The sequence below is a fragment of the Schistocerca piceifrons genome, chromosome 11 (genome assembly GCF_021461385.2).
Source record: "Schistocerca piceifrons isolate TAMUIC-IGC-003096 chromosome 11, iqSchPice1.1, whole genome shotgun sequence".
In the NCBI taxonomy this organism is placed as follows: domain Eukaryota; kingdom Metazoa; phylum Arthropoda; class Insecta; order Orthoptera; family Acrididae; genus Schistocerca; species Schistocerca piceifrons.
In genome coordinates, this window is record NC_060148.1 from 17,363,087 (window position 1) to 17,434,111 (window position 71,025).

Below are 71,025 nucleotides of genomic sequence, written 5' to 3' on the forward strand. Positions count from 1 at the left end.
GAAAGGAGGATATAAGATGAACATCAACAAAAGCAAAACGAGGATAATGGAATGTAGTCAAATTAAATCAGGTGATGCTGAGGGAATTAGATTAGGAAATGAGACACTTAAAGTAGTAAAGGAGTTTTGCTATTTGGGGAGCAAAATAACTCACGATGGTCGAAGTAGAGAGGATATAAAATGTAGACTGGCGATGGCAAGGAAATTGTTTCTGAAGAAGAGAAATTTGTTAACATCGAGTATAGATTTAAGTGTCAGGAAGTCGTTTCTGAAAGTATTTGTATGGAGTGTAGCCATGTATGGAAGTGAAACATGGACGATAAGTAGTTTGGACAAGAAGAGAATAGAAGCTTTTGAAATGTGGTGCTACAGAAGAATGCTGAAGATAAGGTGGGTAGATCACGTAACTAATGAGGAAGTATTGAATAGGATTGGGGAGAAGAGAAGTTTGTGGCACAACTTGACTAGAAGAAGGGACCGGTTGGTAGGACATGTTTTGAGGCACCAAGGGATCACAAATTTAGCATTGGAGGGCAGCGTGGAGGGTAAAAGTCGTAGAGGGAGACAAAGAGATGAATACACTAAGCAGATTCAGAAGGATGTAGGCTGCAGTAGGTACTGGGGGATGAAGAAGTTTGCACAGGATAGAGTAGCATGGAGAGCTGCATCAAACCAGTCTCAGGACTGAAGACCACAACAACAACGACCTCTGAACAGAATGATATCCATAGACCTCTATGATCATCTGTTATTTCAATACCGTTATGCTATATCTTTCATCAGATCTGTCTGAAATCTGCATAATAACCGGCACTTAGATGAATGTTATGTTTTATCGACTTCAGCTGAGCGTAGCCCTTCGCACATTAAAAAAAATCCCCTAAATGTAAGTATACATTGAAACAATCGGTTTAATGATCAATTTTTCTGATAATAATATAACGTGGAGCAGAATGAGGCAATAATGCACAGTTAGTAAACAATAATTTTTAATTATGAAAGGAATAAATCCAAAAACGTTTATCACTGGTCATGAGAAATGATATAGCTAATATCGGGCAAAAAAGCACGGCTCATTGACAAACACAAGCAGTTGTGAAGATTTTCATCACTTATGCTTGGATGTAACCTTGATTTATTCACTTTCATCGCTGAGAAAAATCTTTCACAAACATGTCGACCCGAACATGGACATAACTCTCGCGGCTTCTCGGTGCAGGCGTGGAATTTCTTGTTGTGAAAAATATTCGTATAATTCTTTTGTACTTCGCACTGCAAAGAACTTGTCCTTCAGTCTTGTATTGCACTGTAGGTCGATCAGTTCCATCTGTAGATCATTCGGAGCATCTTCAACTGACGACGAGAATGGTCGAGCAAAGAGGCGAATGACATGAGACAAACTGGTAACATCTGCAAATCATGCTCGAAATTGTTCCTTAATTTTTACAATTATTGACCCGTATTCTTGAAATCTAGCACTTTCATGGACCAGTCCAAGAGTCAGGAAATGTGCAGTGTTTTCCATCAATAGCTGGCTCTCCCAAAAGTGCAAGCCTCCTTTCAAAGGCATTTACTTTTTCCAACATGTCAGAAATTAAATTATTTTCACCTTGCAAACTGACGTTCAGCCTGTTCATGTGAGACGTAATGTCCATGAGAAATGCAAGGTCTGATATCCAACAAGGGTCTTCCAACATAGCTTCACTTTTTCCCTTGTCATGTAAGAATGTTACGAAGACCAAACATAAATCAAAAAATATTTTCAGCATTTTACCTCGACTGAGCCAGCATACTTCGATATAGTAAGGTATGTTGCCGTACTCCGCTCCTAATTCCTCCAATAACCACCAAAACTGGCGATGCGTAAGCCCATTTGTCTTCAGATAGTTTACAGTATGCATCACAATTTGCACGACGTTTGCTAACATTACTGATTTTGCACAAAGTGCCTCTCAATGTAGAATGCAGTGAATTCCATACAATGTCTCGTATGTGCACCCTAGCTTTTCGCGCATCCATGCTATGAGTCCTCTCTGATGGCCTTGCGTTGATGGTGCTCCATCTGTGATCATTGAGACTAACCGATTCCAGTCCATACCGACACGATCAATCGCTTGCTCAACAGGTTGGAGTAAGTCCGCACCTGTAGTAGTCCCTTTCAAAGGTACTAAGTCCAAAACGTCCTCTGTTACACAAAGTACGTTTTCGACACCTCTTATGTATATCACAACCTGGGCTTTATCTCGAAGATTTGTTGCTTCATCAAGTGCAACCGAGAAAGCAACAAATTCTTTAGCCTTATTTATTAGCTGCCTGTGCACATCACCAGCCATAGCACTGATACGTCTTGTCACTGTTTGTTTGGATAGACTGATTTCTTGAAACCTGCTAATGTTTGTGGGACACACAAGATCTGCAGCATCAATCAGACACCCTTTCACAAACTCCCCTTCGGAAAACGGTTTCCCAGATTGTGCAGTTCTTAATGCGATTTTAAAACTTGCTCGCAGTGAAGATTTAGTGTGGTTGTCATTCTGGAAAATTGAAAACAGTACATTGTACAGCATACTGTAAAATAGACACAAATGTAACACAAGAAACTAAGAGTTCAAGTATCAGTTACTTTGACGTACAGTAAAATGAAGTTGATGTGTCTCATCCATTTTCTTAAGGACATTTAATTTTGCTTGCCGTTCTTCACTGTTGAGTACACTACACTTGTCTTTGTGATATGTATTGTAGTGTCTTTCAATGGAAAACTTATGCTGGCTGTCTATTATTTGGCGGCACAGCAAACACTGTGAGTTTTCACCAATGGCTACAAAAAAGAATTGCAGTTCCCAGTGATTTTTAAACATCTGAGAACATAGCTCACCTGTCCTTTGCTTTTTCACAATACCTGCCATTTCTCAGTACTTCTCTGTTAAAGTTGTGGTCACAAGGGGTAGAAGAGACTGGGTATGTGGTGCTCTTGCTTGTACCACATAAACAGGGAAATAGAGCCACCGCCGTTCATTTAGGACACATGTCTAATAACAGATCTCGCTATCGCACATGTACGCACATGTGCAGCACTTCCACACGTCTGCACACTGTGCAGCGTTTGGCCAGCCCTGCAGTAGATGCTATATAAAGTAACAGCGTTTATGATCTTAAAATAACATGAGTTATCGGATTTGCTGATTACACAGTGACAGTGTTGATCACTGCCGTGTGAATTACAGATGAGCACAACAGTTAAACACTATTTATTGTATGCTCCACAAAGGCATTTGTCATCTTCAGTGGTACTACTGGGGAAAAGATTGGAAAAAAAGTCTATTTTCTTCCAAATCATAGACATCACATGCAGCACACTTTGCTCTCCTTTGCTAATATTTGTGCAACCAGTTGTTTGCTCCTTCAACAACATTATTTGATTCACCACAAATCACTGATGACGTTGAACATCTGATACAGTCAACCAGCTGAACAGCTTAAATCTTGATTGTCTTAATGTTTGCAGTCTCATTTCCTTTTGGCTGAATAATAGGCCCACTTAAAGGTACCTTGGAAGCATGCGTATGCTTGAACAATTCTAGAAGTACAGTATCAACATACTCATATTTAGTTCTGCAAAGTTGTTTGAATTTGTACCTAGAACCAAACACACCAACATTAAGAATTTTTTCATGGTCTTTAAGTAAGCTAGATCTGGCAAGTCCATACTTTAGGCAACTGTTCATTTCTTCAATACACTATGGTCTGTTTCTTTTAAGATCTTTAGTTTTATTGTCAGATGTACTCTCGTTTGTTTTCTCCTGCTATGACACCCCATTTACTGCTTGAAACTTAATGTTACTCATAGTAGCTCACTTTCAAAGAATAACAAAGCATATCTGAATGCAGAATTGCTTCTGCTGGTTGAAGCTTATTGTTGGATTGTGATTGTCAAGCAGTGTTACTCCCACAGCTCTGGCAGAGGAATAGGAAATAATATAAAAATGATGAAAGTTCATGGGTGAAAAGGCACAAGTAAAATTTTCAAACAATCCTAGGGCATCCCCTGCAGGTGACATGTGTTTGTCTCACCCAGCCAGTGTCAGAAGAGAGCAAGGGTTTCTTACCCAAGGACAAGATTGACTAGAGAAGCAAGTCCAAAATAAAACATTATATGTAGCTTTGTGGAACATTGGGACATTGACTGGCTGTAGTCATGAATTGGCAGAAATCCTAAAATCTCATCATGTCAATTTAGCCTGACTACAAGATATGCGATGGGAAGAACAGAACTACGAAGACATTGGAGAAGGGTATAAATTGATCTGTCATGGAACAACTAATAACCAAGGTGTCGCTGTAGTAATGAGTGAAAAACTGCACAGCCAAGTATTAGTTGTAAGTTGATCATCTGAAGTCGGTATCATCAACACTTCAACTTTCTAAATTCAAAAGTTTGCCACATATGCTCCACACTTAGGCTATGATGAGATAACTAAAGACACATTCTGGAATGAGCTTCAAGATGCTGCTATGATATGCAATGAAAGAGATTCATTTATAATCTGCATAGATCGAAATGGTTATATTGCCAGTAACATCAAGGGCTGTGGGTGCCATGAAAATTTTGGCAATTGTATCAGAAATAAAATGGGCTCTGAATCCGAGAATTCACTGAAGCAAATGACATAGCTATCACCTGAACATGCATTACGTACCCTAGCAGTGGTCACAATACTCAGACTGACTATATATTACTCCTCAGGCATGACCTACCAGTTGCCACAGACACTAAGGTCATACCATTTGAATGCCTAGCCCTTTAACAGATACTGCTAATACCGACATCTTAATGAAAGGTTACATAAGAATCCGCTATGCAAAAGGTCAAGCCAAAACCAAATGGTGGAAGATACAAGAGAATAAAGTGGCTATCCACAAGATGATTGTGTTCCCTCACGTTGATTCTGCTAAGAGAACATTCAGAACTACAATACCATCAGGAAGGTGGCAAAGTGAGCAGTTGTAGAGGCCAAAGCAAATCACCACCAACATTTATCTAACCAGCTAATGTCTATAAATTATATACCATCTGCCCAGAGCACAGTGTAGTGCAGGTCAGGATATAAACACTATGGTTGTGTAAAAGATAAGAAGGTAGACAAAATGGTTCTGGGAGGTTGATGAGAATATTTTACTGAAATATCTAATATTGAAATTTACTCACAAACCAATGCCAAATGGCAATGTCATGACTGGACAAGTTTCATGTATCACAACAGATGAGGTTATAATTGCATTCATTACATAAAAACTGGAAAAGCTCCTTGAACAGATGACCTTTCTGCAGACTTATAGAAAACTGACGGACATAATGACAAAACAACCACCTTGTTGGCAGAATTGTTCAACTTTATCATTCATTTCAACCACATACCACTGATTTGGCATCTTGTGCCACAGTACCTACTTTTGAGGGCAAGGTTGATCCCACCTGAATGTACCCAGTGTGTCATTGACAACAGGTTGTGGAACTTGATCCAGCTCTAAGTAAATCAGTGTAGGTTTGTGAAGGGATGTGGCAAGATAGACACAATTTTTTCTGTGCATCAACTGATGATGACAATTCTGTGAAAAAAAGGAAATCACTACATCTTGTCTTTCTTGACCTTGAGACTGCATTTGATCAAGTACCATATTAGATGGTGTGGTATGCTCTTTACAAACCTAAAGTTCCTGAAACCTTCATGTACTGGGTAAAAATGCTGTACAAAAAATACCACCAGCCATGTACAATGCTCTGCAGGAGTGACTGACAGTTTTTCTGCTACAGTTGGTATTCATGAAGGCTCAGCTCTGTGTCTTGTTGCTCTCTGTTGCAGTAACAGTACCATAATGTGTGACTTAACAGAAGTATATACTGTGATCAGTGCTATATGCTGATGATGCAATGCTTGTCACAGATACCAGTGAGGATCTTGGAACACAAGTTCAAACATGGTGTGATTGTCTACAATGATTTGACCTCCATTTAAACATCCACAAGACTGAGTACTTCAAAATGATTCCAGCTTGTGGAGCTATGCAAATTAATGGAGCTTCTCTTCTGAAGGTGGACACACTCTTATATCTAGGTTCTCGACTAGAAAATGATGGCTATGTGAATGAGTAAGTGCCAGCAAGAATCATAGTGACCTTGATGTGATTCTTAGATGTCACTGATATTCTTTAGATTGAAAAGATACACATCCACTTAAAATCACAAATATAATGCACAATAGTAAGGCCAGTTCCATTATATAGTACCGTGTGTTGACCTACACAAAGAAGTGCTGAGCATTTACTGCTTGTCATGGAAATGTGGTTGCTGATAAGGTCATTAGGCATTTCCCTGCCCGACCACATCAACAACACAATGATCCAACAACTATCTGGAATGGCTCCAATCAGTGAAAAGATGCAAGAATGGACACATCATACAGGCACCACCCACGACAGTCATTAGTTCAGCCTAACGTTTCATTATTGATGGCTGGAGACAGTGTTTAAGAATTAAATAACAGTGGCTAGGCACTATAAATGCAGATGTGAGTTCAAGAACCCTAAATCCACAGGAATCATTTAACTGTAAGTAATGGCGTACATTGACCCAAAAAGTGGATCTTGATCCAGTGGTACAGCATGAACAAGAAGAAGATTGAAAGTTTGGGTTAAATTAAAAAAATTAATGATGCAACAGACTAAAACCAAATTATAATTCATTCCAGCTGAAATTATTGTTAACTGATGAAACTTTCTATGGGATTATTTACATCACTGCCAGGACCAAAATATTATTAGTGTTAATAGAGTGTTTTCTTTGAGAAAGTTTGTGTTAAGGTGTGTTTGTTGTATTTGAAGTATAAAATGTACCCTCATAATTGTTCATTATTGTTGATGAGGGGCAGTATTACAAGGCAGTATGGTCAGTAATGCATTCTGTACATCAGCTGTTATGTGACTCTTTATTAGTAAAAAGAGTGAACTTATGTTCATACAGAAAAATGAAGGTATGGTGAAATGTCAACAATTGTACTGTGCTTCTTGGAAAATCACTTGGAAATGAGTGAAACTTATTAGGCTATCTCGATAGGTATGAGCTAATGTCATATTACTGCAGAACCAGTAAGAGGAAATGATGAGCGGCCATACATCAAAAAATTGGAGCTAAGTCCCAGCCCCTTCAAATTAATGAATGTAGGGTTGAACAGCTCTTTAAATGCCATGTCACAAACTTGTAGTACTGACCGTTTACAGGCTACCACCAAGAAGTATCTAACTCGTGTAGAGCAACTGAAGACAGTTTTAGTAAGGTTATGAACCTTGACTGGTGACTCATTCTTTGTAATAACTTGAATGTTGACTTTAGTCAGAGAGTACTAACTGAGGGCACCTAGAATCCCTGATTCTCAACTTCAGAAAATTCCCCATAAGGACTCACATACATAGTGCAAGTGCTGTTGACAACTTGTTTTGAGACCCAATGATCTTCAGAGATTAAGTAGCAAAACCAATGCCCAATAGTTCACCTGATCATGATAGTCACATGTATAACAATCTGTTAGGATCAGATCATAGGAGGGAAGGTATGGCTATTGCAGAATGCTAAGCAGTGATTCAGCCACAGTAATTAGAGAAAAATTGTATGATGCATGGTGTAGATATGTATATAAGGCAGACAGTGTGGATGAAACATTAACCTTACTTTTCCTTGAAAGAACAGCATAAAATAAAACAATTGGGCTTAAGGGACAAGTAACTTCTTGGGTTGAAGTATCTTTTACAAGGAACAGGGAGCTCTACCAAATTCAGAGGACAACTTTTTGTGTATAGCATATGATTTTAGTTTTATAATACAGTGAAGAATTTTACTATACTGCCTGTAGTGCACCTTCAAATCTTAATAAGAATTAATCCTCTCTATTAACTTTAATCCTCTCTATTAACTAACACTTTCTGTTCCTGGCACAGATCATTTTATTTACGATGTTAGCCACCGTTTCTCTTGGCTTGAGCTCTTAATTTCCCTGTTGTAAAAGAAGACTGGATTCATAATGTTGCAAACATATTTATAGGAAATAATTACATTTCTGATTTACTGTGTCTCCTTGGTAAACTGTTTTCATTGTTTTTCTAGCAAATTCTTACTGACTAGTGCTCCTCCAATATCTACAATTTACATCCTTTTTCTGCGATCAAGCTGGGTGGCACAGTGGTTAGCACACTGGACTTGCATTTGGGAGGATGATGGTTCAATCCCATATCTGTCCATCAAGATTTAGGTTTCCTGTAATTTTCCTAAATTGCTCCAGGCAAATGCTGGGATGGTTATTTTGGAAGGGCATGGCCAATTTCCTTCCCCATTCTTGACACAGTCCGAGCTTGTGCTCCATCTCTAATGACTTTGATGTCAGTGGGACATTAAACCAAATCTTCCTTCCTTCCTTTCTCTGTAAACCACTGGGAAGTAAAAGATCAATATCTGATATTAGACATATGTGGGATGTGTCCTACACACTTGAGTAATATTCTAGGATTGGTCACTAATGTGTTGTGTTAACATTGCCATTGTAGCCAGACTGCATGTCCCCAGTATCCTAACAATAGACAAAAGTCTGCCACTTGCATTACCTTTGACTGAGCCTTTGTGTAGTTTCATTTTATATCTCCACATATTACTACGCTTAGATATTTGTGTTGGTTGAGTCGTTTAGCTTGTAACCATGGCATACAGATTTTTTTTTTTTTTCATTTTCTTGAAGTGTGCTATTTTACATCTCAGAAACGTTTAGACTATGCTACCAGTCTTCACACCACTTCAAAATTTTGTCAGAGTCTGACTTGTTACACTATGTCAGTCTCTTCATCAACTGCTGAGCTAGGTATATACTCGTACACTACTATAAATGGTCTTGTTCTTGTGTCCATCTTGGATAAGGTACTCCATTCACTGCACTCTTCATAATAGTTTATCCACATTTCTATATTCTTACTTAGTACCATTCCTACTCGTACATTGTTACTATTTCATTTTGTGTTGATAATCCTATACTTACATGACCAGATTCGTCCTCCCATTGCAGTTCACTAATTCCCACCATTTCGGATGAGAAGAGACAGTGTGGTATTGGGTTGCAAGACACACATGTCTCTCAATTCAGTTAACTTGCATGTTGTGGGTAGCTGATCCTCTTCTCTGGGTAATTAGCTACATTAATTTCCCAAAACCTTCTTCTCCAAAGACTATAGCTGGTTAAAGGAATTTATTAAAATACTTCTCTATCCTTGAAATAATTGTGGTACTCGTAAAATAGTTTTCAGTTCAATCACTTTATATTTTCAACTTTCACACACAATAACTTGTGCAAGCTGACTTATTCCTTAAACATTAGTCTCATTTACACCTATTAAAATAGCATACACATGTTTTGCTTCGTTCAAAGCCAAGACTTGAAGTAATTCAAAAGTGTCTCGTCTCAGATGAGTCCGATATATGAATAAACATAGAAATCTATATTCAGTTGTTCGTTAGTCTTTTTACAATCGACAGAGACACTAAAGAGCACAGAATACTAACAACTCATACATTCTTGATATATACAGTGTCTCTAGGCACCATTCAGTATTGTAGTGGCGCCACCTTTTAGGATAGGGAAAGTTAGTTTTGTGCAATTGTGTGATATTCTGAGCACAAGTACAGCCAGGTGTGGGCCGGATTTCAGTAAGTTTGGCTGACCAGCAGTTGTGAAGTGGAATGGAGGCCACAGGGACCATCGAACCACTGTCGCAAGTTTGGAAGAAGGAGCCCACTGGCACAACCAGGGTGTGGGGCATACGTGACTCAGAGCGGTGCGTTAGGGAAACAGAGGCGCACAGCTGAGTATAAATAGGTATTGTTTTCTAACGAGATTTATTCAAGTGAGGCAGCTCTCCTGGATGGCGGAGTGTGTCACTCAACCGGGCTACACGCAGCCGCAGATGGGGCGCAATGTCCCAGTCCAAGACGGGTCGTTGGTTCGACCCCCTGAGGCTGACGCGGGGTCCGCAGCCAGCCAGGGCAGGCCACTCTTCGGCTCACTACCGCGGACAGTCATCTTGGCTCCCAACACACGCCGGAGACTTTCGTGGTGAGGGGCCGCAGATTCCGATGCCAAATCGCGGGCGGTTGTTGCCGCCGCATTCCCAGCTATGGCAGCTGAGGCAGAAGCAGCAGCCTATGGCTCCTGGCAGAACAGCAAGGAGTCAACGGGGACGGTGGTTGCTGAGTCGGCTGCTGGCACAGCCATCCTGATGTAATCGGAACATTACAGCTGGCGAACAAGGCTGGCATGACACAGCATTGCATTGCACAGGTTGCTGGAGCAGTGGCCTCAGCATTGTGGGGCCTGTGACACGGCCCAAGTCAACGAAGCACTGTAGTGGAAACTAATAAATCATTTGAAAAGCTCGGCCGAGTTTTAATACGGCATCTCCTGGCACCCATCCACCCACACTACATTTGGTGTCAGATTAGCGAACGTTGTCAGTCCAGTACGACGTTCAAGCGCACCGCCTACAGTACAGTCACAAGATATGGTGAATGCTGTCAAAATTGTTCTTTTGATTGTTGGATGTTTGCTTTCTTGTTGGTGTTTTGAGTGTGGCTTGCCAGAAGCCACATTTTTAGATGTTTTGCATATGAATATTATTTATTTTGTCAGAATAAGTGTTAGTGTATTTGGGACAGTAAAATGATGTTTTTCGTGGCATTTGATTACTTTGTATTGGTTTATGATGATACTGAGTATGATGATACAGAGTTGTGGGAAGTCAGATTATTCTTGTACTTAGTCCCAAAACAAAACGACTAACTTAGAAAGAAAGCAACACAATGGCAGAGTCAAGAAACCAGAAGTGGTACGGATTTTAATGGAAAAGATAGCACAATTGGCAGCGGACAATACGCAGTTAAGAAATGAATTACCATCTAGAAGTAAGAGGGAAACCGCATCTGATCAGTTGTTGTTGCCTATGGTGCAGGAGATTGATCCAGCCGCCATTATTCCATTTTCTGGCAAGGCATCTGAGGATGTATGTTCGTTTGTGGGGACTTGGGAACATCAGCAGTGATGAATGGTTGGTCTGATGAGCAGTTGTTACATGTAGCCAAGATTAGATTAACGGGTGAAGCGAAAACATATGTAAGGTGTTCTGAGGCCTTAAGGAAGGCAGGACAGTTAAGCAGTTAACGGAAGGGCTTTTACAAAGGTGCAAGAAACAGAATAGTGCTTGGTACTTTAGAGAGAGGTTAAATACAGTGACAAAGAGACAGGGGTAGACGGTGGAGAAATTTGCGGACAGGATAAGAGAAATTAATGAGTGCACTTACGAGTTGGGTCAGAGCGATGAAGCTAATAGTGTTCTGTTGCAGGATGCCGAGCAAAGGGCACTTGAGATTTTTGAGAGGGCTACCGATGCATATGTCACGGAAAGTGTGTGAAGGGACTCCGAAAGATTTGTATTTGGCCATTCAGCTGGCAATGCAGTGTGAGGAAATAGACATGGCAACAGGAGTATGCAAGAGGCAAATAGTATTTGCAGCGGGTATAAAATGTTATAAGTGTGGTTGTACGGGACATGAGCAGAGGCAATGTACTCAGTCACCAAGGAATAGAGGAAGGGGTGGAAATCAGCAACATGGACGATGAAGAAATGGAGATAGGAGAAGTGGACGATCATTAAACGACAGAGGGGGCCCAAGACCCACCTAAAGGAGCTCCCGTTTAATTTCAATGCTACGAATATGTATGCAGAGGTGGAATGTTCAGTGGTAGGATCCGTAGGAACTAAAAAGTTTAAGATTTTGTTAGACATAGGGGTACAAGTGTCAGTGGCTAATAAGAATATAATGGGACGAAGAAAGTTAGACCCACCATGTTGTAGGTTGCGTGAAGTGGGGGATAAGGAGATTTTGCCTTTGGGGTCTGTGACAGTTGACTTTCGAATAGGGAATGGCCGATTTAATGCATGCATGAAGGTAGTACCATGGGTGAATGAGGGCTACGACATGATCCTAGGAGTAGATTTCTTGCATCAACATCATGCCAAAATTGTCATTGGACAATGAACTGTGGAACTTGGTGGAATGTTATTTCCGCTAGGGGAAACTGTTGTCAATGCAGAACTGTCCCATGGGGCGTTCAACGTAATGAACAAAACCAATTGAACTGCATACATTAGCATTAAGGCTTAATCTGCATGAGTGTATGTCTAGTGGCACCAGGAAGTCGCTTTGGGTGAGTGTGGAGTTGGGTACAGTATGTGTTTTTGTACCATTGGAGGATAATGAAGATTTGGGTTCATTGGGTTGTTTTGTGAAACATAATGCTGTACTCTACAGGAGGGGAACGACGGGTGAGTAGTTCTAGTGAACATGGGTAATTTTATCGCTGTAGATGTGAATTTGAGGAAAGGAGTCTTAGTAGCAAATTTGGATGTGCCAGATGATGAAGACTTGTATTTGAGAGGTAGGCGAAGCGATCAACAACTAACTGACGATATAACTGCATTGTGTGACAAAATTAAGCATTTCGATGGGGAAGAAATAGAGCACATGGAAGAATTATTCTGGAAATTTAAGGATTTGTTTTTTCCACAAGGGCCGTTACCAGCAACTCCATTAGTTCAACATAGGATACCAACAGGGAATGAAGCACTGGTTTACTGTAAACCATACAGAATACTGAGGTATTTGCAGCCGACTGTGGAGGATTTCATTGATCAGCAGCTTGTGGATGGTATTATAGAGCATAGTAATAGTTGCTGGAGAGCAGGCATTGTCATTGTTCCTAAAAAATCTGTGGATGGAACTAAGAAACACAGGTTCTGTTGTGACTACCAATACCTCAATAATAAGACAGTAACAGACGCATACCCCATTCCAAACGTATTGGAGACTTTGGCTCTCTTAGGTCAGTGCCAATACTTTTCTATGATTGATTTGACAAGTGGTTATCATCAGTTAGAGGTGGCTCCAGAGGATCATCCAAAAACTGCTTTCTCTACACATGCAGATCATTACCAGTACATTAGGCTGCCATTCGGTTTGAAAAATGCTCCAGCACCGTTTGAGTTTGCTAGACAGTGTCTTGAAGGGTTTGAAACCACAGCAGTGTCTTGTCTATTTGGATGACATTATAGTGTTTTCAAGAAGTATGGAGCAACATGGAAAGCAGTTAAGGGAAGTCTTTATGAGGCTAAGAGGAGCTCGTTTGATGTTGAGACTGGAAAAGTGTCATTTTGCATTAGAAGAAGTAAAATATTTGGGTCATATTATCAGTAAGGACGGAGTGCAAACAGATCCGAGGTTGGTACAGGCTGTAAGGAATTTTTGGCAACGGAAAACAGTTCAGGAAGTGCAGTCATTCATCAGAATTTGCAATTTCTATCGAAAATTTGTGAAGGGTTTTGCAGATTTAGCACAGCCGTTGACGCAGTTGTTATCGAAGGGTGTGAAATTTGAGTGAACAGAAGAGTGTCAGAAAGCGTTTGACAAACTGAAAGAAGTGTTAACATCAAGTCCAGTTCTTCTGTTTCCAGATTTTGAAAAGGAGCTTATACTAGCATGTGATGCATCAAATAATGCATTAGGGTGTGTTCTTAGTCAGGAAATTGATGGGAAAGAACTTCCTGTAGCCTATGCGTCTATGCAGTTGAATGCAGCAGAGAGGAATTACTCAACAACAGAGAGGGAGATGCTTAGTGTAATGTATGGAATCATATTTTAAGTGTTATATATATGAGAGAAGATTTCGGGTAGTGGCAGATCATGCTGCATTGAAGTGGTTGTTGGGGTTGAAGGATCCGTCTACAAGACTTGCTAGTTGGGCTCTGAGGCTTAGTGAATTCAACTAAGAGGTGGAGCACAAGCCTGGGAAGAAGCACGGAAATGCAGATGCACTAAGTAGGAATGTGGCAAAAGTAGAAGTCATAGGTTACGACCTAAAAAGTATGGCAAAAATTACAGGACGCGGACAATGATTGTAAATTGTTTCGGACACAGCCACAATTTAATATGTATATCGGTCTTCTCTGCAGGGAAACGAAGTCCACGGAGGGTGTAGAGCGTCGAATAGGAGAGTGATGGAGAGGTATTGGTGGAGAGTTAGGAAAGGAGACGTGGATCAGTATGTCAAGAATTGTATACCATGTGCGCAGAGGGCAGATTTGAGTCTGAAACAGTTACAGCTAAAATGATTACCTGAAGGAACATGTCCATTCTCTTTTCTGGGGACTGATGTCTTAGGACCTTTTAAGCGAACACCACCAGGGAACAGATTCGCTCTGACAATAATAGACCATTTTTCAAGGTATGTGGAGATGGTGGCTATGCCAAATCAACAGGCAGCAATGGTCGCGCAGGCATTGGTAAATAACTGGATTTTGAGGCTTGGTGTACCAGAGACAATAATTACTGACCAAGGGACCAACTTCATGTCGGATTTAATGAAGGAGCTGTGTAAATTGTTGAACGTAAGGAAGTTGAGGACAAGCGCGTTGCAACCACAGGCCAACAGGATAGAATGGGTACACAGAAGAATGAGGAAGATGCTGAGTTTTCATGTGGATTTTCGTCACCATCAGTGGGACGAGTATTTGAAGCATATTGTATGTTCATACAATGCAAAAGTTCATACAAATACCAGTTTGTCTCCATATGAGATAGTGTACGGGCGAAAAATGCGGTCATCATTTGATTTAGTGAAGCTACAGAAAGGAAGGACTGGTGAATCTGTGCGTCAGTTCGCGAGAACAATTCGAGATGTTTGGAAACGAGTACAAAAGGCGAATACAAAGGGTTTGGAAAGGCAGGAAGACACAGTAAAGCAGAAAGGAAGTTTACCGCAGTATAGGGTGGGGCAATGGGTAATGCTGTCCAGTCCCTATACAAAAAAGGGAAAAAGAAAAAGTTCCTCACGAGGTACCAAGGACCATACCAAGTTGTTGAAATCACATCTCCCGTTAATGTTAAGCTTCAGCTGCCAACTAGAATGATGATAGTACATGTTGGGTGATTACGACCATTTAAGGGTTGCCGAGATGTGATTCCAGGCGTGTCACAGGAAGAAAGAGAGAGAGAAGAGAGGTGCTAAGTGCAGAGAAAACAAGGAAGATAGAGTAAAGCATGAAGTACCATATGCTTCGCGTTCTAGAAAGTAGTAGAGTATTTGTAGTTATATTTTTTGGTTTCATGTCATGTATCATTGGGTTTGTGTAGATTCATTAGGCATTGTGTTTTTATGTGTGGCATGTGTTTTCAAGTATTTTAAGCCTGCTAGGGGCAGCAGTCTTCTTGAAGAGGGAGGAAGGGTGATGGTCATCCCTGTCCTCAGGTCACTGAAAAGGGAAGTGTAGCAGCTGACGTATGTGGAGTGTTGTTGGAGGAGAGATCAAATGCAGTTCTGGAGAGATAAATGCGTCGGGGTAAATTTTTTGGCAAATCCGTAATAAATATGTGTTGGACAATGTCAGAGTTGTACGATTTCTGGTTAAATTTTTAGTTATCGACAGTGCTGGATAAGAAAAGTCATGTTTATATATTGTAAACTTAGGGATGAAAGTAGTCGCACAATCAGTGTTGAGTTTGAATCAAAAATAGTGAATGTTGGAGGAAAATCAGTGAAGCTACAAATATGGGACACATGCACGGTGCAGTTATTTTTAGACAGGGGGAAAGGAATAGACTGTCCAAGGAACATCGTGGAACCAAAATTGAACTTGCGAGTCTACATCTACATCTACGTCTACATTTATACTCCGCAAGCCACTCAATGATGTGTGGCGGAGGGCACTTTAAGTGCCACTGACATTACCTCCCTTTTCTGTTCCAGTCGCGTATGGTTCGCGGGAAGAATGACTGTCTGAAAGCCTCCATGCGTGCCTGAATCTCTCTAATTTTACATTTGTGATCTCCTCGGGAGGTATAAGTAGGGGGAAGCAATATATTCGACACCTCATCCAGAAACGCACCCTCTCGAAACCTGGCGAGCAAGCTACACCGCGATGCTGAGCACCTCTCCTGCAGAGTCTGCCACTTCAGTTTGCTAAACATCTCCGTAACGCTATCATGGTTACCAAATAACCCTGTGACAAAACACGCCGCTCTTCTTTGGATCTTCTCTATCTCCTCCGTCAACCCGTTCTGGTACGGATCCGACACTGATGAGCAATACTCAAGTATAGGTCGAACGAGTGTTTTGTAAGCCACTTCCTTTGTTGATGGACTACATTTTCTAAGGACTCTCCCAATGAATCTCAACCTGGTACCCGCCTTACCAACAATTAATTTTATATGATCATTCCACTTCAAATCGTTCCGCATGCATACTTCCAGATATTTTACAGAAGTAACTGCTACCAGTGTTTGTTCTGCTATCATATAATTATACAATAAAGGATCCTTCTTTCTATGTATTCGCAATACATTACATTTGTCTATGTTAAAGGTCAGTTGACACTCCCTGCACCAAGTGCCTATCCGCTGCAGATCTTCCTGCATTTCGCTACAATTTTCTAATGCTGCAACTGCTCCGTATACTACAGCATCATCCGTGAAAAGCTGCGTGGAACTTCCGACACTATCTACTAGGTAATTTATATATTTTGTGAAAAGCAAGGGTCCCATAACACTCCCCTGTGGCACGCCAGAGGTTACTTTAACGTCTGTAGACGTCTCTCCATTGATAACAACATGCTGTGTTCTGTTTGCTAAAAACTCTTCAATCCAGCCACACAGCTGGTCTGATATTCCATAGGCTCTTATTTTATCAGGCGACAGTGTGGAACTGTATCGAATGCCTTCCGGAAGTCAAGGAAAATGGCATCTACCTGGGAGCCTGTATCTAATATTTTCTGGGTCTCATGAACAAATAAAGCGAGTTGGGTCCCACACGATCGCTGTTTCCGGAATCCATGTTGATTCCTACAGAGTAGATTCTGGGTTTACAAAAACGACATGATACGCGAGCAAAAAACATATTCTAAAATTCTACAACAGATCGATGTCAGAGATATAGGTCTATAGTTTTGCGCATCTGCTCGACGACCCTTCTTGAAGACTGGGACTACATGTGCTCTTTTTTAATCATTTGGATCCTTCTGTTCCTCTAGAGACTTGCGGTACACGGCTGTTAGAAGGGGGGCAAGTTCTTTCGCATACTCTGTGTAGAATCGAATTGGTATCCCATCAGGTCCAGTGGACTTTCCTCTGTTGAGTGATTCCAGTTGCTTTTCTATTCCTGGGACATTTATTTCGATGTCAGCCATTTTTTCGTTTGTGCGGGTATTTAGAGAAGGAACTGCAATGCGGTCTTCCTCTGTGAAACACCTTTGGAAAAAGGTGTTTAGTATTTCAGCTTTACGCATGTCATCCTCTGTTTCAATGCCATCATCATCCCGGAGTGTCTGGATATGCTGTTTCAAGCCACTTACTGATTTAACGTAAGACCAGAACTTCCTAGGATTTTCTGTCAAGTCAGTACATGGAATTTTACTTTCGAATTCACTGAACACTTCACGCATAGCCCTCCTTACGCTAACTTCGACACCGTTTAGCTTCTGTTTGTCTGAGAGGTTTTGGCTGTGTTTAAACTTGGAGTGAAGCTGTCTTTGCTTTCGCAGTAGTTTCCTAAGTTTGTTGTTGAACCACAGTTGGTTTTTCCTGTCCCTCACAGTTTTACTCGCCACATACCTGTCTAAAATGCATTTTACGGTTCCCTTGAACTTTTTTCCATAAACACTCAACATTGTCAGTGTCGGAACAGAAATTTTCGTTTTGATCTGTTAGGTAGTCTGAAATCTGGCTTCTATTAATCTTGCTAAACAGATAAACCTTCCTCCCGTTTTTTATATTCCTATTAACTTCCATATTCAGGGATGCTGCAACGGCCTTATGATCACTGATTCCCTGTTCTGCACTTACAGAGTCGAAAAGTTCAGGTCTATTTGTTATCAGTAGGTCCAAGATGTTATCTCCACGAGTCGGTTCTCTGTTTAATTGCTCGAGGTAATTTTCAGATTGTGCACTCGATGCTCTGTCCCTACCACCCGTCCTAAACATCTGAGTGTCCCAGTCTATATCTGGTAAATTGAAATCTCTACCTAAGACTATAACATGCTGAGAAAATTGACGTGAAATGTATTCCAAATTTCCTCTCAGTTGTTCTACCACTAATGCTGCTGAGTCAGGAGGTCGGTAAAAGGAGCCAACTATTAATCTAGCTCGGTTGTTGAGTGTAACCTCCACCCACAATAATTCTCAGGAACTGTAGCGTTCTCGCTTCCCGAGCACGGGGTCCCGGGTTCGATTCCCGGTGGGGTCAGGGATTTTTCCTACCTCGAGATGACTGGGTGTTGTTGTTGTCATCTTCATCATCATCATTCATCCCCATTACGGTCGGATGAAGGCAATGGCAAACCACCTCCATTAGGACCTTGCCTAGTAAGGCGGTGCGGGTCTCCCACATCGTTCCCCTATGCTCTGTAAGGAAGCATGGGACTTCATTTCATTCATCCACTTCTACTTCACTACAGGATAAACTATTACTAACAGCGACAAACACACCACCATCGGTTGCATGCAAACTGTCCTTCAGGGTGCATTGGATCTTCTCCACCTACGAAAATTTGGTAGTAGTAGCACGTTGTTTTGAGCAATGAGCGTTTGCGGAAGAAAAACGTGTAGCGCTTGAAGGAAGTGGAATTTTAATCAATGGAACTAATTGTAACATAATAGGACCAACCTTCCATCTGCCAGCGTCAATTTCAGGAGTCACACAACTGAATGTTACGCAGCCACAACTGTACTGGCCAGAAGCCACTTTAGAGTTTTTGCCAAGGCAGAATCTGACCTTGTTAAATCAAACTCTGGATCCAGGTCTGTTGAGATCTACAAACCAGTTCATTTTAGAACAAGAGGGGCGTATATCAGCCGAACATCTTGTTTAATATGTCGCACAGTATAGGGAAAGGCAACGGCAAATAACAATCATTTTGAGCACCTCTGTGCCAAGTGTTATTGCAGCCTTCACTTTGTTATGTGCTGTTTTCTTTCTGATCAGGCAGAGATCCAATTCCCAGAGGGATCCGAGGGTAGTCCAAGTCCCAGTGGCTTGGACACCGAGGGTGTGAGACGAGTAGGTAAGGGGTTGATTAAGCAGTGGTCGTCCATTAAGGAATTTGTACGTTTTGTTTTATGTCATGGTTTTAATAGGGCACTAGACCACAATTAAGTTTTCTAGTAGTAAGTAAGTATGTCATAAGTGCCAATCCAGACAAGTTTAAGAGATAGTTAAAGGACGACCTGGAGACCGGGTCTTTCCGAAGAGGGGAATAATGTAGCGGCACCACTGTTTAGGATAGGGAAAGTTAGTTTTGTGCGATATTCTGAGCATAAGTTAGAGCCAGGTGCAGGTAGGATTGCAGTAAGTTACACTGACCAGCGGTTGGAAAGTGGAATAGAGGTCACAGGGGCCATTGAACTGCTGAAAAGTGTAAACACAGCGGTTTGCATGTTGCAAGTTGCAGGAAGAAGGGGCCCACTGGCACAACCGTGGTGTGAGGCGTACGTGATTCGGAGCGATGCGTTAGAGAAACAGAGGCCTGCAGCTGAGTATAAATAGGTGTTGTTTTCTAACAAGATTCATTCAAGTGTGGCAGCTCTCCTGGACGGCGGGGCATGTCACTCTGCTGGGCTACACGCAGCCACAGATGGGGCGACAGCATCCCAGTCCATGGCCGGTCGTTGGTTCGACCCTCTGAAGCTGACGCGGGGTCCGCAACTGCCAGGGTGGGCCACTCTTCGGCTCGCTATCGCAGACAGTCGTCTTGGCTCCCGACATACGCCGGAGACTTTCGTGATGAGGGGCCGCAGATTCCGACGCCAGATCACAGGCGGTCATTGCTGTAGCATTCCCAGCTACGCCAGTCAAGGGAGAAGCAGCAGCAGGGATGGCCTATGGCTCCTGGTGGAGCAGCTCGGAGTCAATGGGGATGGTGGCCACTGAGTCGGCTGCTGGCGCAGCCATCCTCTACAGCTGGCAGACAAGGCTGGCGCGACACAGTATCGCGTTGCACAGGTCACTGGGGCAGTGGCCTCAGCATTGCGGGGCCTGTGATGTGGACCAAGGTCAACGAAGCACTGTAGTGGAAATGAAAAACTCATTTGAAAAGGTTGGCCGAGTTTTAAGATGGCACCTCCTGGCACCCATCCACCAAGACTACAATATATAATATGTTTACTTAGGTTATTAGAGTCCCACTATCCTATAAATTGTCAGAATATTTGTTTGACTGACATTCCTTAATAATTATTATAATTAATGCCTCCTTGACCTAAGCTCATTAGTTATGCTCCTTATCAACATGATAGTTTTTCTCAAGTACCTAGACGATGTAGAACTGTCACAGTGAACAACTATAAGTGCATATTCTTCTATGTGCACATTCTTTCCCCCTACAACACTTGATGGTTCTCACATCCTTTTACTCTGTATTTTCATTGTTTGCATCTTCATGTTATGGTGTGTGGATGTGGAAGTGTGTTTGTGTAGCCTGATTCTTTGGCCTACTTATACGAAATAAGTTGAAGGTTATTGGAAGCCATGGAATATAAGAAAGACTTTATCGATAGAAGTATAAGCATATGGAAACAGGGAAAGATAGACCGGTACTCAGATGAGAAGTAAGAAACCATAGAAATGGTTGCTAAGATCGAAGAAGTAGGCCACTATTTCGAACGCCCGATATTTTAGAGGTGAGTGGGAGAAACAAATATGCCCTACTGCGCTTTGCCTATTTGCTTATTTGTGTGTGCGACAAAAAGAAGAAGAAGAAGAAGAAGAAGAAGAAGAAGAAGAAGAAGAACAGTTCTGAGGAAAAGATGGACCTGTCGGCTGAACGGCGGTAGACATGTACCTGCTGTACGGTCTGCAGAGTCTCCGTGTATGGGTTGAGAAGAACAAGGAAACTTTATGTTGTATTCTGTGCTCTTTAGTTTCTCTGTTAATTGTAAAAATACTAAGGAACAATTGAATATAGATTTCTACGTTCATTCATTATTGGACTCGTTTGAGACTAGAGACTTTCGAATTACTTCACGTTTTGGTTAGGAATGAAGCAAGACACATGTATGGTATTTGAATATGTGTAAATGAGTCTAATGTTTAAAGAATAAGTTAGCTTGCACAAGTTATTGTGTGCGAAAGTTGAAAATATGTAGTGATTGAACTGAAAACTATTTTACGAGTACCACAATTATTTCGAGGATAGAGAAGTATTTTAATAAATTCTTTTAACCAGCTCTAGTCTTTGGAGAAGAAGGTTTTGAGAGTTCGACATAGCTGATTACCCAGAGAAGAGGACTGGCTACACACAACGTGCAAGTTAACTGAATTGAGAGACGTGTGTGCCTTGCAACCCAATACCACACTGTCTCTTGTCATCAAAAAAACTTTAGAAAAGTGGCGATCTAAGTGACAGGACCCGAAAAATATGGGAATTTTAAGACAGAAATCTCAAGAAGTTGTGATTTGCCATAGCAACCAGGCCTAACAATATGTGAGAACTATTTAGAGTGATTGTATTGAGTCCAATAAATCAGTGGAAGAAAGTTGTGAGTGCAACACAGTAAAAGATGTGAGAAAGTAATAGCAGGGGGAAAAAAAATGTAAAAGAAACTGAGAGAAGACCCCCAACTTTTCGACTAAGAAGATTGTGTGTGGAGAGTAAGCAGTTTTCACACACCTACATTGCGCCGATGCAGTAACCAGCCACCGATGCCGACTGCACCAACTGCTGCTCAACAGTGCCGACGACAACGCTATAAACAACGTTCAGTGCCACCGGCGCCAGTGCTGTCCACCAGCTCTGATTTACACATCTACTCACCCATGCAGCTAAAACTCTACGCCAGTTTCTGATGACACGAGACAGTGTGGTACTGGGGTGCAAGACTCACATGTCTCTCACAGTTGACTTATGCATTGTGTGCAGCTATTCTTCTTCTTGACAGCTGCATCGATCTTCACAAACTCTTCTACCCTGAAGACTATAGCTGGTTAAAGGAATTTCAAAATAGGTTTCTTTTCTACTCTTGAAATGACTTTGTACTCTCAGGATACTTTTCGTTCAACTGTTATATTTTCATCTCCACAATAAAACAATGTCACAAGTTTCATATAACTGTTCAACTCTCACAAGTCAACCCCATCTTGGGCAATTAGATAGTAACAGATACAATTAAAATATGTTTGATTTAATAACCACACTAGAAAATCAAATGTAAGTCTCTTTAGTTCAATACATAATTAACTTGTTGACAACAAATACAGTCGTTACACCATCAAGGAATAAAGCGTGCTTGCTCCTTGTATTGGACATACAGCTTCTATGGCATGAGCAGCAAACACTTGTCCGCACCGATCAACCGTCAGTATTGCAGTATTCTCCCGATAAATGTCCATCTTGCACACACAGAAACCGGCAGCGAGGTAGACATATCTCCACTCTCTCAACCACGTGCTTAAAATATCGGGTGTTTGAGATGGTGGAAAGCTGAGTGTCTCTAGAACTTACACCGAAATTCTTGAAGCACTACATAGTCTTCACACCACCTCAATATTTTGTCAGTCTGACTTGTTACACTCTGTCAATCTCTTCATCAACTGCTGAGCTAGGTATATACTCTTATACTACAATGAATGGTCTTGTTCTTGTGTCCATCTTGGATAAGATACTCCATTCACTGCACTCTTCATAATAGTTTATCCACATTACTATATTCTTACTTAGTACCATTCCTACTCGTACATTGCTACTATTTCATTTTCTGTTGATAATCCTATATTTACCTGACCAGATTTGTCGTCCCACTGTAGTTCACTAATTCCTACCATATCTAACTTCAAACTATCCCATTCTCTTCTCACATTCTCTAACCCACCTACTTGTCTAAGGGGTTCCACACTACAGCCCATAGCCATATTTGTTCCTATTTCTTATGAAGACATCCTCCAGAGTGGCCTTGCCAAGATCTGTGAATGTGAGTTGGCATCCTCATTAAATCATAAAGTAGTGCTGCATATTCACAGGAATTAAAATGGCTGTAGTTTCCCCTTTGCTTTAGCTATTCACAGTACCAACATAGCAGAGCCATTTTGGCTAATAGTACAAGGCCAGATCATTAAGACTATTAAAAGTCCAGTTCCTGAAAAGGCTACTGGCCCCCTTCATGATCCATATATTACTGTGGGCCTCCCCAAATACCCTTCTATTGCAGTACAACCTACAGCCAGGCTGTCTGTTTCATAAAGCTGCGTCATAAAGCTGCAAGCCACCTTAGTTTGGCAAGGTCAGTGGGTCATGTGGGACAGGAGCGGGGGTGTCACACAACTGAAATGTGTGAAATAATTTGACCCTATCCATTAGTTACAGAATTAGAAAAATATTATATTTTTTTAAGCAGTGACTTTTTTTTTTAATTGCACACTGAATATTACAATAGACTAACTACAATAATTACACACTTAATATCATATAATATCACAACATACTTAACAGTGGTGCCTTCGGCAGACAATGAGATCTTTGGGAGGCAGAGAGAGTGGTTTTAGTAACACACCTTCCATGGGATTAATTACAATAGGACACCTGTGCGTTGTGGAGAAGAGGGATATTCAAAAGCTAAGGAAGTAAAACCCAACAGAAAACCTTCATGTGTTTTACACCTAGCAAGTCAACAGCTGAGTATGACTGTTGCTTTCAGCACTAGAACCAGCCTTGAGAGTGAATAAACCAAATGAAGACTCTTCTTCTTCTTCTTCTTCTTCTTCTTCTGCCCCTGGAATGAACTATGATTGTAGGAGTCTGATGCTTACCCTGGGAACGTGAGAAGAAATCCTAAACATGACAATCATACAAGAAATGGTCCTAAACACCAGAATGGATTACAAATGGGAACTTGGAACGTCAGAACAGTGACTGGAAAGATTGGAGAGCTAGTGGATATAATGGACAGAGGGAAAGTATATGCATTAGCATTAAATGAAACAAAATGGAAAAGAGCAAATAAAAAAAAACTAACAGGATATTGTTAACTTGTACTCTTGTGGACATCAAATCATGGCAAAAAGTGGAGTGGATCTAGTGCTCGTGAGGGACAATGACGCTATTGCAGATGTCGCTTACATCAATGAGAGAATTATGAAGGCTAGAATAAATACTGGGAAGACTAATTTTACAGCTGCACTAGTGAATGCCCTGTAACAAGGAAGTAGGGGTAAGGACAAAGCAGTCTTCTTACAGGAACTGGAAGGTGAAAGCCAGGAAAATAACATAATTGTATATGTGATTTGAATGCCCAGATTGGAATAGACAGATCTGGATGTGAACGGGTGCCAGGAGCCTTTGAGTATGGAGGAAGAAATATTGAAGTAAATCTGGATGTGAACGGGTGCCGGGAGCCTTTGAGTATGGAGGAAGAAATATTGAAGTAAAACACTATTATTAGAGTCTTGTGTAAGACATAACATGTCCATGAGGAACAATATCTCCAAGAAAAGCGACTCCTGGAAAATCAGTATATATGGCTGGGATAGAAGCAGCAATTCAGTTATTCACAATGTGCTGGCCAACAAACACATTGGAGGAAGAGTAAGAGATGTAAAAGTCATAACAACTGAATCATTGGAGAGTGGTTGTATACTCCTTATAGTTGATATGAAGGAGAAAATGCCTATGACTACCTGTTCTAGAAAAATGCTGTAGATTAAAGAATGGAGACTAAAGAAAGCAGGAAAGAAGGGCATCTATCAGAGTTACCAGCAAATAAAAAGGTAATGCAGATGAAGTGTGGAAAACATTTATATTAAGTTAGTGAACCACATTGTAATAGCCTGTGTAGAACAAGTGATAAAGTAAAACAGAAGGAAACTAACAGGTGGAATGATAGGGTAAAGGAAGGTATTAAAAGAACAGTACATAGCAAAGAAAAACATGACATGGTGAAAGAAACAAAACCTAGGGTTATAAAGGTTTAGAAGGAAGAAAAGGAGAGGAGTTGGGACATACTCATCCAAAGACTGGAGGAGGACGTCAGTGGAAACAAGAAAATGCCATACAGGTTGGAAAGAGCAGATCATCAGATAGCAAAGGCATAAAAGCAGTAGAAAGAGAAAATGGGAGTATAGTTCAGGATCCTACTGCCAGCTTATGTGATGTTTAACCACAGCAAACTTCACATAGCAAGAAATCCAATGATGTTGTACACAGCAGTACTGCCATGAAAAACTTTGGTCTCATATTAATTTCTTCTGCACGGAGGACATTGCATGCCAGGTTCATCATCTGGAGAAGCTGAATGTAAAATATGCAGAGTTACTAAGTAACTTCTGTAATGTTATTGGGATAAGGAGATCTTCCTCAAGTTTTCTGTGGTTAAACATCATATAAGGTTGGCAGGAGTGAATAATATGTTACGGAAGACCAGTCCAGCAGTTTTTAAAGATAAATGCATGCTGTTTATATAATTACCATGTCTTTTTATCTGCAGTTCTGTCATCTCTTGACTGGGAGTGGGTCCCATGAATGGCAAACACTGTAATCAACCTATCGGACAAGAACACGGAGATGGTACCATCTCGGCCCTCAATAATGGATTGAATTTCACTTGTACACCACACACTGTACCTGTTGTGGATTTCATTAGTGGAGTGGAACAGGCAGTGTGACATCTCTCAAAAATATCACAGCAAAGTGGCATTGTTGTTGGAGGATGGCATGTACAAGTACCTAAAACAGGACCTCACTGTGTCATACAGCACAAAGATGGTGGAACTCCTGAAGAATTACACTCCTGGAAATGGAATAAAGAACACATTGACACCGGTGTGTGAGACCCACCATACTTGCTCCGGACACTGCGAGAGGGCTGTACAAGCAATGATCACACGCACGGCACAGCGGACACACCAGGAACTGCGGTGTTGGCCGTCGAATGGCGCTAGCTGTGCAGCATTTGCGCACCGCCGCCGTCAATGTCAGCCAGTTTGCCGTGGCATACGGAGCTCCAGCGCAGTCTTTAACACTGGTAGCATGCCGCGACAGCGTGGACGTGAACCGTATGTGCAGTTGACGGACTTTGAGTGAGGGCATATAGTGGGCATGCGGGAGGCCGAATTGCTCAACACGTGGGGCGTGAGGTCTCCACAGTACATCGATGTTGTCGCCAGTGGTCGGCAGAAGGTGCACGTGCCCGTCGACCTGGGACCGGACCGCAGCGATGCACGGATGCACGCCAAGACCGTAGGATCCTACGCAGTGCCGTAGGGGACCGCACTGCCACTTCCCAGCAAATTAGGGACACTGTTGCTCCTGGGGTATCGGCGAGGACCATTCGCAACCGTCTCCATGAAGCTGGGCTACGGTCCCGCACACCGTTAGGCCGTCTTCCGCTCACGCCCCAACATCGTGCAGCCCGCCTCCAGTGGTGTCGCGACAGGCGTGAATGGAGGGACGAATGGAGACGTGTCGTCTTCAGCGATGAGAGTCGCTTCTGCCTTGGTGCCAATGATGGTCGTATGCGTGTTTGGCGCCGTGCAGGTGAGTGCCACAATCAGGACTGCATACGACCGAGGCACACAGGGCCAACACCCGGCATCATGGTGTGGGGAGCGATCTCCTACACTGGCCGTACACCACTGGTGATCGTCGAGGGGACACTGAATAGTGCACGGTACATCCAAACCGTCATCGAACCCATCGTTCTACCATTCCTAGACCGGCAAGGGAACTTGCTGTTCCAACAGGACAATGCACGTCCGCATGTATCCCGTGCCACCCAACGTGCTCTAGAAGGTGTAAGTCAACTACCCTGGCCAGCAAGATCTCCAGATCTGTCCCCCATTGAGCATGTTTGGGACTGGATGATGCGTCGTCTCACGCGGTCTGCACGTCCAGCACGAACGCTGGTCCAACTGAGGCGCCAGGTGGAAATGGCATGGCAAGCCGTTCCACAGGACTGCATCCAGCATCTCTACGATCGTCTCCATGGGAGAATAGCAGCCTGCATTACTGCGAAAGGTGGATATACACTGTACTAGTGCTGACATTGTGCATGCTCTGTTGCCTGTGTCTATGTGCCTGTGGTTCTGTCAGTGTGATCATGTGATGTATCTGACCCCAGGAATGTGTCAATAAAGTTTCCCCTTCCTGGGACAATGAATTCACTGTGTTCTTATTTCAATTTCCAGGAGTGTATATTCTATCAGAAGATGATGTCAGAAATCTTGGAGCATGTGCTCCTAGACTTCCCAGGCTGTATGGTTTACCTAAATCCAGAAGGAAAGTATTCCATGAAGGCCAAATTTTAGCACTATTGGTGCTCCTGCCTACAGGCTGGCATAATATTTAGCTAAGTTAATGATTCTGATAGTTGAGCACTGCAAACATCACATCAGAAACTTTCACATGTTCATTGAGAAAATTAAGGAGATTAGTTACCTCACTATCCACAAAAGTTTCTGTGAAGGACGTATTGAAACTGTTGGCCAAACATTTTTCTCGTGAAACGATAAATTTGTTCCGACATGTTACGATAACCACTTATTTCTTATATGACGATAAATTTTATGAAGTGATGGGTGGAAATGGTTCTCCATTGTCTCCAGCAGTAGCCAACTTTTTGATGGGAAATTTTGAGGAATGTGCACTAAATTTGGCTCCCCTTCACCCATCTTCCTTTTGAGATGTTGTCATGTTGACTACATGTTTATGATCTGACCCAATGGTGTAGAAGCTCTTGAGAACTTCCTCAAATATATGAACAGCTTTCACCTAACATCCAGTTGGCTGCTGAAATAGGAAAAGAAGGAAGGCTGCCATTTTTAGATGTTTTGGTAAATTGAAAGTTGGATAGTTGTCTCGGCCACTCAGTGTACTGCAAGCGGACATGCATTGATATATATCTTTGTTTCCAGAGTTTTCATCATCTGCAGCAGAAAGGAGCAGTTTTAAATACATTGGTACACAGAGGAAAAACTATTGCTAATGAGGACCACTTGGATTTCCAAATTAATCTTCTGAATTACATGTTCCATAAGAACAGCTGTGGTTTGCTTGATATGAAGTTAACATTCTCCAAGAAAAAGAAATATGAAAAATGTATGGTACAGTCACCTGACAAGCCACCAACTGTGTTCCTTCTTCTCTGAGACACTCCATCCAACAAAACAGAGTCTTGGGAAGGTGAGGTACAAGACCTATCTTTCACCCTCCTAAGAAGATAAAGGAGATGCCCTGTTAAGGACAGCTCTGCATTACACCAATGGCACATTAACAATCGAGAACTGGGGAAATCTGCAGTTGCTAAGCACATCGTCACAGAGAAACACAGAATACTATTTGATGAAACAGAAGTTTGTCAGGCTCCTACTCACTGGGATTCTGTAATTACAGAGGCTGTGGAAATAAGAATGTGCAAATAGAATGTCAACTATGACAGCAGATATAATCTTAGTGTTACATAGAAGCAATTTCTCGATGCAGAGAAGAGGCAGAGATATTTGTTTCAGTGTTTACACTACTATGGGGGCAGTGGCACCACCGGCACAGACATTGACACCATCTGCGACAGCATTACATAATTATCAGCCACTTAGAAGCTATTTAGTGCTATATAAAGGACACCACTGCAGCAGTTTTGATAGTTAGATCTCCTGGTGAAGACCATTTAAGTAATCATGATGAATTGATATAGCAAAAAGTCTGAGAATATTTTATACAACATTTTATTGCCCTTATGGGTGTGATTATAAAGGAAAACAAGGAGATAGGATATGATCTCAGTGCTTTAGTCTTTGCTTATGATGTAGCTGTTTGGGAATAAACAGAACTAGAGATACATGGTAGATTGAATGCATGGAACTCCAAGTTTTAAAGAGTACCATGTGACACTAAGCAATAGTAAAAATATAGCAATGATTATGATCATGACATTTGCCCAAGGCAGCCTGTTGCTATATACAGAGAAAACTGAATGTATGAAAGCTTTCAGTTACCTGAAAAGTACAATTTCAAGGAATGGCTGTTCTAAATTAGAAGTACAGAACAGAATAACTGAGCGATCTAAATTCTTTCATCAAGTGCAGAAGCTTCTGTGGGAAAAGTGAATTTCTGAGAGACCAAACAGACTGTTTAACATGTATCTACTGCTGACTGACATACAGTGTGCAATGCTGTGTAATTAAAGAGGTAGATTTTAAGGAACCCATTCACTAAAACCATTAATTTTTTTCACATCTTACAGTGTGATATAACAACCTGGTAATCAACTGTTTTCTTTTCATTATTACTCATAGTTACTGTGAAACTTGGAAGTGAAGTAAAACACCATGCAAAATGTAGTCATGTGCCAATCTAAATTTGGTGCAGTTTTGGCATATGTTGCTGCATATTTAATGTAGGTAATAGGGTGAAATTATTCTTAAGGGTGGAAGGAGAGCATACCTCATTTCCCTCTCAAGAAAATACGAGAGAGATACTGGAGTTTGTCCATTATGAGATTGGCAGCTAAGCACTTCATACAAAGCTTTTGCTGCCTGCTGTGGTGTCCTATCCAGAGTGTGAAGCTGCCTTGTGGTTCTCATTTTTGTATAGTGCCAATTCAAGCTGATGTTGGAAATAAAAATACTTACTGAAATGAAGAGACAGCAGGACTCATCAACTGATGAAGCTGAGTGGATGTTTTATTAGGCAGTGCTCCTTGACTTCATGAAGCTCTGTGATACAGAAAAGAAATCTAAAAGCTCAGTTCATATTACTTCGGAATGAGCAGCTGGACGAAGCTCAGAACGAGACATCAGAATTTTATCAGTCATCATGGGCTCCTTTCATTTCTTCAAACACATTGTCTACCCTTACACAAAATTCACTACCCACTACTACACCATCAGTGGTGACTCATCCCTGTTCAAATCCAGTAGAGTTTCTTCTGAATGCATCTCCAGCTGAACCATATACACATTTGTGAAACTGAGTAGTTTTAGAAATACTATCCCAGTTTTATTAAGTTGCAAGCATTTCTTATGTATATACCATGTCGAATAAAGTACTCTACTAGGTAGTCTTACTAAAAATAAACTTTTCATAGTGACATTTATAATATCACTCGAAAACTTGCACTATCTTTCATTATGGTATTGAGTAGCTTCTCAGTAAAGAAAGTAGCAGCAAGCCCAAAATTTGTGTCTTGTGTTTTTTAGAGTCGCTGATACTAACTGCTTCAAAGGTAGAAACTGTCTGGACTCAGTCTGTAGAATTCATTGAATTTGTGTTCGTGTTTCATGACCTCATGAGAAACTACAGCTGAATTATGGTTGATGTTTATAGAATTACATGAGTACATCCAGTACTTCCTTCTATTTTCAGTTTTATGACCTTTAAATGATGATAAGCCTCAATAAAGTCCTCTTAAGAAGAGCTCATTATTGCAACTGAAACTAGATTGTCACTTGTCGTACGGTGAGCTGTGTGGCATATTGTGTCACTTATGGTATAATGCCAGTGGGAACATGTGTGTTGCACAGACAAGCATTATGTCACCTTTATTTCAACATGCCATATCACATATCATCTCGGTGCAAACCACGCCCAAGTCTCTTCGTAAACCTTATAATACTCCTTTGCAGTCAGGCCACAATGTCTGATTATGTAGAAGTGGGCTTACAGATAGAATTGCTCGCACAACCTGTGTGACTGGTTTCATATGATGCATATGCGAGTACTGAGATTAGGCACCAGCTGTTTGAATCCATCTGACATTTACTCAATGATAACAATCTCTTCTGTTTCGGTTACTGTTCCAAGATAAACTTTACAAGCAATGTTACTAGTCACCCTAAAACACTGCAAACCTTTTCTTCTTTTGAGAGCTGTTAATACCAGTACAAATGTGCATTGGATTTCAGCAGCTCCAAGGCTCAGGCTCTGAAAAACTTGGGATCACGATATCATCTGTCACCCCTGAATACAAGCAGTGGCATCTACTTAAGCCCAATAGCTACATTTCCTGCAACTGAACTCCTATCCTTCCTTATACTTATAGGGTCCAGTCAGGGGCCTGCCGTGAAGAGAAAGCCACTGAAGTGCATATAAAACAGAGCAAACTAGACACTGTTTTACCAACTTGTGATTTTCGAGATTGCTTATGGCACCCAGACTAGGGATTTCGCAAGGGACATTCCCTGTACTACTATTATGCTTGTCCTGTTGTAAACTGTGTCAGTCCATAGTAGGCATCTTGCTTACAGCTTGGTGACTTTTCGAATGCTGATCATCCACAGCAAACATGAGACTGTTCTAGATCAAGAGAACATGTGTACAGCAAACATTCAGCACAAAACAACATACTACAACCCTTTTTTACCGTTTTTCAGTTAGTTCAACAAAGATAAGAGAAGCATGCAGGAAGATTTATTACCATCGTGATAGCTGATCAAAGTTGCTATACCAGGCAGGGAAAATTCTGGTGTGGGAGGGGGGGGGGGGGGCTGGGTTGCACAATAGCCAGCCCTAGTTCTGGGGGGGGGGGGGAAGGGGGAAAACCTGGGTATCTGCCCTGACCAGCAATTTTAGGAGATGCCGCAGAATAATAATCTTGAAGAAAAAGAGCTTGTTTCACCAAGTGCCTAGCATCCAGCACACATGGGTCTATCAATTATTCATATGTTTTAAAATGGATCACAGTTGGTATTTGAACACATTCTAAGTTGATTTCTTAACAAATCATAAGTTGATTTTTGAAAGCATGTGTGGTGTTTGTGTTGTCTCTGGCAGGGGAATCCCTGCCACATCTAAAAAAAAAAAAACAACAACAAACTTTCCCGCAGACAAAAGGGGACAGGGATATATATAAGCTGAGCTGAATAAACCTGAAACGGTGAATGCCAATCGCTGTTTGTTTATGTGGTTGACAGGATGTGCAAATGATTAGCATTGCTATAATTATTAGTGAAATCCATATAATCAGACTTCCAGAGTGGAAATAAATGACTAACAGGAATAACAGGTAAGAAAGATTACATATTATCTTCTAGCAGTATCCCAAAAAATGAAATTTTGACAGGTCGCTACACTACTAAGGGCCAGTTGCACAGTCCGTGGTTATCAGATGCTTAATTCTATTCTCAGAATACCATGGAAAATGCGTTGTATGAACTCTTAATAACATCTAACTGGAGAATGAAGGTAGGATAAGTGAAGTGGTGATTCTGGCAGGGTTAGTGAAGTTAATCAGAGAAAATGTTTTGACAATGGCAGGGATAGTTACACACTTAGTGATGTTTGTTGTAACAAGGAATGAGAAGAAATGGGGACATCATACAAAAGATGTGAAAGAATGTGATGATTTCAAATTTATATAAAAATATTTTGCTACTACTACTACTACTCCCCCTGCGGGTTCGGGGGTAAGAATAGGCCCCCGGTATTCCTGCCTGTCGTAAGAGGCAACTAAAAGGAGTCTCAAACGTTTTGACCTTAATGTGATGGTCCCCATTAGGGTTTGACCTCCATTTTTCCAAATTCCACAGAAGTACGAGCCTTTTGGGGAAGGACACCTTACGTGGTGCACCATCAGTCCTCTGTACCCTACGACCTTGGCACTCTTGATCGTCCTGGTGTCGTACCTGCACCCTCCATCCCTCATTTTGGGCATAGACACCTGATGTATTGTGTAAGTACCGCCCTTAGTGCGTCATCACCAGCACCCACGATCACTATGGACTACCCATGGCACCCGAAATCCAGCACGGTAGCCAGCCCGTTGTGGTGGGGTCGTCATGTACCCTCTAGGTTGTAGCCTCCTGACAACACAGGGATCGTACTGCCGATGCCTGAGCTGACACCTCCCCACGTAAGCCAAGGAGTAGATGCTCGTCTCTCTGGGGCATCGGGACTCCTGGCAACGGCCATCCTGCCAGGTGGCCTTTGCTGTGGCTGGGTGGCGCCCGTGGGGAGAGCCCCTGGTCGGAGTGGGTGGCATCGGGGCGGATGCCCCGCAATGAAGCGGGTGAAATCTCAATCTGGTGGTCGTCCGACTGCCAATGTCTCTAAGCGTGGTAAGGTGGAATTTAATGCTGTGACATATAACCCGAAGTCGTTCCCTTCCCTAGCCACACCATGGGAGGAACGTAGGGCTGCAGACAGACAGGAGCCGTATTCGCCACGATACCTTGTATGCAGCAGAACTGATGGGGATTCGTTTTTGGGGACTAAGCCTCTTTTCTTCGTGCACAATCTCGAAGATAAGTTTGGGGAAGTGGCGTCTCTTTCCAAAATGAGGAGCGGGGCCATTTTGATACAAGCAGCTTCATCTGCGCAGTCCCAGGCATTACTCGCCTGTGAGAAGCTCGGTGACATCCCCGTTACTGTCACTCCCCATAAGTCCTTAAATTTGGTCCAGGGGATTATTTTTCATAAAGATCTTCTGCTACGGTCTGATGATGAGCTACGTGAGAACCTGGCACGACGAGGTGTACACTTTGTCCGTCGTGTCTTTAGGGGGCCGATGGATAATAGGGTCGCTACCGGTGCTTTCATCCTGGCCTTTGAGGGTGACTGCTTGCCTGAGAAAGTCAAGGTCATGATACACCGGTGCGATGTCAAGCCCTATGTCCCGCCCCCTATGCGATGCTTCCAGTGCTGGAAATTCGGACACATGTCCTCCAGGTGCACTTCCAGCCCCACGTGTCGTGATTGTGGACGACCTCCACATCCTAATGCTCCATGTGCTCCGCCTCCCACCTGCGTTAACTGTGGGGAGCATCATTCTCCCTGCTCACCAGACTGTGCAGTCTATCAACGAGAGCGGAAGATACAAGAAATTAAGACCTTGGACCGTTTAAGCTACCAAGAGGCAAAGAAGAAATTAGAACGACTCACCCCTACACCTCTGTTGAGGAGTTATGCTACCGTCACACTGCCGCCACCAGCTCCTGCACAGACTACCTTCTCTGTTGGCCCACAGAGAAATCAAGTAACGTCTGCCCCACCGCTGGGACAGGCCGCTCTCTCTTCCACTGCTCCCAAAATACCGAGTTTGGGAGCAGTGTGCCCCAAGCAACCGGGGACGTTAGTCCCCAACTCTCAGCCGGAGCGGCGACAGCCCTCTCCGGCTCCTCAGCCGGAGAAGCGACAGCTCTCTCCGGCTGCTCAGCTGGAGACGCAACAGCCTCCTCTGGCCTCACTTGTTCGGAAGGGATCCCTTGGGGGAGTCCCTTCCAAGGACTTCCCCAGTGTCTCACACGACACTAGCCAGTGGCTGAAGAAGCCACCAGCTGCTGGTCGAAGGGCTTCACGCTCTTCCTCTGTTCCTGATAATGCGTCAGGAAAGCCCTCCCAGCATGCCAACCCTCCTCCCAAAGACAAGAGAGAGAAGAGGAAGCTCTCCAAGAAGGATAAGGACCCAGTGGTTCCCGCACCAACGCTCCCTGTCAGCTCAGCCTCTGAGGACGAGGTCGAGCTCTTTGTGTCCCCTGATGACCTTGATCTCGCCGTCTCCTCAGAAACGATGGCCGTAGTGACGTCCGTCGCTCAGTCGGTGGCAGCATGTGACCCTGCCAAGTAATTTGCCTTTTCAGTGCCTGAATGCCCCTACCGGACACGCTTTGTACAATCCTCCAGTGGAATTGTGGCGGTTATTTTAGCCATCTCCCTGAGCTACGGCAGCTTCTAAGCCTGACACCTGCTTTCTGCATTGCCCTCCAGGAAACCTGGTTCCCGGCAATGCGGACCCCTGTCCTTCGTGGATACAGGGGCTATTACTGCAACCGTAGCACTTACAATTGTGTGTCAGGTGGAGCCTGCGTGTATGTCCTTACCTCTGTATATAGTGCTCCTGTGCCCCTTCAAACATCATTGGAAGCTGTGGCTGTCCGTGTAAGGACTACCCAGGACATAACCATCTGCAGTGTCTATCTCCCTCCAGGTGGTACAGTCTCCCTGACCGAATTGGCTGCACTTGTTGCCCAACTCCCCACGCCTTTTCTTCTCCTGGGGGATTTTAACGCCCACAATCCCCTGTGGGGTGGAACGAAGGTTACTGGCCCAGGCAGGGAAGTCGAGAATCTCATCTCCCAACTCGACCTGTGCCTCTTAAACACTGGCGCTGCCACACATTTCAGTGTGGGGCATGGCACGTTCTCGGCCATAGATCTGTCGTTGTGCAGCCCAGGGCTTGTACCATCGGTCCACTGGAGAGTCCACGAGGACTTGTGTGGTAGTGACCATTTTCTGATCTTCCTTTCACTACCACAGCGTCGCTCCCTTGCGCGCTCGCCTAGATGGGCATTTAGCAAGGCAAACTGGGACACGTTCTCCTCTGCTGCCACTGTTGACTCTCTCCCCCATGGTACCATCGATGTGGCGGTTGAGACACTGACTGCAGCGATTGTTTCCGCTGCGGAACGTACCATGCCTCGTTCGTTAGGGTGCCCCCGGCGAAAGTCGGTGCCTTGGTGGTCTGCAGAGGTCGCTGACGCCATTAAAGAATGGGCTCTTCAGCGACATAAGCGGCACCCGTCTTTGGAGAACCTCATTTTATTCAAACGTCTCCATGCTCAGGTACGGAGGCTTAACAAACGGCGGAAACAGGAGTGTTGGGAGAGGTACGTTTCCAACATTGGTTCCCGTACTTCCCCCTCCCAGGTGTGGCTGAAGATTCGGCGCATCTTTGGATTGCAGTACTCTACAGGTGTCCCAGGGCTTACCATCAACGGGGCAGTATCCACCGATGCCGATGCAATCGCCGAGCATTTCGCACAGCACTATGTTCGGGCCTCTGCGTCGGGGAATTACCTGCCTGCGTTTCGCGCACTCAAACGCCGGGAGGAAGGCAAACGGCTTTCTTTCGCTTCTCGCCACCCTGAGGCGTACAACGCCCCGTTTAGTTTGTGGGAACTCCAGAGCGCCCTGGCACAGTTCCCCGATACAGCCTCTGGGCCAGATGGCGTCCACAATCAGATGCTCAAACACCTGTCCCCGGACTGTCAGCGATGTGTTCTTGCCATCTTCAACCGCCTATGGGGTGATGGTGTCTTTCCGTCGCAGTGGCGAGAAAGTACCATCATTCTGGTGCTGAAGCCTGGTAAGGACCCGCTTACTGTGGATAGTTATCGGTCCATCAGCTTAACAAATACTCTGTGCAAGCTGCTGGAACGCATGGTGAGTCGACGGCTGTGTTGGCTGCTCGAGTCTCGGGGTCTTCTGGGTCCATGCCAGAGCGGCTTCCGTCGGGGCCGTTCCACCGCCGATACTTTGGTCTTCCTTGAGTCTGCAATCCGCACTCCTTTTTCCAGGCGCTAACACCTCGTCTCCGTCTTTTTCGACCTCTCCAGAGCATATGACACGACGTGGCGGCACCATATTCTCGCCACGTTGCACGGGTGGGGTCTCCGGGGCTCTCTCCCCATTTTTATTCAGAATTTTTTTATCTGTTCGGACATTCCGCGTTTTAATTGGCACATCCCATAGTTCACTTCATATCCAGGAGAACGGCGTTCCACAGGGCTCTGTATTGAGCGTGCCCCTTTTCCTTGTGGCCATTAATGGCCTTGCAGCAGCAGTAGGGTCGTCTGTCTCACCCACGTTATATGCTGACGATTTCTGTATCTTTTTCAGCTCCTCCACCATTGGTGTTGCAGAACATCGGTTGCAGGGAGCCATACGCAAGGCGCAGGCGTGGGCCCTAGCCCATGGGTTTCAGTTTTCTCCTGCGAAGACTTGTGTTATGCACTTTTGTCGGCGTCGCACTGTCCATCCCCACCCTGAGCTCTATCTTCAGGATGCTAAGCTCAGGGTTGTTGACACTTACCGTTTTCTGGGATTGCTGTTCGATGCCCGGCTTACTTGGCTTCCACATATTCGTGAGCTCAAGCGTCAGTGCTGGCAGCATCTGAATGCCCTCCGCTGCCTCAGCAACACCACTTGGGGTGCAGACCGTAACACGCTGCTGCAGCTCTACAAAGCCCTTGTGCTGTCCCGACTGGATTATGGGAGTGTGGCGTATGGCTCAGCGTCGCCCTCAGCGTTGCAACTGCTGGACCCCGTTCACCACTGTGGGGTTCGACAGGCGACAGGAGCATTCCACACCAGTCCTGTTAATAGCCTACTTGCTGAGGCTGGGGTTCCTCCGCTCCACATTTGGCGTCAACAACTCTTAGCCAACTATGCTGCCCACGTCCGTTGTTCTCCCCGTCACCCTAACTACCGTCTCCTTTTCGCCGATGCGGCAGTCCATCTTCCACGCCGGCGGCCGCGATCAGGCCACGCAATTGGGATCCGTGTTCGGTCACTCCTTAGTGAACTCGAGTCTTTGCCTCTTCCATCTGCTTTTCAGGTCCGCCCACATACACCACCTTGGTGTATCCGTCGGCCGCAGCTTCAGCTGGACCTCTCCCAATGGCAAAAGAATTCAGTTCCTCCTGCAGTCTTGCGCCGCCAATTTCTTGCTCTCCTCGACGCATCCTGTGACTCGGAGGTTATCTATACCGATGGCTCGATGGTTGATGGCCGTGTGGGGTACGCTTACGCTCATGCGGACTATGTCGACCAGCGCTCCTTGCCGGACGGCTGCAGTGTTTACACCGCAGAGCTAACAGCTATTTTTCGTGCCCTTGAGCGTGTTCGTACCAGCACTGGCGAGTCTTTTGTCATTTGCAGTGACTCTCTCAGTAGTCTCCAGGCTCTTGACCAGTGCTACCCACGCCATCCCATTGTTGTTGCCATCCAGGAGTCCGTTCATGCTCTTGAACAACGTGGCCGTTCAGTGGTGTTCATATGGACCCCGGGACACGTTGGGATAGCGGGCAACGAACACGCCGACAAGTTAGCTAAAGAAGCCACCCGCAAACTGCCGTTGGAGATCGGCCTCCCGGCAACTGATCTCCGATCGGCGTTACGCCGTCGGGTCTTTGGGATGTGGGCAGACGAATGGCGCACCCTGTCTGTACCCAACAAGCTGCGGCGTGTAAAGGAGGCCACGACCGTGTGGGGTTCCTCCATGCGGGCCTCTCGCAGGGATTCTGTGGTTCTCTGTAGGCTCCGCATTGGTCACTCTTGGCTGACGCATGGTCATCTGCTGTGTCGAGAGGACCCCCCTCATTGTCGCTGTGGTGCGATTATGACGGTGGCCCATATATTGTTGGACTGTCCTCTTTTAACCGCCCTCAGGCGAGCTTTTAATCTCCAGGGTGCTTTATCATCTCTTTTAGGTGACAACGTCTCTATGGCAGATCGGGTTTTAAGTTTTATTCGCGCAAGCGGCTTTTATAGGTCCATTTAAGTTTGTTTTTTTAACATCACCCTCTTTTGAGCTCTCTCTTTTAATTAGTTTTGTGTTGTGATTCGACTCCGCCCTAGACTTTTAGGCTGGAGGTTTTAACGTGTTGCAGAGTGGCTGGCTCATCCTATTATTTTCGTGATCAGCCAGCCACAGTCCTCTGCTGTGCAGTTTTAATTCCTTCTGCCTTTGTTCTCTATGTTGTTTTTGTTGCTGTGCTCTGTTTTCCGTGTTGTTTTACAATGGACTATGGGGCTTTTCTTCCCCCGGAATTTTTCTTTTAGTGCTTCGCCTGCCTGGTGGATAGTTTCACTCTGCTCTGTGTTTTTATGAAACAAGGGACCGATGACCTTTGTAGTTTGGTCCCTTTAATCTTTGACCCAACCAACCAACCAACTACTACTACTACTACTACTACTACTACTACTATTCAGCCACATGCTTGAGATACAGGAGCATATGAATGAAATGTGGAACTATTTCCTAACAAAAGTTTTTGCTTGTAGTAGGCCTAATATGCATTTGATATTGGTACTTCATGAATTCTATTTCAAAAACCATTTATAATGGATCAAATCAGATTATATTCTGTTGCATTATTTATGTAAATGAGATAGATAGAAATGACCAATTGTGCCACAACAGTTTTGCTTATTTGGCATGCGTTATAATTTCTGCGATATTAGAAAGGTCTATTTTGTTTAATCTAATAGACAGTGACAAAATAGACATAATGAAATCAATAAACCACACTGGTCTTGGGTACTACCCGTATTAACAGCTTTTTCAGTATTAGACGACAACATGTTGATTTTTCGTCTCCACTGTTTTTGTGTTTCCTATATTTAATTTTATGTCACACGAAAGAGAAAGTTATTAGCTAATAGGCAATAAAGAGTGCAAATTTTCTGAAGATTTCTTATTCTCCTGGTCACAAATAATCCCATCCAGTATAGGATGTCAAACCGGCCAACTGGGAGCAGGAGAGGTACCACAGGAGATTTTAATTTCCGCTGTCCTAAATATAGGTTTGATGGCTTCCATTAGAAAATGTACATGTTTGAATTCCACAGAGCAAAATACAGTGATGTGAGATAGAAGAAGAAGAAGAAGAAGAAGAATTGTTGACAGACATGGCACTGCACTTTGGCAGACTTATGACCAAATAACGTTTTACAGTTCCTCACATATATAGGTTTTGTATGTCAAACATCTTCAGAAAGATGTGTGGATTTTGAAAAATCGATTTTTTAAGTTTTTTCATCCTATCTGAAATGCTCGAGGGGGAGAGGGGGCGCCACTATTATGTTTTTGCCTCAGTTCAGAAATATCATAGATCGGGGACTGGCAATAGCTAAAAACTTTTTGTTGTCAAGTACAGGTTGTGGTGACACCGCCAGACACCACACTTGCTAGGTGGTAGCCTTTAAATCGGCCGCGGTCCATTAGTATACACCGGACCCGTGTGTCGGCACTGTCAGTGATAACAGACCGAGCACCACCACACGGCAGGTCTAGAGAGACATACTAGCACTCGCCCCAGTTGTACAGCCGACTTTGGAAGGAACAGTTCACTGACAAATACGCTCTCATTTGCCGAGACGATAGTTAGCATAGCCTTCAGCTACATTTGCTACGACCTAGCAAGGCGCCGTATTCAATTGATATTGAGATTCTATTAATGTATCATCAAGAGCGATGTTCTACAAATGTGGATTAAAGTTAAGTATTCCAGAAGCTACGTACTTTTCTTTATAGCATTCATTACGTATCCTGTTTCAGACCTCACGCCAGCCTGCGTGAGTTTAAGCGTGTGCCTTTCGGCTTCCTCTCATTGTGTCTAGGCTGTCTTGTCTAGACACAACACAGGTAATTAGGATACCAGTTACATAAGCAATTGCCCTTCCATCATTGGATTCTTCATTCTCAAAAGTTTAATAAACCCATCAGCTGTGTAAATGGCCCCAACTAGTAGTTATTTTTTTAATAATAGCTATGTGTTGCTGCTGCATTTATTTAAGATAACTTGGTATTTTGACAGTCTGAATTTTCATAGCTGTTCGTACTTGATGATTTAGACAACATAGAGGGAAAACATACTCCCAAGGTACACACACCAGTCTGAGAAAATGTCTAACCATGTGTCTGCTGACATATGCCCTATCTACAGTTCCCATAACCTCAATCGGAACTTCAACCAAAACACTATCATTAATATGACCAGGTTAAATGAAGTACACAGTGGTTTGACAACGTTCACTTTACTGTACTTTAACCATAAGCAAGATTGTCTGTATGAGCCGAATTGCATTTGGTATGCAACTGCACTCATGCTCTACAACTTTTTGAAAAATGTTTTATAATGACACCGCCTGATACTCAAAATTATTTTATTCAAAATGACACCAGCTGTGGAAGCCTATGAGCTTATACCTATGAACTTATATTTTTGAATTGAGTTTGTCATTTCTGATGCATTCCTTATGGTCATCCATAATTTAAAATCAGTCTCTGACTATCTGAAAAGTTCAGTTCCACAAATTAATCTCTTTTATTCCCTAAGACATATTGCAGGCACACTCACAATCTTCTCTTTAAGTAGGCACATCAGGTGGGACTGACTCAGATGCCAAAGCAAATGACAGGTGCCAAGCAGCACCCTTCTAGTGCATTGGGGCTTCCCAGGCAGCGATGCTAACTCATTGGAGAAAAGACTGTCTGGGACGAGATTGATATCTGTACCTTTATTCTCCTCACTTAGTGGTTCAAAATTGCAAGAACTAAGGATTTTCAGAAATATCGTAAAAGCTCCCCAGCTGGAAACAAGGAGAAGAAAGAACAAAATTACCCAAATGTAATGGCAATATCATAGAGATAGAAATATAATCATCATAGTGATGGCTCCCTCATTTTCACATCAGTTGTCTGGATTTAAATATCTTAAAAGAGCACACACATCACATTCATCAATCCCTACCAATTCGGATTTCTTAAGAAGTTTGTTTTGGATGACACAAACTGTTTAAGAAATACAGTGTATTTAATTTCAATCCAATTTTCAATTGAATATTGTTTTCAAAGCAGCAAGAAAACACACATATCAACATTTGAAAATGGACATCATTGAAATTAGCAATTCTTACAAAAGGATCATATTTACAGTGAAATATTTATAATTTATGCAAAGGCATTAGTCTGTTGGTTTTTAAGCATAATACCTCTGTACATTTTCTACATGTCCACAGCCGTACTGCCTACCACTCTGACACTCTTCAAGCTCCAAGCTCCAATTTATTCAGATGGCTTCTGATCTATGATTTTGTATTGTCCTTTTTAGGCATGATGGAACTTCATCTCATGTTCATCATTTTAAGATTGGATATGTGTTGGTACCAACACTAGCTCACCAATCTTGTACGTTATCAAATGTATTGAATTACTGTACTTTCTCTTGTGTGTCTTCGCCCTTCAGATAAGGTTCTATTCTGCTTTTCCGATTTTTATTGTCCCATGTATAACTCTCCTGTGGCATATTTCTCAGTGTATCCCCGATTAGGCTCTCTGGCACCTGGTTAATCAAAATTTTTACAGGTGCATATCCCATGTAGTAGAGAGGAATATTGTTGATGATTTCTTCAAATGCACAAATCTATTGTGCACATCAAATGTGCCTGTTGTGACAGTACACCCAGCATAACTTTTTTTTTTCCTCACTTATTTGGTGAGGTTAGAGGCCAGCCGGTATCTTGAAATACGCCAGCTTCACATAAAGTTGACTAATGATGCATTTGGACATGCACCTTGTTAAAATAATTCTTGTAGAGCTTTTCTGCCATTTTGCTTCTGGCAGCTTTTCATTGTGCATATAACTGTGTTTCTATCTACATTTACATCTGTATTGATATTCCACAGTTCACCTTATGTCGCATGGTGGAGGGTACCTCCTACCACTACTAGCCTTTCCTGTTCCACTTGCAAACAGAACGAGGAAAAAGCGACTGTCTATATGTCTTTGTATGAGCCCTGATTTCTTATATCTTATATTAGCGGCCTTTATGTGTAATGTATATTGAAGGCAGCAGAGTTGCGCGGAGTGGCCGCATGGTTAGGGGCGCCATGTCTGACTGCGCGGCCTCTCCTGCTGGAGGTTCGAGTCCTCCCTTGGGTATGGGTTTGTTTGTTGTTCTTAGCATAGATTAGTTTAAGTAGTGTGTAAGTCTAGGGACCGAAGACCTCAGCAGTTTTTTTTTTTTTTTTTTTTTTTAAGGCATCAGAACCTTTCTTTAGCGAGATTCAAATGCCAGTTTCCTAAGTTTTCTAAGTAGTATTCCATGAAAAGGATGTCGCCTTCCCTCCAGGGATTCCCATTTCATTTCCTGATGCATTTCCGTAACACTTGCATGTTGTTCGAACCTACCAGTAATAAATCTAGCAGCCCACCTCTGAATTGCTTTGACGTCTTCCTTTAATTTGACCTGTTACAGATTCCAAACACTAGAGCAATACTCAAGAATAGGTCACACTAGTTAAGTGGCCTCCTTTATGGATGAACCATGCTTTCCTGGAATTCTCCAAATAAACCGAAGTTGACCATTCACCTTTCCTACCACAATCCTCATATGCTGGTTCCATATATGGCTTTGCAGCATTACGCCCAGATATTTAAACTTCTTGAATGTGTCAAGCAGGACACTACTAATGCTGTATCCGAAGATTATGTGTTTGTTTTTCGTATTCATCTGCATTAACTTACATATTTCCACATTTAGAGCTAGCAGCATTTCATCACACCAACTAAAAATTTTGCCTAAGTATTTACGTATCGTACTAGTCACTCAACTTTGACACCTTATGTACACTACAGCATCATCCACAAAAAAACCACAATTGGTGCCCACCTGTCCAACAAAACATTTATGTATATAGAGAATAATTGCGTTACTATCACACATCCATGGGGCATTCCTGATGATACCCTTGTCTCTACTGGAGACTCATTGTCGAGGACAACATACTGGGTTCTATAACTTGAGAATTCAAGTGACTGACGTATCTGTTGACCTGCCTCATATGTTCTTTAACAGTCTGCAGTGTTGCACTGCGTGAAACGCTTTCCAGACATTTAAAAATATGGAATCTACCTGTTGCCCTTCATCCATTGTTCACAGTATATCATGTTAGAAAAGGGCAAGCTAAGTTTCACACGATTGATGCTTTCTAAAACCACGCTAATTTGTGGACATAAGCTTCTTAGTCTCAAGAAAGTTTTTTATATTAAAACAGAGCGTATGTTCAAGGATTATGTAGTGAACATGTTAGGGCTATTGATCTGTAATTTTGTTGGTCCGTTATTTTACCCTAATTATACACAGGAGTCACTGTGCTTTTTCACCAGTGGCTTGGAACTTTGTGTTGGGTGAGAGATTTGCGATAAATGCAAGATAAGTAAATGGCCAATGATGTAGAGTACACTTCAAAAACTGAATTGGAATTCGTTCAGGACCTTGTGATTTAGTTGTTTTTAAATCTTTCTGTTCTCCACACCAGGGATGCTTATTACTATGTCATCCATATGGGAGTCTGTTTGATAGTCAAATGATAGTATGTTTGTATAATTCTCCTGTGTGAATGATTTCTTGAATGTGAAATTTAATACTTCGGTTTTTGTTTTGCTATCTTCAACTGCCACACCAGACTGGTCAACAAGTGACTGAGTGGGTGCTTTAGACCAACTTCGTCATTGTACATAAGACCATAATTTTCTCAGGATCTCTATCAGATATTTTCTAAGGTATGATGGTGGTAGTAGTTGTATGCTTCATGCATAGATCTTTTCACGCATGTATCTCTACTAACCACTCCTTGTCATCACTTGCAGCTTCTTCTTCATCAGCAATTTTCAAGTCTTGTTAAAACATGGTGGGTCTTTTCCATCCTTAACCCACTTACTAAGCATGATTTATAATCTGCTTAAACTTTCCATAATTCCTCTACATCCTTCTTACTGGAACTAAGTGATGTCAGTTCACTGTGTGAATGAGTGTCTAATGACTGCTTATCTGCTCTTTCTAGCAGAAATACTCTCCTAGCCTTCTTAACTCATTTATTAAATTTCATAATCATAGTTGCCATAAAGACACCATGATTTCTAATACTCATTTCTATACTGATGTTGGTAAGGTCTGGCCTATTTGTAGCTACCACATCTAAGATATTTCCTTTCATGTGGGCTGCCAAACTGGCTGCTCAAGACATGTTTTCAGAAAACATGTTCAAAACTAATTTGCATGTTTGTCTGTACCCTCTGCAATGGATCCATGAATATCCCAGTCTATACTCAGTAGAATAAAGTTGATTCCAACTACTATGCTTGATCTGGGTATTTACACGTTACTGACCATAGATATTCTTTGAATTCCTCAAGAAATGTCACTGCAGTATATGGTGGCCGGTAAAAATAGCCAACAAGTAACTTTGTTTCATGTAAACCTGTTACATGCTGTCAGATAACTTCACTCTCACACTTAACTTCAAGCTCAATATTTTTGTCAACTGCAATGAACACTCCCCCTCCTATGCCCTCTAATCTGTTTTTTCACTATACGTTCCATGACTCGCTAAATATCTCAGAGCTTTCCGCTTCAGATGTTGGCCAGCTCTCGGCCCTGAGAATAATCTGAATGTGAGAACTTTCCTGGAGGGCAATAAAGTTGGGAACTTTATCATGAATACCCTGACAATTTACTGATAAAATTTTGAGTGTCAAAGTGTTTTTACGCTTGATGGGGTCTGACTTATCTTGCTGCATATTGACTGGTGAGTGTTCATCAAAGTACCTAGCACAAAAAACTCTAGTGCAAGTATCAGCTTCCTTTGTGTAGTGGATCGTGACCCAAGAAGGGGAGTCCTACAAATCCCTAACCAATATGCAAGTCTGTAAATCTGCAACCAAGACTCACAATTGACAAATCCTTTGCTTGAGATCCTTCACTCAGCTCCAAACCAAAGGACCCTGACCAACTCTGGGAACAATGCTGCAAACTGTGAGCTCTGCTTGCACTCCATGTTTGAGGCCAGTTAAACCCTGCGGCAGACATACTGAGTGCACATTGGCTATCCTTCTAGCCCTGAATGTTATCTGCCTAAGGGGCTCCATAATGCACGTAATGTTGGAGCTCCAGATAATTAGTAACCCCCCTCATGTGCCTGCTTGGACCTTGCTGAAGGAGCAGCCGCATGTCCATTCACAGGGTGAATCGACAAGCACAGATGACCAGTATTCACATTGGCCCTCCACCTCAAGCAACATGAATGCGTTACCACCTGCCACTCACTGTGCTGTGAGAGTGGATCCACCATGTCAGGTATACTAGGAGGTGCCTCTGTATCAGAGCCTGTGGGTGAAACAAGTGACACCTGAAGAGTTGCACATGATGCGCCAGATTCTCTGCCACTGCTGCACCCTGAGGCAACAGCCTGAAGATGGCTAACCATAGCCAAACACACATTCAGCTGTTGGCGAAGTGCAGCCAGCTCCTCCTGTACCCGCGCACAGCAGGCACACATCCTACCCATCCTAACAAGACTAACTGAAGAAGTAAACTATAAAAGCAGACAGAATCCTAGATATAGAACTTGCTACCCTCCTGATTTGTCACCAATTAACGCTGATGCCTCAACAAGCTATGTAGCTGGTTGTTCATAAGAAATGAAAACTGTGCTATAGAATGCTAGAATTTACATTTAAAAATGCAAGTGTTCACCTCTTAAGCAGAAAAGCACACACTAGATTTTAGAAATATACTATGAAGAAAAGATGGGAAAATGTGAACAGTTAACTTGCCTCTCTGTAGATGTGTATCAGCAGACAGCTGGAGCCTCACTCACAGCTGGAGTAACAGGAGGGTTCTTTAACCTTCTCTATGCTATTCCTTTGTGCATGACCCCTTTTGTCAGATAAATTTTATAATCTTGTATGTCTCAAAATGTGGTTAGATTTACTAGACCTAATGGTTGGCTTGAAAGAGCATTTGGCACTACTGTTGCATGCCCAATACATACTGTATGTCAAAATCAGATTCTTGAAGTTCAAGCTTTCTCTTGGTAATCAGCCATGGTGTAGCTTTCTTGTCAACATAAAGGATAGAACTTTGAATTTAGTACAGTGTGGTAATGGCTAAACTTTGAAAACCTAAAACTGTGGCCAAAATGTTCTTTTGTGGTACACAGTACCTCTGTTCATATTTGGTTAATACAATGCTACCAAAAGACACCGTTTTCTATCACTTCTCCATTCTCCAGTTCCTTGTATACAATTGAACATCCAGTCCATAGTTCAGTGCATCACATCCTAGGTAGGAGGTATCTGTTATATCGGGGTATGATAATATTGGTGCTTCACACAATTTCTTTTATTTTCTCGAAATCTTCAGTGTATTTTGCCATCCAAGACTCTGAGCAATTTTTTAACAGTCTGTAGTGCCTCACTACTGTCCTATTCTTCAGTGTGGTGAAATCTTGTACAGTCCACAGCTTTGCCGAAATTCAGTTAAGTTTTGCACCTGTAAGTGCACATTTTTCAAATAACTCTTCAAATGTTCTCATTGCTCCTTCCACAACCCACTAGCTATCAAGATATCGTCCAAATATACCATAATCTTCTTTACTAATTTATCACCTAACACTTGGTCCAGATTCCGAATGAATGATGACATGTACATGTGTAATCCAAAAGGTCACATTCTGCATTGATAATGTTGTATATCATATAAAAATGTGATGTATGGTCTTGATTCTGGATCTAGTAAGATTTGATGGAATCCTGACATCAAATAAAGACTGGCAAGGACTTAAGCTGCTCTAAATTTTTGTATGTTCTCCTCCATATTTGCTAGTGATGTCTTTCTGGCCTGAATACTTTGACAGTTGTTAGTGTCCAGAACAGGCCTCACATCACCATTCTTCTTCGTCACGACAACCAACGGCTGGTATATTGACTATGAGCTCTTTCTATTATGCCTGATGCAAGCATTTTCAGTAATTCCTTTCTACGGGTCTTTTCCTTGCCTGAAGTATTTGATATTTTTGATACGGTTCATGAGGTTTTATCTCTGTCATGTATGGTGAGCCCTTCATTCCTCCTGGTTTCTTCTGTATTTTGCCACCGATTTGGTCTGCTCTTCAGCCTTTTCACATTCTAAAGCTGCAGTCCCATAAATTTTTCACTTTTTTCTTGCTATGACAGTTCATCTTTCTCTTCCTCGCTAATCAGGGTTACCCTGCCTTGTTTAACATCCACCAAAATTTCGTCTTCTGCTTCATGTTCATGAGATATTTGTGATAAACATGGTATCTTGTCTCCTGTCATTCCCTCAAAAAGTTTCAGCCTTTTCTCTTCCTCTTCTTCATAGAACATTATTTCACCCCCCCCCCCCCTCCATAAATTATTTCACTGTTGTGCATGGTCAACCAACCAAACTCTACAATGAGTTCCTCTAGTAAATTATGCTTGACTGTGGCATCCATGTGATACACTTCCTCTCCTAACTCAATATCCATCAGTACTTGGCAGTTAATTTTTTTTCATGTTCACCCACAGTGCCTTTTTGTTTTCAATCCGTTAACCAGCAGATGCAGCATGTTAACTTCCAACTTCAGTAATTCATTGTAGACGTTACTTGCAATCACACATAAGTGGCTTTCTGAATCAGTGACCTTGTTTTCCGCCTCCATATTTTTTAACACACAGTAGGTAATATTAGTGCCTTGTCATTCAATACAATATTTCCTCTTTCAGATCTTTGTGTTCATCACTTAATTTGTCCATCTTTTTAACATATAAGGGACGATCAAATGGTTTCTGTTCGAAAACCTACAGTCCAGAATTCGTCTTCCAATTGAGCAGAATTGCCATGAGCATTGAGCCAACATCCTGCCGATACACCAGATGAAGGTATCCATTGGGTAGTACACTGTGTTTTGTTGCAAGAACTAGTCCATAACTGCCTGCTGCACAACCTTATCTGACAGGTATCATTGACACTTCGAGGCCTTTTTTAAGGGACCAGAAGTTTGATAATCACATGAAAAGAAGTCAGGATTATAGGGCAGGTGCTTGAGTGTCTCCCCTTTAGTTGGCGCAACTTCTGCCTTTGCATTATCATGAAGAAGCTGCAGCACCTCTTGTCACAGTTTTCCTGGACATTTCGCCTTAATTGTATGGCATCATTTTCCAGCATTGTGCAGTACCTTTCCCTAATGATGGAAAAACCAGGTTCCTTGAAATCAATGAGCAATGTGTCCAGGTATTCAGAGAACAGGGGCGAGCATAACCTTTCCAGCAGACAGCTGACTCATGAACTTCTTGGTACAAGGGGACGGTGGGTGACACCACTGCATCCTTGATGCTTTTGACTCCAGTTCCCATTGTAGTACCGGCTTTCATCCCATGCAACGATGTGCTGAAGATGCGTGTTACCATCAACATTGGAATGCATCAGGCACATCAAGCAAACAGCCATTCAGTTTGCTGGTTGTTTGACATCCAGTGCCCATGATATCCACTGGCTGCAAACCTTATGATGATCTAACTCATGCCAGAAAATTTGTTAGTCAGTACTAAAGTTGGTGGTAAGATGCTGTGCTAGTGCATGAATCGTTATGTGCTGATCCACCCTAACAGCATCAACAACTTCCCTCTTGTTGTCTGTAATGGATGAGGCTGGCCTCTCAAATTGGCCAGCATCTTCGTGTCGAACCCTGACCAGCACAGAACTTGGCTTACAATTTTCCAACAGTGTTTTTCGACAGAAATGCTGCCTGATACACATTCTTCATTCTCCAGTTGATGGCAACCATTGTTTGTCCTTTAGCAGCCAAGAAAACGACGAGAGCTTGTTGGTCCTGTTTGGATACATTTGGTAAAAACTTTGCCATGGTTCACATTTACATATTTACCACGCACATCGGAAAGAGACAAAGGCCACACTAATCTGTTACCTATGTGTCACTGCTCATATATACGCTGCAGCAATGCCCTCAATCACTAACTTTTTGATCGCCCTCCCATATCTGTTTTATCATGGGCCATGTCCTTTGTCCTGTCTGCCTATTGCTTGTTCTTTGTGGTATGTGAAGCTGTAACTGCTATGTCCTCAGCCTCTCCTTCCTCATACTTCATTCCTTCTTTATGGTTCCACGCATATTTCTGGCTGTGGTCCCACTCTACTGAAGTTTTCTCTGTACATTTCCAGCAGTCTTTCCTCACATTCTAACTATACAAATCCGTTATCATTCCTTTTAGGTGGCTGTGTACTTTGTGTGACAGTCTTTGTACTACCTAGCAACTATATTTTTTTCATCGGGCGTTGAGATATTGATTTCTTTCCAGTTCTTTTTCTGAGAACTCACTTTATGTCCCATTCAACCTTTGTTGTACTTGCTCTTGTATCAGTGCTTGTTCTCGAACTAAGCATGCTTTAAATGTTCATTCTCCAAACATGTACACCAGTTATAAGCTTCACCACTGGATACAATTTCCTTTTAAGTGGACTGTATTGAATTCTCACAACTGTGTGTAAATTGCACTTGGGGACCACTTTTAGCTACTACTGTTGTCACACCATTCCTTGAGAGCTTACTTCACTGCATAGTTTGCTACATACTGCCAGCTCGACCTGTTGTACTATTGAATGGTGGGCTCCATGTGGTTCCCAAGTTGTGCAGCGACCGTAAACCATAAAATTGCCAAATATGCAGCAACCAGTCGCAAAATCATGTTTCATTTATTCACTTTTGCAAATCGATTTCAACTGATTAACAGCTATCATCGGTGCTACAAGTACAAGAGTAAAAATAATTAATATCAGTGACCAAATGAATAAATGTACATAAAGCAACGTAAACCAATTAAACGTATATATACGCTTTAAACCATTTAAAATGAACATAAAAATTTACCTTTCAACCAGTATGTGCCCTGAGTAGTAATACTGTCTTGAGCAGAGGTCAAACATTAAGTGATACATCGAGAATTGACTATGATAACGAGAAACCATAAGGGGGCGCTGCAAAGCAAACCCGCCCTCCATGCGAAAATATGCAGCTAAAATAAGAATGAGAAGAAGAAGAAAGTGGTATGACATACAAACTGAGGTAAAATATAATACTAAAATATTTATGTGAAACGGATATATTGACAAAGATTTTGTCAACCACATAGTACAGTTATTTAGGCCAGAAAGCGATTGTACAAATTAGTAGAAAGGAACAAACATAGATGAGAAGCACACTGTCGAAAATTTTTTTTATTTTTTTAATTATTTATCATATTCTTATCGAAGAGCAAAAGTTAATCAAAATGCCAAAACGTAAAACGGTGTTGGCATTCATCTAGCGTACAGTTAACAACATTCAGGAAGATCAGACTTTTTTTCCCACTTTTCTGAATGCACATGTAATGTAAACTAAGTTGAGATAAGAAAATTACAGACACAAACGAAACAAACGTATTAACGAAACAAGGTCAAATGCAAAAACAAAGTGCTAGCACACTTCATACATGGGAAAATTAACACTAGCTCGATAGAATGAATTCATACTCCCAAGGTACACATTCCGTTTGAGAAAGTTGTTCTACCTGCTGACACATACTCAATGTACAATTCCCATAATCTTAATAAAAACTCCCACCAAAATACTATCATTAATATGGCCAGGTTAAGTGAAGTTCACATCGATTTTAAAACACTTAGTTTATTGTACTCTAATGACAAGCAGGATTATCCCTACAAGACTAATCTTACTCACTGTTCAATCACATTCATGCACAAAAACTTTTTAAATCGAGTTTGGCATTGCTGCTGAATTCCTAATGGCTCTGTTTTTTAAAATCATTCTCTACTGTCTAAATAAGTTCAGTTCCGCTGCTTAATGTCTTTTTATTACTGATCACATACTGTGTGCACACCCAGGATTCTCTCTTTGAGAAGGCTCAGATGGAACTGACTGATGTATGTACCAAAGGAAATGACAAGCAATAAGCAGCAATCTTCCAGTACAGTAAGACTTCTCCAGCAGCAATTCGAATTCATTGGATCAAAGATACATAAGGGTAGGTCTGATCCGTCTGGGAAAGGTTTGAAGTATATACCCCTACAAAGCTGACTGACTAGAGATCTTTGTGCTTTATGTGAGAAAGCAATATTGCTTTTTCTTCTCTGAGACCAGGGAAGAATTATACATTACTGTGATATGACCCTTACTATATGCAAGCAAAGTTACAGAAACGTTTGTTCAGCATGTTGCTTACCTGTACTATAAAATCCAAGACACTCTTTACTGATTCGCTACCTAGGTTCAAAAGGTATTGCTTCTCCCTGACTGCTGGAATATATTGACTTTCCCGATGTCAGTAATACTGTGTTGCACTGTACATGTAATTGTGACTGTGTTACTCTTACTCGTTGTGTGTAGAGGACTCTTGAGTCAGCACCTGCAAACGCAGATTGTGAAAGTATGAGGTCTTTTGGGATTGTGAAAGCACGAGGTCTTTTGAGTCACCTTTAACATGAGTTCACTAGGCATATACTCTGCATATCCTGGTCTACCTGAAAGCAGCTGTATAAGGAATGTATTTACATTTATTGTACCTGATGGGTACCCAAAATACAGCAGTTATGGGGATACAGCAGTCTGCATTAACTTAGTGTCTGGGGTTTCAGATATAAGACATTACGATTTCTTAAAGAACAATTTGTTATGTATGGCTCAGTGGCACAGTGTGTAACTTTACCAAACGGTGAATGCTATTAACTAATATGGTGACTAACTGCAAATGTTTTGATTAATCCCATAGAATATAAATTGGACAAGGAATTTAGATTAAGTTCTTCAAAACTGACTAGTTATTAGAGGCATGTGGATGATGTGCACTGCTAAGTAAACAAACCCCCACAAAAGGGGGAAATTTTTTATTTACCCAGAAACTGCCAAATCGGTTCAATCAATGTACATTTATTTCTGGGTTGCCTTATTGTCATATAAACTGGGAAAAGGAGTGTAAAGTAAAAACCCTTGAAATAAACCCTATGTTTTAGTGCCAATTGGGGATCATGATGCATGAAACTCTGATTTTACTTTTTCTTTTATTTCTTGCTCCAGCAAAGCATTCAGTATGGAGTCCCACACTGCAAACAGAGCATTGCTACCTTGCATTTTACTTGCAAATTCCACATTTTCGTTCTATCCCCAATGCCATGCATTCAGTCACGACCAGTTCTAGAAGTCCAGAGTTCAACTGGAACACATGAAGGGGATGTCTTTGGGTATGATGAAAACCTACATTTTTTTGGACCAGAAGTGTTTTATGCCGTTCACACCATTGTTCTGAATTGGAGCAGTGTAATATTTTCATCCTTGAGGCAATAGATGATGGGAACAGTAGGTGTCCTGCTATTGATTGACTCTCACTGTTTCCCCATGAATGAATTGTTTTAGATAGTGGTGTCTGTAATATTGAACCACTTTCTCATAATTCTCAGGCTGCCAGAACAAACTTTAAGTTTCATGAAATTCTTATTCAGTAAGTCCATCAAGTGCCAAATTTTGAAATGTTTATGCCTTTCATCCGCTGGGATTCTTTCCAGATGTTTGTCATTGAAGTAGAGGTAGAGCTTGATGTCCAGACATCTGTAGCACCTCATATACTGTCATACACACTTCATATCAAAGTCCTCATTTTCACTCCAATATCATTGTTCTGAGACAACATGGCATGCATTGAAGAATCCTATACCTAAGAACGTATTTATGTATTCAATGGCCCAATGCTGTGATTATTCTCATTGTATATTAGACACTTTCATAGACAATCAAGTCCATACTTGTCCACCAAAACATTCTTCTAAGTGGTCAACTGTAAACTTTATTTTTAGCGCCTCTCCCAAGTGTCATTTGCACTGTTCAGTTTCTGCTAGATCAGAGCATGTTTTAATGTAAGTTGCATCTGCTGTTGTTCAATTAGATGTGGTACTACCTTTAATTCTCTTCTTGCAGTTGCCTGAAAGTTACTTGTCCTCCCTTTCTTCATTAGTATCATCATCCAGATACCTGGCACATCAGCTGGAAGAGAAGTGTCCTATATATTTTTATATGTACAATCACAGTCAAACATGTGCTCTACGTGATCTGGAGGGAGCTCACTGACATCAGTTTTTTAAATTCATTTCACCCTCATCAGAAGCTGCCTAGAATTTGGAGCCATTTACAGTGTCATCAGTTTCCCTTATAGAAAGTATTTTATAGTGACCCATTGTGCCTGTGGAGCCTAAGTATTGTTTCCGGAAGTGCCTGTCATGAGCCCCAAATGGTGATGGAAATACAGAGATCTCTCATGGGAAATCTACATAAAACTTCAAAATACAAAATCGATAAACATCTCCAGAAACCATTAGAAAACATGCCAGTAGACTGATGTGGAAGTTATTTGATAGTAATATACGTTATGCTCTTTTAAAAATGTTCAACTTGTGTAACTTTGAAAAACTATACTTCTTCACTCAAATAATCCTGCACAGTTCACTCATTTAATAGCAGCTGACTAACAATCAAAGGACCAGCTTGACAACAATGCAAAATAGTAACAGTTGCTGCCAACATAATCACCAATACAAAATTTCCATTACAAAGACATATTCCGAAATGGGGGTCATGACAGTTAATGGGTTAAAGAGTCGGCTATATCTTTTCTTTATTGTAAATGATTGTGTGTGTGTGTGTGTGTGTGTGTGTGTGTGTGTGTGTGTGTGTGTGTGTGTGTGAGAGAGAGAGAGAGAGAGAGAGAGAGAGAGAGAGAGAGAGAGAGAGAGAGAGAGAGAGAGGGGGGGGCGTGTAGTGTGAATGTTGGCGGGGGGCGGGGGGGAGGGGTTGTAAGAGGTAGTGATACTGAGAGAGTGGGGAAGCAGACATTCACAGTGAGTTCAACTTTCTGTGCATCACCATACCAAAACAAAATAATAACCACACTTTCGTCTTCAAGGTCACATCCAAATATGTAGCAACATTGACAAAGATGTACTCACTGTACAGAGACTGGCTACTGAAATTAAATCACAACTACAAAACAAAACAGACCATGAGTCTTAAAAACCCACAATAACAACATACAAATCCCTAAAAAGCCCACAATAACAACATACAAATCGATTTAAAAAAATCCACAATAACAACATATAATACAAGAGAATCAGTCATGGCGGCACGGAAAATATGTTAAATTCTTATGTATACAAGGTAACACATGTTCAGTGACACAAACAAAAGAAGAGCTCTACAGCAGTTACAGAGAATAAAAGGAACAAAACACATACGTATCTCAAAAACCAAAATAGCTGTAGGTAAATGCACTGTCATTCATATTCATTTATAAGTCTGCAAATTTGTGTATGTGTTTTTTTTTTTTTTTACATTTATTAATCTGATATCGTCTCCCATTCATCTACAGCCATTTTTCACTTGTTAGACAACTGTTCCAGCTAGTCGGCAGTGCTGAAACTTGCAGTATTGTTTTACCTTGTTTTACTTAGTGAAGTAAATTTGTCTTTGACAGTTGTACTAATTTTTACCGAAACTGAATGTGTGTTCCAAAATAAAGAAAAAGGCACGTGCAAGGTGTAACATTATTATTATGATAAAATTATTGGTTACCAGTGGTACCCTTCATCTGTTGTGTGTCATGCGAATAAACTATTGTGTACTAATCAGGTCTTAAATGTGTAAAAACATGTAAAAAGTAAGAAAATAATATTATGCAAATTCTTCTTTTTGCATTAAGCCCTTCTAGCAATAACATTCCAATTTCAATTGGCAACCCTTTGTTGTTATTTGTTTTTCGTCCCATATTCCATTATTGTTACAATACGATTTTTTCGATCTTCAGAGCATAAATGTGCCAGTTTTATTTTCCCTCCTGCTTTGGATTTCTTGCGGTTTTAAAAAGGGCATGTTTTTACAATAGTACTACTTCTCTTACTGTATTCCTCTAAGTCCTATTTAGCCTCTTCAATCCTTTGTTAATTTCTTTTCCCTAAGATGTGCTTGGTGATACAATTCCATTCATTCCGTAAATATGTAGAAAAAATAGCAATCTGCTTGTCATTATTGTTTCTGATATGTTTTCCATGTCCTGATAAATTAGGACATTCAAAAATTTTCCCTTTTTTTCTGACGACTTCATATTTTCTGTATAATCCTGCTTTCTTGCATTTCTAGTTTATCAAGTTTAAAAATTGAGTACTAGGTATTCGATAGCAGACAGGCATTCTTTAGGTCTTGGTACTGTGTTTCAGGCTTTTAAGATGTTTTAGGCAAGTCCTTTTTGTTGCAGGTATTTTTAGTGATACAATACAATTTTTCAATATTGTGCATAGTGTCCTGTAAAGCAGATTTTTCTGAACTTTTCTTGGAATTGACTCCTCCAAATATTTTAATTTTGTTATAGTTTAATTTCTCCACTATGAATTGTTAAATATTTTGGAGTACTTTTTATATTTTTCAAGTATTTTTTTTCTCTTATCTGCAGATAGTCAACATGTTGTGTTGGCTACCTTCTATGTGACTGACTTGCACTGCTTTATCTGTCAGGGCTTCATAAAGTGTGGCAAAAGCATCCACAAATGCTAGGCAATTTATTACAACCACTTTGTTCTTTCTCACTAGCACATGTGGCAACATTTTATATTGTTTCACATTTTCATTGCACCTTCTTACAGCTTTTTCCGTGACACATTTGAAAGGAAGTGAAGATAAACCATCACCTCACCTGACACCTTTGGTAATTTGAAAAGGTTGAGATAACACACCCACAAATTTTTCTTTTGAGATCTAATTTTTCTGTTAATTGAATCAATATCAAGATCATTTAAACCTCCAATTTTTTTCGAATAATTTAACACGTAACTGATATACACTTTTTTATTTAATTAATTGCTGTGAACAAGTAGCTTGCACAACAGTGCTTTAAAAAATTCTCACACAACTATTTGTAGTGTGCACAAGAAAGGTTTCAAATGAAGTCAGCAAGAAATCAGGTTGGTTAGTATAGAAATTTGTCTGGTTATTTTCCTTATAAAATGGTTTTACTTCAGAAAAATTTTACATTTCTAGTACAATGTCATCATCATTCCATATCACTAACACTTACTGAATATGTAATTTCTCTTGCATATACTTGTCACATATGGCTTAGAGTCCTATATTTGCTGAATACTGAAATGTTATTCCTCTGTGTGTTATAAATCAATATTTTAAAACATTTATCTTCATTCTCAGGTTGACTCAAAATATTGATGAGAGCTGTTGCACATCATTTCAAGAAACTGTTTATCAAGGAATGGTCCATAATGAGCTAAAGATTGAAGAGAAATCAAGACGCTTAACCACGTATGGTTCTAGTTCAGAAGGAATAGCTGTGGAAGAAGATAGGTCAATTGGTGCTCAATTAAATTGTTATTCAAGGGAAAAGGAGGTCTCAAAAAAATTTTGCTGTAGTGTCTGTCTACGCAGCTTTCCTTCAAAATACAGACTCACAATGCACGTTTTCATCCACATTGATTGTGTGCAGTCACCGATATACATTTGTAAGTCGTGTGGTGAGGTTTTTTCCAGTAATGATAGATTGAACAAACATTTGAAAATAAGTGAGGCTGATCAAGTTTTATATGCTGGCAATAGTGAAGTATTTGATTGTGATGATCACTGTGAAAACGATATCTTCTTTGAAAGTGATAAAGAAGTTTCTATCATGGGTCAATTTAAGGAGAAGCAGTCTTCATCCAAAGAGACTTGGAAACCTTCAAAAATGTCTGTAAATCACATAGGTAATGCACATACTATCAAATCAGGTGGATGTGATGACGATGGAACTGTATCTACAACTTGTAATGTCAGTGTGGACTCTGTTTTGCTTAGTAGAGACGCACCCGATAGATGTAATGTTTGTGGTAAATCTTTTGCTCAGTTACGTAACTTGAAGCTCCACACTCGAATACACACTGGTGAGCGACCACACAAATGTAGTATTTGTGACAAATCATTTACGCAGTTGGGTACGCTCAAGGACCATTTATTAACCCACACCGGAAAGAGACCCCACAAATGTAAAGTGTGTGGCAAAACGTTTAAAATGTTTCGTACTTTAAAGATCCATTTTCGAATACACACTGGTGAGAAACCACATGAATGTAATGTATGTGGCAAATCTTTTACTCAGTGGGGTGGTCTCAAGAGTCATTCAGTAACACACACTACTGATCGACCACATAAATGTGATATTTGTGGGAAATCTTTCAGTCGGTTGGGTTCCCTCAAGAAACATGCATTAACACACACTGGCAAAAAAAGAGCGCATAAATGTCAGATATGTGAGAAATCCTTTACTCGATTGAGTATATTGGAGAACCATTTACTAATACATGCTGGCAAGAGACCACATAAATGTGATTTTTGCGGCAAATGTTTTACTTGGTTTGGTACTCTAAGAACGCACTTATTAATACATACTGGGAAGAGAAAACATAAGTGTGACATCTGTGGCAAATTATTTGCCCAGTCGGGTAATCTCAGGTCACATAAATTAATACACACTGGGATGAGACCACACAAATGTAATATTTGTAGTAAATCTTTTACCGAGACGAGTACGCTCAGGAAACACAAATTAATCCACTCTGGAGAGAGACCTCACAAATGTGATGTCTGTGGAAAATCGTTTACCCTGTCATATTCTCTCAAAGATCATATACTAATACATACAGGAGAGAGACCACACAAATGTCATATTTGTAACAAATCTTTTATTCAGTTGGGTGCTCTCAAGTCTCACGTATTAATACACACTGGGAAGAGGCTTCAGAGATGTGATGTGTGTGGCAGATCTTTTACCGACTTGGGTATCTTCAAGAAACACGCTTTAATGCATGCTAGAAAATCACCCCACAAGTGAAATATCTCTGGTTAATTCATTACGTTCGTATGTTCTCAGGTGCCATTGTGTATTACTCACTGAAAAGGTAGTGCAGTAATGTGTCTGTGTGAAATCTCTAGCCATGTTATCTACAAGAGGCAAGGAGAAATGAACTATATCAAGTACTGCACTAATGTGGTACTTTGGCAACAAATTTTCTCTTGTTGTTGCTCTCAAGTGTTATACAATAATCCATTTTACAAGAACATTGTGCATATGTGATGCTTGGGGAGAATCGTGTATGTGTGCTAGTCTTCTGAAGGGTCATTCATCATTGTTTATAGAGCAGAAGAGACAGAACATTTCAAAATATGATGTATGCCTTTCTGAACTTTGACATTTCCAAAAGCTGTTGGAGGTGTGTGTGTGTGTGTGTGTGTGTGTGTGTGTGTGTGTGTGTGTGTTGGAGGTGGTGGTGTGAAAAAGTGAGACTGAAACCCAGTGCTAGCACATAGCATACTTCTTGCACATTTCACCAAGTGGGAGCCAAGCTTAACATCCCCATCTGACACAGATCATCAATAATGTCGAGCCCTCACCTCACTATTCTCTGCACAGAGGTTTGATATCAAAACTAGAATATAGGTGTAAAGTATGGTAATCAGGAACTTAACATCACCACCACATCTCCCATTGCCAGCCAAATACCATGAGTGACAATATGTACCACCAACAGTATTCAAACTGCCTAACCGCTGTGATCAAGTGCCACCACACAAACATGCATTGACGACTCTGGCTGGATGTGGATCCTTCTTCAGTATTATAATGGTTGTTATATATCTAATAAATGTGGAACTACTTCATATATCTGGTCTTTCATTCATATAAAATTTGATAAAAAGTTTTGTTTATGGTTGGTAGTGCAAATGCCCAAATTTTGTACTGTGTAAGCATTTTACTGTAATTCTGTTTCACTATTCTGTGTTGTTTGTTCACACATTTTTGCATCAGTGCCTTACAATACTAATGCTGTTCGTGGACGCTCTACTTCATTAATAACAGAAATATATGTTGTTTTCTCTGTAAAATCTTGATGAAAAAGCAAGTATGAGCTCTTACTCAAGTAAGAGCATAGCCCCTATTCACAAAGCTTTAATAGTACTTTTCATAATAAAGCTTGAATTTGTCTGAAAACTCTAACAATCTCATCAACACAAATGAAATATTGTGTTACTCAACAGATCTTAAGTCACTCTCAGTAGAAGTTTGAAGTAAGTATTTTAAATGACCAAATGGACTAACTTGTTGACAGTATTAATTTTTCAAAATGCAATTACCATTAATAATTGCAGTGAAGTATTTAGATAGTAAGGTTTGAACAAATGTCATTATAAACAACTAACTGTCACCATCATCATGTGGTGGTCTTGATCATTTTTTGACGTTTTTCTGGTGAAATACAGCTGTTTACACACTTAGTGCAGAGTGTGGCAGCTTCAGATCATCAAAAACGCTTGTCTTGGACTTGATGGCATAATTGTCCGCAGGAGGAACACAGGTTCAATGTGTCAGAATTGCTTGCCAATTGAATCTTAAGTTACCAATCTTAACAAATGCTGTCAGTTTCATAGTTATGTATTTGATGAGAACACTACATCAGCATTGCAGCAGAAGCTAACATGTTTCCAGTCTAGAAGTTCAAGAAAAAATCATTTAGCAGATGATAATAGCTGATATTTGGGTTTGAAAGTTAGCTCAATGATAACTGGCACTTCTGAGGTGACTCTTTATAAAGGCAGCACAATCAAGGTTCAGTCAAAAGATTGTTTTATTAACATTTTTGTCGGCTGAAGTCCAATATCAAAACATAAATGAACATAGTACAATCTTAAAAGGTGTCCTTTCCAGAATTTCAGATTTTTCATTTGGAATTCCTTGACAGATCTGTGTTTTGGTGGAAGTTAACACAGGTTGCTTTTGAAGGTAAAAATAACCACTTATCACTAAAATATAAAATTCTAGTAATAATTTGCCAAAGCATGATACTAATTTGCATTTTGTATGTAAATTTTGTTACTGATATTAAAATTTTTCTGCAATTTACATTAATGAAGTAACTGACTGTTTAACTTAGCTAGTTAATAAATTAATTAATTAAGTATTTGTCCGGCACTACATAGTGATAATGGGGTAGCGTAATCGGTTATTTATTTCAATCATGTAACTCTCACATGTCCTGCACTGCAACCAAAACATGTAACTACACAGATGTGTTCATTTGTAGCTCCATCTTGTAAAAAATGTTGTTTTACAAAGATAGTGCTATAAAGTCACATATCTAAGTTGCTGCATGTCTTTGGTTAATGTTCACAACATGTGAGAGTTTTGAGATGTAGACATTGAGTTTAAAGAATGATTAAGGGTACACCAATATCCCACTGTAGTCGTTCTGTCAGGTAAGTTTGTTTTTGTAGCATATATTTCACGATACTCTGATCAACAGATTTTCGAGAAATATAGTGCTATTATTCAAGTTATTAGACATCAAATAAGTACTAGGTCTGCTAGCAATAGTGATTTTCTCTTAAGACAGAGCTGATGATTCCTTTAAAATATTAATTCCCAGAGAATAAATACTTATTGTTTGGTTTGAAGAACTATCCTGTGAGACAATTGAAAATTCAGATGTTAATGAAGACCAAACAACAGGCTTTCAGAACAGTATTTAACAGTGAAACACATTTAGTGTATGCACCACCATCGTGAATATAATTAACAAGGAGAAATGGAATCAAAGTGTAAAATTGCTTCACTTTGCAGGTACAGTGATTGTCAACTTAGACGTAAATTTGCTGTTCTCCTCAGGTCTATATGACCAAAAATGGTTGTAAATTTAGTTTTTATCATTTACTAAGATAACATTATGAGATTTGATGACTGGCAGAAAATGTGTATTCAGTAAATATATAAAAATATTTCAAGTGATTTTCTCATTAACCTTAATGGTGAAAAACGTAACATTTAGGTCATAATGACCCAACACAAATATTAATTATATATTAATTATATAATGTCCATTTTTTTTAGTTTCCTTTTGAATTTTATGGTAATAACGATTTTTATTGTTCCAACTTATTCTGAACAATCAGTAATGCCTCTGCATTTACAACAATGTTCTTATTTATTGTTTTGTTTAAGAAATGGTGTAGGACCTCCAAATTATGAATCATTATTGTTTCTGCTCAATTTGAATCATGACACCATGACATTGAGATTATTGACTGATGTTGAGTTATATCAATTTATAAATTCTTCAACAGATGAGGGTACAGTTTCCAAGTGTCAAGAACACAGAGGCTATGCATCTGAAAGTAAGTGTTCGGACTACAGTGACAACATTCCAGAGTCTGTACAAAATAGTGTACAGTCCTATTTTCTAAGAGTCACACTGACCAGTACAATATGGCTCCCTTTCAGCTTTGAGTACCCCCAGGTTTTGCCCCCTGGGGCCCACAGTCCTTTTGTGGGTACATATGTGGTGCGCACAGGGGCCCGAGCTATTGCAGTCTATTTTCCTTCCCAGGCTGTTACCAGCCCTGTTCCTCTCCCTCCCTACCCTTGCTCCTTTGTCCCTGTCCCCTCTTAGTGGACTTATTTATGTCGACCTGGCTATCCTCCTGGCGTTGTTTTGGTCTGTGCTATTGTTCAGCCTACTGTTTCCATCTCCTTTTCGGCGTTTTTCCAAAATTTTCCGTTCAGTGTGAGCCATTTGGGGATGAAATCCCTACAGAGATGCAATAGTGCAGGTTCCTCTCCTCTCCCGTTTCCCTTACACCCTGGCCCCCACTGCTAGGTCACCAGCACAGTAGCCAGTCTATGTGGTGGGGCTGTTAAGTACCCACGTGGCTGAGCACCCTGAAACCACAGGGATCACACTACTAGTACCTGAGCTGTTAATGCCTTGTGTATGCCCATGATTCGATGCTCATCACTTTGGGGTACCAGAACTCCTGGCAATGGCCGCCACGCCAGACAGCCCTTGCTGTGACTGGGTGGCACGCACGGGGCGAGCCCCTGATCAGAGTGGGTGGTACCAGGGCGGGCGCCTTGTGCGTGAAGCAACAAAAGCTTCACCTCCCTGGCCATTCTGTGGCTGTCTCGAAGATCCTTTGGCCTTCCCCTTCCTGGCCACCCCTTGGGAGGCAGGTCAAGCCTGCCAGCTTGGGTTGAAACCTTTCCCTCGGTACCCGGTTTGTACCACGATGGATGGTGGAAGTTTTGCCACGACCAAGCCTTTGTCTTTCATGGAGATGATTGAAGGTAAGTATGGTGGATGGTGGAGTGGAATCAGAGTAAAATGTGGTCTGGTGCTTTGCTCATAAAGACATGTTCTGCTGCCCAGTCTGACGCCCTGTGTGCTTGTGACCGTCTTGGTGCTGTCCCAGTCTCTGTCACGCCTGACCAATCTTTGCACTCAGTACAGGGCATTATTTTCCCCAGAGATCTTCTTCTCCAAACTGACGAGGAGCTCCGTGCTAACCTCGAGTGGTGAGGGGTTCGTGTTAACAGCCGTGTGCAGTGAGGCCCTCTAAACAATCGCCCTGCTACGGGCGCCTTTATCCTGGTGTTCGAGAGGGTGCCCTCCCAGAGAAGGTCAAGGTCATGATGTATCGGTGTGATGTAAAACCTTATATTCCACATCCGTGGAGATGATTTAAATGCTTACAGTTTGGACACGTCTTCCCACTGCACCACTGATCCCCTCTGCTGTGACTGGGTGCCCCCTCCATGATGAGAGTGCCTGTGCTCCCCTGCCAGTGTGTGTAAATTGTCATGGACAGCATTCTCCATGCTCCCCTGCATGCCCAGTGTTTGTTAAAGAAAGGAGTACAAAATCTTAGATCGGCTCACCTACACTGAGGCTCAAGAAAAGTATGACCGGCTCCATCCCATGTCTGTGGCTTACACTTTTGCTTCAGTTATGTCCATTCTCCTCCTCTTCCCAGCCCCACCCCATGCCTTCAGCCTCCTCCTCCCTCCACTCCCCCTCCCCATCAGTACCCATACTCACCTCTTCGGGTGCTGCTCCACATCGGCAGCGCAATCCGTGGCTGGTGCGTGCTAAGATTGTCTGGCGTAATTCCATGCCCACCCTCGCTGAAGTCTGCCATTCTCTTCCTTCCAAAGAGAAGAAGCAGAAATGCAAGAACAAGGGCAAGGCCCCTCTGGTACCCTCTGAGGTGCAGCCTTCCTCTCCTCTAGTACCCTCTGAGGTGCAGCCTTCCTCTCCTCTAGTCAATGAACCGACAGTCTGACCCCACCTATATGGTTATTACCCCATCCTTATCGGTCATGGATGGTGACTCAGCAGTGTGACCAACTCCAGTCCATTTGCTTCCCACTTGGACTCTGGCTTGAGGATCCTCCAGTGGAACTGTAATGGATATTTGCATCACCTTCCAGATTTGCAGACCCTTCTTTCCTTCTACTCTGCTGCTTGTATTGCGCCCGGGAGACACATTTTGTCAATTCTTACTCACCTGCCCTTCGTGGGTCCCATGCTTTCTATCGAAACCGAATTGGTCCCATGCGGGCTTCTGGTGGTGTTTGCACCTTGGTCTGCAACGAAATTTTTAGTAAATGGGTTCCCCTCCATACCACTCTGGAAGCCATTGTTGTCAGGGTCCATCTGGCCACCCCAGTCACAATCTGTAATCTCTACCCCCCACCTGACAGGCTGCCCACATCCCTTGCCCTAACCACCCATCTTCAACAGCTCCCTTCTCCCTTCCTGCTACTAGTAGACTTTAATGCCCACAACCATCTTTGTAGTAGTCATACAACTACTGCCCTACACAGGACAGTTGAAGCTGTTCCGGCAAGGATTAACCTGTGTTTACTAAACACAGGTGCTCCCACACACTTTAATGTAGCACATGGCTCTTCCTCTACCGTTGACCTCTTCATCTGCAGTCCTGCCCTTCTTCCCTCCATTCAGTGGGGTGTCCATAATGACTCATGCAACCATTACCTGATTTTTTTCGTTCTGTCACCCCCCCCCCCCCCCCCAGGTGGGCATCGGGTCAGTATCTGCCCACATTCCTTCTCCTGAAAGAGTGCTCAGAACAACTGACTTTGTCTTTTGTTTCTCACTGCTCGGAGTCATATAATGCCCCATTCAGTGAGTGGGAATTTGCCAGTGCCCTCACGCTTTGTTCCGACACAGTTCCTGGACTGGATCGGATACATAACGAAATGCTCCAACGCTTATCGGTGGCTGGCCACCATCGTGTACTGACCCCCTTCAACCATCTGTGGAGTGAAGCAGTCTTTTCTACCCAGTGGCAGGAAAGCATTCTTGTTCCAGTGTTGAAGCCAGGGAAGCCACCTCTTCAGTTGGATAGCTACTGTCCAATTAGCCTTACTAACACAATGTGCAAGCTCCTTTAATGCATGGTGAGTCGGCAGCTGTTTTGGATCGTTGAATCCTGCAACCTTTTGTCATCAACTCAAAGTGGATTTTGCTGTGGCCGCCCTACGGTGGATAACTTTGTCCCCCTGGAGTCTGCTATCCGGTCGGCTTTTGCCCATCGGCAACACCTCCTTGCAATCTTCTTTGATCTGCATAAAGCCTAGTGACACCACCTGGCGCCACCACATCCTCACCACCCTTCACGAATGGGGCCTTCGTGGCACTCTGTCCGTTTTTATCCTTAACTTCCTTTCTTGTTGCTCCTTTCGGGTTCATGTTGGCTCTTCCTACAGCACTCCTCATCGGCATGAAAATGGGGTTCCACAGGTTCTGTGCTGAGCGTCCCTCTTTCTCATAGCCATTAATGGTCTGGTGACAGCTGTTGGGCTGACAGTGCCCCCCTCTTTGTATGCTGACGATTTTTGGATCTACATTGCTTTCTCTGTAATGGGCACTGCAGAATGCCGTCTACAGCGGACAATCTGCCAGGCACACTCATGGGCTCTCTCCCATGGCTTTCGGTTTTTGGCGGCCAAGTCGTGAGTCATGCATTTCTGCCGTTGCTGTACAGTTGATCCCCATCTGGAACTGTTCCTCGATGGCCAGCCCCTCAAGGTGGTGGACACTCATCGCTTCTTGGGTCTGGTCTTCGACACCCAGTTGACATGGCTCCCTAATCTTTGCCAGCTGAAGAGGATATGCTGGTCCCATCTCAAAGTTAGGTGTCTGTGCAATACCACATGGGGTGCCAACCACTCTATTCTCCTGTGATTGTATCAAGTGCTGGTCCAGTCTTGTTTAGACTATGGAAGTCCTGTCTGTGGTTCTGTATCACCTTCGACATTGCAGATACGAGACCCCATCCACCACTGTGGGGTCCAACTTGCGACTGGTGCCTCCCGGACTAGCCCTGTACTTAGCCTTCTCGCAGAGGCGTGGATTCCACCACTGCGAGTTTTGTGCCAACAACAGCTGATATCTTATGCGCTCCGCATTTGTTGCACCCCAAAGCACCCTAATTATGATCTCCTTTATCCAGACATGGAGACACCCTGCCAGCAGCGGCCACGATGTGGGCTTACCATGGCTGTCCGCATTCAGTCACTCTTTTCTGAACTCCAGCAATTCCCATTACCACCTCTCTTCTCTGCTCACGCACGTACCCCTCCTTGGTGCGTCTCTCGGCCACAGCTCTGTCTTGATCTCTCAACCAATTCAAAGGACTGTCCCTCTGATGGCTCTTCTCCACCAGTTCTACTGTCTCCTCTGTTCTTTTCAGGGTTCAGAAGTGATCTATACCGATGGTTCCATGGTTGCTGGTCACACTGGTTTTGCTTACGCCTATATGTGACACACAGAACTTCGTTCCTTGCCAGATGGCTGTAGTGTTTTTACTGCAGGATTGGTAACCATCTTTCTCACACTGGACCATATCCGCTTCTGCTCAGGACTATCCTTCACTATCTGTAGTGACTCATTGAGCAGTTTGGACGCTGTTGGTCAGTGCTTCCCCCTGTCACACGTTGGTCACCACTATCCAGAACTCCCTTTCTCTCCTTGCTCAACGTGGATGCTCAGTGGTTTTCATTTGGACTCCAGGCCATGTTGGAATTCCTGGCAATGAACTTGCTGATCGACTGGCTAAATTAGCTACTACCAGGCCATCTCTTGCTATTGGCATTCCAGAAATAGACCTTTGCTCACACATTTTGGGCCTTAGGGATGCAGAATGGCACACTCTTTCTTCACTGAACAAGCTCAGGTCGATTAAGGATTCTGCAACTCTGTGGCGGTCCTCCTTCCAGGCCTCTCGTAAGGCCTCTGTCATCTTATGTCGGCTCCGCATTGGCCCTACTTGGCTGACTCACTATTATCTCCTCCATCATGAGGAACTCCCTCTCTGTCGTTGTGGATCGATGTTGACTGTGGCTCACATCTTATTGGACAGCCCCAGCTTAGCCGACCTGGACGGACTTTCAGCATTCCAGACTCGCTACCCCTGGTGTTGGCTGACAATGCCTCAGCAGCAGATCTCATTTTATGTTTTATTCATGATGGGGGTTTTTATCGCTTTATTTAAGGGAGGTACCTTCCACCTTATCGGTGAGTGGAGGGGCTGGCGGGCCCTCTAGCTCCCCCTTCACCCTGACTGGATTGGCTTCAACTGGGTTTGGTTATTCTCCCTGGCACTCTGCCTTCCCACTCCTTTCCTTATGGGATCTGTTATGTCTTGACTGTCTCTTTGCCTCCTGTGCTTCTTCAGGTCCCTATCATTAGTCACTTTCTTTCACTCACCTTTTCTTCTGCCCTTTTCCTTCCTTCCCTGTCAATAGTTTATCATTTTATGGACATAGTATTTCCCTCTTCTAATGTGGGATTTTATCGGTTTTAGTTAATCTGAGGTCAAAGGACTGATGACCGTGTAGTTTGGCCCCTGCTCCACCCAACCAACCAACCCAGGAGTTATCAGGTATGCACACAGTAGAATAAGCGATGTAAAAAGTTCACTTGAGCTAGTATTTTGCAAAGTATTTCAAAATGAAATAACAGAGATTCCAGATATTGAGGGTAAGAATATTCTTGGGGAAACTAGGAAGAGTCACTGATAGCAGAAGAGTCTCTGTGAATAGTCAGGTGCATCCAGAACCCTGAAGTGTGGCAAGTTTACAAGAATCAGTGACAAAAAGAAAACTGACTAAACACGCACATTGCAGCTGTGTCCAGAAAACAGATACAATGAAACAACTGTGTTCACCAGAAAATGTAAAACAGGTGTTTTGAAAAAAGACATTGCCTCTACCTATGTCCAGACAGCAAGGGGTAAGAATAAAAATGAGAAAACTTATATTACTACTTTTTAAAAAAATTCCCTCTATTGTTTCATATTTATGAGTTTGTCAATATTTATGTGAAGATGACTACTTGTCTTCAAACTGTAGTCAGTAAGGTAACAAAAGTATGAAAAGAAAACTGATTTAATTCTTCTAAGGTGTCTGCCTATTTGAAAACTGTCTGACATTGCAAACTTACAGCATGTGAATATTACAGTAAATTCTCTGAAATAAAGTTCTATATATTACCATTATTGTTATTATGTCATCACTATTATTATTATTACTATTATTATTATTATTATTATTATCATCATCATCTTCTTTCCTTTCTCAGACGTTATGTCTGGTTAAAAATGGAAAGTCACGGGGAACTTGATCAAGCATGACTTCCCTTTAACTGTACGGTATATGTTACATTGCATTTAGGAACTTTCGGGTAATTGAACATGTATCAATAATTACAGATTTCTGTTGTTGTATATATACATTTGGATGTAGCTGTATTCCTTTGATGTACTGGTGGATATTGTGTGGTATGACTCATGTAGTTGTTAGTGTAATTGGTATAATGTCAACTTCATCCTGATGTCCTTGACTTCCTCAGCCAGTTGGATGTATTTTTCAATTTTTTCTCCTGTTTTCTTCTGTATATTTGTTGTGTTGGGTATGGATATTTCGATTAGTTGTGTTAATTTCTTCTTTTTATTAGTGAGTACGATGTCAGGTTTGCTATGTGGTGTTGTTTTATCTGTTGTAATGGTTCTGTTCCAGTATAATTTGTATTCATCATTCTCCAGTACATTTTGTGGTGCATTCTTGTATGTGGGAACGTGCTGTTTTATTAGTTTATGTTGTATGGCAAGTTGTTGTATTATTTTTGCTACATTGTCATGTCTTCTGGGGTATTCTGTATTTGCTAGTATTGTACATCCGCTTGTGATGTGGTCTACTGTTTCTATTTGTTGTTTGCAAAGTCTGCATTTATCTGTTGTGGTATTGGGATATTTAATAATATGCTTGCTGTAATATCTGGTGTTTGTTGTTTGATCTTGTATTGCAATCATGAATCCTTCCGTCTCACTGTATATATTGCCTTTTCTTAGGCATGTGTTGGATGCGTCTTGATCGATGTGTGGCTGTGTTAGATGATACGGGTGCTTGCCATGTAGTGTTTTCTTTATCCAATTTACTTTCTTCGTATCTGTTGATGTTATGTGATCTAAAGGCTTGTAGAAGTGGTTATGAAATTGCGATGGTGTAGCCGATGTATTTATATGAGTGATTGCTTTGTGTATTTTGCTAGTTTCTTCTCGTTCTATAAAGAATTTTCTTAAATTGCCTACCTGTCCATAATGTAGGTTTTTTATGTCGATAAATTCCCTTCCTCCTTCCTTTCTGCTTAATGTGAATTTTTTTGTTGCTGAATTTATGTGATGTATTCTATATTTGTGGCATTGTGATTGTGTAAGTGTATTGAGTGCTTCTAGGTCTGTGTTACTCCATTTCGCTACTCCAAATGAGTAGGTCAATATTGGTATAGCATAAGTATTTATAGCTTTTGTCTTGTTTCTTGCTGTCAATTCTGTTTTCAGTATTTTTTGTTCGTCTTTGTCTATATTTTTCTTTTAGTTATTCTTTAATATTTGTATTATCTATTCCTATTTTTTGTCTGTATCCTAGATATTTATAGGCATCTGTTTTTTCCATTGCTTCTATGCAGTCGCTGTGGTTATCCAGTATGTAATCTTCTTGTTTAGTGTGTTTTCCCTTGACTATGCTATTTTTCTTACATTTGTCTGTTCCAAAAGCCATATTTATATCATTGCTGAATACTTCTGTTATCTTTAGTAATTGATTGAGTTGTTGATTTGTTGCTGCCAGTAGTTTTAGATCATCCATGTATAGCAAATGTGTGATTTTGTGTTGGTATGTTCCAGTAATATTGTATCCATAATTTGTATTATTTAGCATGTTGGATAGTGGGTTCAGAGCAAGGCAGAACCAGAAAGGACTTAATGAGTCTGCTTGGTATATTCCACGCTTAATCTGTATTGGCTGTGATGTGATATTATTTGAATTTGTTTGGATATTAAGTGTGGTTTTCCAATTTTTCATTACTATATTTAGGAACTGTATCAATTTAGGATCTACTTTGTATATTTCCAATATTTGTAGTAACCATGAGTGGGGTACACTATCAAAGGCTTTTTGGTAATCAATGTATGCATAGTGTAGCGACCTTTGTTTAGTTTCAGCTTGTCACCTCTGCATCTATTATCAGTTGCTCTTTACATCCTCGTGCTCCTTTGCAACAGTCTTTTTGTTCTTCATTTATAATTTTTCTCTGTGTTGTATGTGTCATTAAATTCTGTGTAATGACTTAAGTTAATATTTTGTATATCGTTGGTAGGCATGTTATGGGGTGATATTTTGCTGGGTTTGTTGTGTCTGCTTGATCTTTAGGTTTCAGATAAGTTATTCCATGTGTAAGTGTATCAGGGAAAGTGTATGGGTCTGCAATGTAACTGTTAAATAATTTAGTTAGATGTGAATGTGTTGAGGTGAACTTCTTTAGCCAGAAATTTGCTATTTTATCTTTTCTAGGGGCTTTCCAATTGTGAGTAGAATTAATTGCTTGGGTGACTTCATGTTGCAAAATTATCACTTCAGGCATTTGTGGTATCATCTTGTATGTGTCTGTTTCTGCTTGTATCCACCGTGTATGCCTTTTATGTTGTACCGGGTTTGACCACATGTTGCTCCAGAAGTGTTCCATGTTTGTTATTTTTGGTGGATTGTCTATTTTAATGTGTGTGTTATCTATTGTCTGGTAAAATTTCTTTTGGTTTGTGTTGAATGTTTGGTTTTCTTTCCTTCTATTTTCACTCTTTTTGTATCTTCTAAGTTGTTTGGCCAATGCTTGTAATTTCTGCTTCTTTTCATCTAATTGCTCTATCGCTTCTTGTTGTGAGATTTTACCTAACCTTTTTCGTTTTTTTTCTGACATTTCATTTCTTATAAATTGTGTTAGCTGTCAGATGTCTTTTCTCAGTTTTTCTATTCTGATCTGTAGCCTGTGTTGCCATGCTGGTTTTGTGGGTTTCTCCTGTGTGTTGGTTGGTTCTGATCTCTGCGTAGTGCGTATATTTAGTGTAGTGAGTGCTCCTATATAAACCAGTAGTTGTAACTCTTCCATAATTGTGTTTTCATTTATTTTGTTGTGTATGATTGTGTTGATAGTTTTTATTGTTGTTTGGACTTGTGGGTTATTTGGCGGTCTATGCAAGAATGGTCTAATGTCTGTATTTGTGTCTTTGTATTCTATATATGTCAGCTGAAATTTTTATTCTATATCTATCATGTGTCTCAC

At 41.7% G+C, this 71,025-nt stretch overlaps 1 protein-coding gene across 1 annotated transcript; it reads left to right on the forward strand.

Moving 5' to 3' along the window:
* Nucleotides 1–57,185: 57,185 nt before the first annotated feature.
* On the forward strand, nt 57,186–58,456 carry LOC124720226 (zinc finger protein 415-like). The gene is made up of 2 exons (XM_047245547.1): nt 57,186–57,804; nt 58,425–58,456. Exons 1-2 carry the CDS (start codon nt 57,186–57,188, stop codon nt 58,454–58,456), a joined length of 651 nt encoding a protein of 216 aa, XP_047101503.1.
* Nucleotides 58,457–71,025: the final 12,569 nt, after the last annotated feature.

Excerpts from the sequence above, each read along its gene's own strand:
- LOC124720226 (XM_047245547.1), top strand. The coding sequence starts at position 57,186 with ATGGGTCAATTTAAGGAGAAGCAGTCTTCATCCAAAGAGACTTGGAAA. Across the intron at positions 57,805-58,424 it reads AGCGCATAAATGTCAGATAT|GTGCCATTGTGTATTACTCA; the intron begins GTGAGAAATCCT and ends GTATGTTCTCAG.